Source organism: Geospiza fortis, unplaced genomic scaffold (assembly GCF_000277835.1).
Source record: "Geospiza fortis unplaced genomic scaffold, GeoFor_1.0 scaffold54, whole genome shotgun sequence".
Lineage (NCBI taxonomy): Eukaryota > Metazoa > Chordata > Aves > Passeriformes > Thraupidae > Geospiza > Geospiza fortis.
The window spans coordinates 606,034-667,964 of record NW_005054301.1 but is presented as its reverse complement, the minus strand read 5'-3'; the positions used below and the strand labels follow the sequence as shown (position 1 = coordinate 667,964).

Sequence of the window (61,931 nt, the reverse complement as noted above, 5' to 3'; positions counted from 1 at the left end):
GTTGCGGTTACTGCCGGAGAGCTGCCGTGACAGCTGGGGGCCGGGCCCTTCCGAACGAGAACTTTAACGCGCTCAACATTTTGGGGAGTTAAAGGGAGAACAGCCGAGATTAAAAATCGGTTCTGCTAGGGACGTTCCTGTTGATTTTATACTGATGTTTAGATATCCAAGGTGCTGTATGGACCAAATCACATAAAAAGAATAGATACCATTTTAGCTCAGCTCACCTACGAGCCCTGCCTTGGGAGAGGAGGCGTTTGCATACCTCTCTGCTCTTTTTCCAGCTGCAGAGTCTCTGTAAATGTAGGACATGTTTTTCAATACCTACATATTTTCCCACCCTTCTGGAAAAGTAAAGGATTTGGGAAAGTTGTTTCTGGATTAATGTTTACAAGCATGTAAACTTTTTTTTATGCCGTATTTTAAAAACAGTAATTGAACAGTCTTCATCTTAAACACTTTACAGTAAATTTCTAAGTCTCAAAGCATCCTATAGACAGATGTTTTAAGAATCTTGAATGCAGTTCTTTTTATCACAAAGGACAAGGCGTTAAAAAAAGCTGCATGGTCACACAATAGTGTAAATATAAAGCACAGTAATTGTTTGAAACGGTTTTAGGATAGATATTGAAAAGATTATTTTTTATGTTTTATACTGTAAGGCACCACCAAGGAGCCATCAGCAGAGACATTTTTAGTGGAGAGAGTATTCCAGGAACATTATTCCTGACCCCTAAATGGGACTCAGCATTAGTTCCATGCTAGTGCTGTATTATTTATATGTATTTACATTATTGGGTCTTTATATATGTGATCTTTGCGTATGGAAGGACAACACTTGATTTGTGAAAGAAACTCTGGAAATAGCGCAGATAACATTAAATAAAAGTTGTAAAGATCGTGATGCTTCTGTTGCTCTTAATTTATGAAGTTTTTAATGAGTAAAACATTTTTCAATCTGTGATCTCAACGTGGGAATGTAAAGACAACTGCATTTCTACTCTGTGCATAAGATCAAGTATAAAATGGTATTTTATGTCATGTTGGGCACCAGGAAAGCAGACAGACAAATGACAACACTTGCAGAAAGTTTGGATTAAGTGAGCTGCTGTGCAGCATGAGGAATACTCAACAGCTTTAATCACTGTGCCATCTGTTCTTATCCTCTTGTCCCATATTCTGCTAAGCATGTGCCTCCCAACCTCTGCAACCAGGCAAAGAGGGATCTTGTAGGAACAGTAGCCTCTGTCACTGTTCAGGGACTCACTTCTTTGAATACTTAGGATATAGTTTAAGCTACAGGAGCTGGTGTCCTTTAAAGACATGCCCAGGCTGAATTAAACAGCAACTCTTACAGGTCAGGGCTTTTTCGTGCTCAGGCAACTGGCCTTCTCCCTTCTAAGACATGTAATGTAACAGCAGGTAAGGAAAGGAAGAGACTAACATTGCCTAGCTGGAGAGTGTTTTCATGCCTGAAAGAGATGGCCTTTCCTGTGTGAAAGCCCGCACTTTTTTCACATCTCGTCTGCTAAGTGGTAGCACCACTCCTGATCCATTGCATCTGCAGCAGTGTCCTAGAGCTGTGGGCTGCTGAAAACAGCTTTTTACAATAGCCTTAGAAGTGGGTGCATTTTTGCCACCACACTTAAAAATGTAGCAAGGAATTTTCTTGACCAGTATATTTTGACCTATGTCTTAATTTACCGCTCCCTGTACATATAGCTTAGTATTCAGGGTATGTTTAGATCACAAGTATAATAACGATGATAAGTTCTCCTTTAAGAACATGGCAAATGATAATAAAAAGATCTTAAAAATAAGTTTGCTGATGATCCAGTCAATAGTCATATGTGCATACATTTAGAGGCTGTCTTAATTGGTGCAGAACTCTCTTTGAACCCTGTCACCAGATGCAGTAAGCCCTAGGAGGTTTTTAAAGTACTTTGTTGACCTTTTAGCTAACTAGGCATGAATCAGAAATTCTCTTACATAGCAGTATCAAATACTGTGCCATTATAAATCTTAAATTCTTAAAGGGTACAACAGCAAAATTGAAATGTTTTAAAATCAATGAAGTTTTCCTGAAGACTTCTTAGAAAATAACATTGTGATAGAAGAATAATTAGCTGCTACTGGGTTACATCTTATGGAAGATTTAATTTTTTTTCTATAAAATATCCTGTGCAATTCTTCATTTAATAATTAGAAATATAAATGGTATTGGTGGAATTCATTTCTATGTTATCTCATGATAAATAAAAAGTGTATTTTGTGTGACTGGCATTTGGTCATAGAAACATGTAAAATACTGATGTTCAGTTTAATTATTTCCTATTGTAAGCAAACAGGCCTTGTCTTCTGTGTTTATAGTAATAGCATGACCTAGAGGAAATACAATCCAGGACTGTCTCTGTTGATCATCCTGATTAGTCACCTAATCTGATTACTCTTTGTGTTCCATATGTAGGATTCAAGGCAATAAACAGAACCCATGTATGAGGCTTGCTCTAGTTTAACAATAGAAAAAAAATTGCATGATATCATTAATAGATATACAGTGGATGTTCTTCCTTTAACTTAATTAATGGTTTTCTATGAGGATTTGCTTTTGTTCATTCATCCTTTCTTCTCCCATGTTGAATTTTCAGCTGCTATAATTTGCATACTTGTTTTTGTAAGGTCATAATAAAGTTATCATTGTTATGTTTATGGGCATTGAACTTGATTTGAAAAAGCATCTTCAGCTGAAATCACTTATTGGTGCACTGTAGGTTTATGACACTTAGAGTGAAGTCATTGTTCCTGGATAAATGTTTGGGGTTTTTTTCTGTGTTTCTGCTCTTAATCATTTGAAGAGCATTTTCAGGATATAATGATTTTAATATTTTGCATGTATTAAATTGTACTCACTTAAAACTAATTGTAGAGTGAAGCCTTATTATAATATAAGGTATGTAATATATTCCCTCTTCCAGGGTATAAGCATAAAAAAACTTCGTTATTCTAAGTATTTTTGGTATTCACATAAACTGACTTTGCATTTTAATATTAAAGTACCCTCAGTGGCTTTAGGGATCTGGATTAAATAGTTCCTTCATTAGTTTTACAATCTTTTGACTTTCAAGGGAGCTTTATATGTGTAAATGAATAATAAATTTGAGCTTTTGTTTTGAGAGACAAGCTTACAGGTCAATGCTATTTGTTAATCCTCTCAAAATCTAGTTCCTGTGGATTACTTGCATGTGTAGCAACTGCTGGATCCACCCATGTTAAAATATGTTATATTCTAATGTAATTTTTGTTATTCCATACTTTTGTTTAATCTGAGGATCCCGTTACCTGCTTGAGAGTTATTTAAAATCAGAAGTTATTTCTTGTCAAAAGCTGAAACAATGTATTAGTATGTGTGAACAATGCATACTCTCACCTAAAATTATGAGAATGCAATGGTTTTAGTATTATTGATCAACTCTACTTTTTTGCCAAAATCATGAGGGATGTAATTTCTGAATTTTATAGTAATATAAGTCCTCCTACATAAGCAAATTCGTTTGATTTTTAAATTATTTTTTAAAGTAATGAACAATGCCTAAGGTAAGATACACATCTGTAACATCAAGACATTTTTGTATCAGTGTTGACATAATATTCCAAACTTGCCCTCATTAGTTACTGTAGCACATATGGTATGGAAGACCTCCTACTGTTCTTAAAACCATCTTCATATGGGCTGTAATACTCAGACACAATGGGATGAACAAAATGTAAGCTGAAATATCTCAATGTCCTTTATTACTTAGAAAGCTGAATAGTTTGTTTTTTTTAGAAAAAAACTACTATACATAAAAGAATTGTAGTAGTTCATGTGATCATTCAACTGAAATGCAAAGCCAGTTTCAGTGCCATAGTCAGGCCGAGGTGTGTCACAGTTAACTGAGATTAATCCCTGAATTAATGTTCAGTTCCATAGAATACTCAATGTGTAAGATGTGTCATGCATTCTTACACTAGTGAACGACTTTTTGGCTCCAAATACAATCCTTTAAAGGCCACAAATTCCAGTACACTACAGAAGAAAGATGTCCTTCACCAGTATTCCAGGTCCCTGCTGTCATAGAATTTACTGAGTAAAAAGGTCAAATTGAAAGAAGTAGACCATGCCTCGTACTACAGAGGGGTGATCTTGACATTGCCATTCTCCTGGCGGGACAGAAGCCAGCTCTGTGTCTTGGCTGCAAAGCAAACAGCAGCAGGGCAGTGCTTGAGCTGGGAGAAGACATTGGTGTGATCTAATAGCAGCCTTCTGATACATACAAGGAGGTTATCAAGAAAACGGAGCCAGGGACCACTTGCAATGGTGCAGGAAAGTGAAGGAGGCTTTGGCTTGGTGTGGAGAAAAACATTTCTCCATAAGGATAGTCAGCAATGGAACAAGCTGCCCAGTGGCACTGTGCAGCCTCCATGCTTGCAAGTTTTCAAGATCCAATTGGACAAGACGTTGAACAACCCCACCTGACCTCATAGCTGGCCTGGCTTTGAGGGCTTTGGACTAGAGACCTTCAGAAGTCCCTTTATAGTCTCAATTACTTGAAGATTGTGTATTCAGTCCGATATAGTTGGTTTAACTGTGATAGATTTATACAATGCCAGATATGCAAGAAATTTTTCACTACCTCTAGGAGCAGAAGTGATCTGACACTACAAAAGACTAATAGTGATTTAGAGAAAGTAACATTTATCTCCCACCTTCCTTGTCCAAAGCTGAAATAATACATTAGGAAAAACTCATCCACAGTCCCTGGAAGTGAAGGGTAGTTTAAATATTATGTAAACACGATAATTACACATTGATTTGTGATAAACCTACATTTTTTTCCTGTCAGTATTTACTCAATTTTACCAGAAGTTTTCAAGTAGATGCAAGTTCCAGCTTGTTCACTTACAGTAAACTTCATCTGGTAGCTTTTCTTTTAATTTTTTTGGGGTAGTGCAATAGGCTGTTAATTTGACATTTATTCCACTTACAATATTACTGTCCAAGTGCAATGAATACATCATTTTCATCATAAAAGTACCATGAAAAAGCCATGAAATTTTCTTTTGTCTTCTTGAGTGGTATCATTGTGATCACCAGCAGCAGCTGAAAAAAGTGTGCAAATTTGGATTTTATTAAGTAGGCATGCCAAAGACCATGGTGTGATAATCTGGTTAATTTTTAGGAGATGTGTATCCATCTTCCAAGTTAATTTTCTTTTAATCTATCATTTTTCAGTTTCATAATGCTTGCATGTTAATCTAAGATTTGGCTAGGATGATCCAGCAGAAGCAAGAAAGCAAAGGTATCAGAAAGATACACTTATTGCAAATTTACTTTCATTGTGCAAAACATTGATTAGCTTCATAATGTGTGTAAATTGAGATAATGTAATAGAATGAAAATTTGGATATATGTGTCAGAGAATGTTTGTGCAAAATGAGGTCATCACAGAGTGTAGATACACTTGTGTTGTTGTTTTTATTGTTTGGCATTTCCATTCCTTAGTTTCTATTTTCTCTCTTTTCAGGAGCTTGATTCTGAATACACTGTGTTTCAGGTAAAGTTCTTTCCATAAATACAATCATTAGATGCAATCATTGGGAAGAATTTCTGATACACTGAATAATATTTGTTTTGTAGTTATGTCCTCAATAGCTTTTTTTTTTTGTTATTGGTAAGGCATGACTTTTGATAAGGGGAAGATTTTTTGATATTTTGAACAAGCAGCTTTTATATTTGATAGAATTTTATTTCTCTCATATTTTTTTCTATATCTTTTTCAGCAGTTCAGTGCTTTCTAAAAGCTTAATTGAATCTATCTTGAAGTGAATGACCTTCATCTGCAGATGAGATTAGGAAGAAAACAATGTGTATTCACAGACAGAAGAATGTTTCTGCTCTTAGGGCTCCCTTTCATGTTTTATTTAGTGCATGTAATGGTGGGCTCTTACCCATTCTCTTCCTGCTCTTGCAGCTCAGGCTCACTGCTTACCTTGTGCAGAGTCTAGTAGCCTTGTAGGTGCATGATGATGATTTGCATAAGTGATGGAGGAATGAGAGTAATTAATTAATTTTCCCTCTGCCCACATTAGCTCTAGATTATTGCAGTGGCAAGAATAGTATTGGGTAGGTGATGGCATCTTTTGGCTCCAGCCTACAGTCAGAAGAGATTAAATGCAATGTGACATGGCATTTTTAACTACAGCTCCATAACATATTTTACAGGTCTTTACTCCATGATTCATGCAAGTTGTTTACATGGAGAATGGTTTCACTGAAACACTGCTGGATATCTTTTTGAGTGTAATTATTACCCTTCACAATGTAGTTGTGTTCTGGGGTTTTCATTGTGTATGGAATAAAATTTATTATAATAGAAAGGCTTATTGGGGAATATAAGCTCTTGAAAAAGTATGTTACCATGTTCAGAGAAAACAAAGTCTATATTTTTAATTTGGCTTTTGGACTTTTCAGGAACAAGAGGAAAATACTTGATTCAGTTACAAACTTCTCATAAACTGACTGAAAAACACTTTGTCACTTCTCTTTCTGGAGTTTAGACTTACATGCTGTGTACTGTATACTTATATACTGCATCACATTTCTGTACCTCTTTAATTGCTATTAGGTATTGTAAATTTTGTTCTGATTATGAGTTAAGCAAGCTAAATTTGTTATATTGTGAATATTTGGGTTTTCTGAAATGAACTCCCCTTTCTTTTTCCTATCATATAAATGCCTTTTCATAAAAATGCAGTTTATCTTCATAAGCTCCAGACATGGTGCTTATCACAAAAAAAAAATTATCAGGCCCACAAAGAGAAAGCAGATAATCTGTAATCTACAAGCAGATGTTTAATTAAGGAGTACTGTGTGATATTTGAATTTTTTGTTGGCTGTGAAGCCTTGGACTAGGAGCTTTACACTGGAAGAGATGCCTCAGGAATCTATTTTTTATGGCAGATATTTGCCCAATAATGACAAAGAGAGATGTTGATTTTAAAAACATATTTTCGCATGGTAGTTAGTGGAAAAATTACAATAATATACTTATGCCTATGTAAAGAACTGGCCTCAGTTTTAGCAATTAGTGTAGAGGAGTTACTACTTCCAATTTCCAGGAAAAGATTATTACTATGGGCAGATTTTCTTATTTCTAGTAAAAACTTAGCCTGTGCTTGGCTGTGCAAGAGCTCTAATTGGAGAATATTCCCTGTGTAGACATGGTCATGTTGACTGCAGGTATACATGTCTTTGAAAAGAACAGAGTAGCATCAAGGTATCAAAAATTTAACAAATTAAATACTTCATAGAATAATGAAAAACTGTTAAAGGTATTGAAGATCTAACAGAAATCTCAAAATTAATTAAAGGCTGTCATCCTACTACATAAGAATAAACTAAAAGAAAATAAAGCAGATCTGGATTATGACTGTCTGGCCTAGATTCAGATCATCCTGCTGAATTCCTTTTTTTTCAGTCTTGAACAAAAATTTCTAATTGTGGTTGAATCAGCTGGCTGAAGTCTCCTTCTGCTTGGAAGAAAGCACTTTTTAAAAGAATAGCTAAATATTTCATCATCTTTAGATAGACTTTCTTTTTGATTGACACAAATTTGCATAGAAGTATAAGGAAAGTGTAGAGGCAAAGACAGGTTGAATGAGAAGTGTTTCATTATATGATTATTTAAATTATTAAATAAGCTTGAGTTTCAGATCTTCTCATACCTCTTACTTAAGGAACAAACATTTCCATGTGTTTGACCTTTATTTCTATTAAGATAGTCTGTTTCTATTTTGAAAGGTCTCCTTAGCCAATATTAAATATGCTTTTCCACCAGATTGCTGTACTCCATGTTAGAAAGGAAGCAAATCTAATTATTTTGGCAGTTATTTTTACTCTGGAAAATTTATGATTATCTGTTCAATATCTGATGGAAGATCAGGGATTGGTCTTGTGACTTCCTGTATCATACCAGTTCTATGAGTACATTACAAGCATATCAAATTATCAAAGTGGTTGGACCTGCACTTACTTTGTTGGTATTTCTATATGGCTGCTATTGATTTTTCTTGTTTTCTTTTTTCTCCCCACTGATTTGGTGTCTTCACGGTCTATACAAAGCTTGTCACATAGGTTAGAGTTATGCCTGCCTTTCCACTTTGCTCAGATCATCCTTCAAGACATACAGAGTAGTAATTTGTCAGTTCAGGTCACTGAAATGAGTTGCAATACTCTCATAATCTGAAATTCCTGGGGTATATATTTATATAGTGTTTTACAGCTGATGCTTTGAACAAAGGACTTAGTCCCATTTTATACCTCCATCAGACAGATAGATATACTCAGCTGTTTTAAGTCAATACCTTATTTAAGCCTAATAAAGCTGTGAAGTGAATAATAAAGAAATTACAAAATTGCTAATTAGATTATTTTCTTAGTGTCTTGAAGATATTTTACTTTTTACTTATCCTTATTTAGGCTGCCTGGAACCTGAAAACACGGGCTTTGACAGAAATGGTGTATGTGGATGAGATTGATATGGATCAAGAAGGAATTGCAGAGATCATCCTGGATGAAAATGCCATTGCTCAAGTTGCACGTAAGATTGACTTGCACTTAAATACATGGACTTGACAAGAGCTCTTTTGGCCATCTCTTATGCCATCTAGAATAGTGCAAACTGAGGTGACCTGATACAGCATTTAGTATTGGTAAAAAAAGCATTTCAGATTGTTTTATGGCAATGTTGAGATCTACCATGTGTTCTTGATGTAGTTCTTAGGCCTGTCAGACGAGAGTTCAGACTGTGCTCAATTGTGTTTAGTCAGCTTTTCCTCTACATTTGAGGAAATGTAGTGAGGATACAAGTGGTCACTTGCTTTTTCCACCAATATGTTGATTTCTTTTACTCCTTTCTGGCTTCTTTAGGCATTGTGGGAAACTAGAGAAAAAATCTGTCCTCAATGTACTGTGAATTTTATCCATATGCCTGTAGTGTAGACGACAGTCAGATACCACCTTTTGGCATCATGTCCTGCAAACATTACCTCAACCGATTTTCTTTCTTCTGCTTTTCTCTACTTCATTTTTCTCTTCCTTCACAAAACAGTTCTTCAGCTCTGACATTGTTTCTTCTATGCAATTATTTTTCAGCTTCGTCAATTCCCTTCCAAGTGGACAATAATTAGTTGTCTTCCACTACTTTTTTGGCAGTATTTATATTTTTCTCTGTTTCTTTAGTACAGTTCACATGGAAGTTTTTACGTAACTTATTAAGCATGGCTCTCAACCACATACCATGTCAAGGAATTCAAGGGAAGAACTGGACAAAGACCAAACTGACACTTGAAGTGTTAAAAGCTTTTCTTGTCTGTATAGATGTAGGCAATTGCATATCTGTCTTGTTACAGTTTTTAAAATTTTCATTACATGCTTGGTCACAGTCAAGCAGTACTGGAGATGTGTTTATACAATGTGATCAACTAATTATGGATATCTGTCTTAAAACACCACAGTAATAAAATCTGGAGTTTAATTTGATTTTGTGCCCCCTGTGGTAGAGCTTATCTTCCAAGAAAAATAATTTGATGAATACTATTTAGAAATAAGGCATTCTGGAAAAATATATTCATGCTATGTTGAAGCTGAAAAAAAAGGTGACCTTCTGGATAGTGTGTCACAGATTTCAAAACCAAAGAAAATTATTACAATAGTGTAGCCTCTACTTCTGTATCATTGAGATAAGACTTTGCTATTCGTGCTTCAAATTTGCCAGGTGTGCCTGAGCTAGTATATAATTTTTCAGAAAGTACTTTCCAAAGACAGAGAACTCCTTGCAGTCTTTTGTAAATTATTAAATTTAATAGATTTTATCAGTGTGCCATATCTTTAATGGGAATTATCAGCTATAACTCCATCTGTTGCTTCTTTGTGAACATTTTATGCCTGATACAAAGTTATTTTCAAAGGTATATTTCCCAAGTAAGTAGTTAAATCTGTCATTAAATCATCCAGTGATCTTTTCTTTGATAAGCTAAACAATCTTCTCATTCTGAGCTATGTATTTTAGTTTTTGAGTTGAGTCTTGAAAGTCTTTTCTTAAACCTTTCTAGTTATCCACTTGTCTTTTGTAGTCACCAAACTAGACAATGATCCACTCACATGCAGAAAACATCTTTTTCTTCTACACCTTGATTTTACTTCCTTTATACATCTGAGGTGTTCTAATGTTACACGTTTGCATAAAAAGTAAGCCCAGAAATCACTGAACAGAGTGCAAGGATGACAGAGTCAGTGGTATCTAGGGACAGGACCAATGGCAGTGGGCACAAACTTAAGCTCAGGAGGTTTCTTCTGAACATCAAGAAACATTTATTTTTAACTATGAGGGTGATTGAGCACTGGCACGGGCTCCCCATGGAGACTGTGGAGTCTACCTCCTTAGAGCTATCCAGAAACCATCTACGTAGGGTCCTGGGCAGCCGGGTCCTTGGCTTCAGGTGTCCCTGCTTGAGCATCATTGGACCATATGACCTCCAGAGGTCCCTTCAGACCTCCACCATTCTTTGGTTCTGTGATTACTCCACTTGTACACTTGACTTAATAAAAATGGGTGCTGACTGACTGTGGGCTTTTCCTTTTGCTGTTAAAGTGTGTTAGCCATAGTTGGTCTTGACTCAGGTCTTTCTTTCATTGTGGCAGATCTTTCAGGATATCCTCCTCCACTAAAGTCATAGTTCACAAACATAAAACTGTGCAGCCACACCTCTCATATTACAATTGGTATTGTCTATACTTTGCCTATTAAGCAGTTTAAATCCTTCTGCATCAGTTACATATCCATTTCAGTTTTACATCTGCCCTTATCTTAGTTTCCAGATTAAACTCTCTTAATTAGGACTTTGCTGTCAGTCGTGAGTTATTAAATAATTACTAAAGTATATAGGATCCATGGGAAAAAACTACTTTTCTGTGGTTTCTCTTCATACATATGTAAAGATATCTTTCTTCTTATAATTTTGCTGTGTTAATTTTCCATCCATCTTGTTTGTTAACTAAAATGTCCTAGAGCACTGTTTTACAGAAAAATCCATTATGTTACTTTTGGACTATTAACACCATTAATTTTCTCAGGTAATATTCTAATCTTGTTTAAATGTGTTACCTTGACAGCATATTTTTCAGAAAGTTGTACTAATTGGCATTATGGATAATCACAGCTATTTTATTAACTGGGAGTTAAAGGAGTCATCTACAGTCATCACTAACTACTGAAATTTCACTCTTAAATTCTGACACTTCTAGTGGCAGCATGCACTGCTGTGGCCTTTTACATCTATTCATAGCTAGTTGGCTTGGGAATTCTCCAAGTAAGGACTGAGTTGCCTGGGGTGAGGTCAAGGGAACTCTAGGCATTCTCCCAGTGCACCAAAAACTCAAAACAATTGTAGTTATTGAAAAAACATGTCTGAAAAAAGGAATTTTAATGTCTTGCCTCTTTTATATTAGAGCAATAGTTTTTAAAATAGTTCAGAAGGTGGAAGAGTAATACATTTGTCTGCTAGTCTAAAAAGTTGAAAGCCACTTTCCCCATTTCACTGAAGAGTGCCCTAGTTACCATGTTAGAAACTCTGCTGAGTGAACTGTCCACCCTTTCTGTTATGGAGTAAAAACTTAAAGATTCATAAGACTATAGAAGGCAAGTAAGCAATAGAAATCCTGAGGGTGTCCAGTGAAAAGAGAGAGAGATTTTATTTATTTTAGCACCAATTGCATATTTTGTTGGTTTTACCAAGGAGATCATGGTTAATAACTTCTTTTGTATTATTTAACTTTAAATACAGCTGTAGTCAGGTGGCTGCTTACAGTTTGTTTTGTGGAAAAAAGGAGAAAGGAAACTGTCTACCTATCAGTTTATCTTCAGTTCTTGGAAATATTTGCAATAAAAGCAGTTCATAAGAATATAGAAAATGCATAGATGAGTAACAGTGATTTGTCAGTAATTGTCTGTGTCAACTTAAATCTCATTTCTTTCTATACATAGTAACAAACAGTAAAGAGACTGCAAGGTATAGATGTCATATGTTGCCCTTAACCAAGTGTTTAAAACCATCTCATAGACATTCACATAGCAGATTAGAAGAACTGCCCAATCAAATGCCAGTGAATGAAAATCTACCTGCAGGAACTAGTAATTCTTAATGATCCACTGTCAAAACAGAAATATGTGAAAAGGGGAACCCTTCATCAGTTCATCTGGGCTCAAGTTGGTTCAGTGTTTTCATTGATGACCTTTGGGTATGGACGAGTTCACACTCTATAGTGCTCTAAATTGTAGGTGGGGATTTTACCAGGGTCTAATGTCATGAGATAACATTTTCCATCTGCTCTGTAGGTGAAGGTTTAGATTTACCTACTCAAGTCTGGATACCAGAGAGAAAATATACCATTTCAAGTTAGCCTGGTCTCATTGTTTCAGTAACCTTTTACCTTTAGCACTGTGAGGTGTTTCTAAGAATTCTTGACAATTGTTTGGGTCCATCTCAGTAGGCATTCACACAGGCACTTGTTCGCTCCCCCCAGGTGGGATGGAGGAGAGAATGGAGAGGGTGAAAGAAAGAAAACCTGTCATTGTTTGGCAGGTTTCTTGCAAGTCTTTCAAATTATCATTAGTGGAATGCAATATGTGGGGTTTGTCTTCTTTGTCCCCTCAGTTTGAATAAAGAAATTTCTGGCGTACTGTTTATCGTAAAACACAATCATGTTTGAAGTCCTCTGGACAAGGGAGTAATATCTCAAAGTGAAGTGAGAAATGCTCTTATTTTGTAGGACCAGGAACATCTTTGAAACTTCCTGGAACGGGCCAAGGTGGAGGCCCCAGCCCAGCTGTTAGGTATGTGATAGTTTATTTTTTAAAATGCAATGAGTTCAAAATGAACAAATCATTCTGAAAATGAAATGCTTTGGGTATAACTGTTTAAATTCTCTATCAATAAATACCACCTAACATAAGGATAATTTACTTGACATCTTCAGGCCTGTAACTCAGTCAGGAAGGCCCATCACAGGGTTTGTGAGACCCAGCACGCAGAGCGGACGGCCCAGCACCATGGAGCAGGCAATACGAACGCCCCGAACAGCTCTCACAGCTCGGCCCATCACCAGCGCCTCTGGGGGGTATGTCAGGCCAGGCACGGTGAGTTGCTTGCCTCTCTTCCCAGAGTGGAACATTTCTTGGTCACAGTATCTGACACACTGACACTGTAGTTTACTTAAAAGCTCCCTCTAAACTCAAGTTTGAAGGAGGCGAGTGTTTTCAATTTTTTTGATTTTTTCAAAATAGAGTTTGAAAATATAACTTCTTGTGCATTTGATAGTCTGGTTATGTAAAAAAATGTACATAAATTCACAAGTTCACCAGGATTCATATAATTTCCTTACGGGGTCTCTGGTGTTGAGATGACCCTCAGCTGTTAGAAAGTCTCTTTTTCCCAGCCCCAAGACTGAAGAAGAAGACAGAATTCCTTGGCTCTCATTCTCAAGGTTGTTTATTTTTTCTTATCTATAACATTTTTTCTCCGACCCACCGAGGTCTATCTGGCAGGTCGGGTTGAGGCACATTGACTGCCTTGGGGGTGGTGTTATCTTTTTATACTAAAAACTACGTGTACTTTATTTACAATAATTTTCCAATACCTATCACCTATGTTAGACAGTTTGTCTCTACTCTAAACCAATCCAAAAGTGCCACCATCACAGCAGAAGATGGACGCTAAGAAGGAGAAAGACTGGACACACCCAGATTCCTCCATCTTGCCTCCTGCCCCCCCATTCTAAAAACCCCAAAATTCTGCATTTTCACCCAGTGATAAATTCACTATCATTCTAATCAAACTCTTGTGGCTTGTACATCTTCATACAAGGTTGATAGGTTTTTTTTTTCCTGTGGGCTAAAATCAAAGCCACAGGTGTTTTTGAGTCCATGCCAAGGTCTCCAACCCCTTGTCAGGATCTCGAGTCCTCCAGGGCAGTCAGAGGAATTTCCTGGGTTCCGACAAATTCCAAATTCACAGGCTCCTTGAGACAAGTTTTTATTAGTGGAAGACCATGTAAAGACTGTGACATGATTTCACCATAAGTGTCTACTACAAAACAATTGATAAGCATTCAGTGTCTGTCACTTCAAAAGATAAGGAGAATAGTTTATACTAATTTATCCCATTCTATTGGCAAAATTAATAAACTGCAACCAGCATGAGTATGTAATACATATTAAAATCACACTAAGGGTAAAATGTGGCATCCTCTCACTACTGCAGGTAGGGACTAATCTTCCTGAGTATTTCTTGAAGATTTTTTTGGTTATGTATCCCAGCTTCCAAGCTACATGCTTAGGCAGTGTATGGAAATAGTGGGGATAGACAAAGAATAAAAAGGAAGAGTTGGTACTGCACAGTAGAGCAGTGAATCTACAAATGTTTTGTTTGGAATTTTGGTGGTTTTTTGTATACTAATAATATTTTTTAAATCTTCAGGAAAAGTGTAGGGGATCTTCCCACTTAAAAAGCTTCTTTTTCCCCCCTCAGGCTTCAATGATAACAAATCCAGATGGCCCCTTCATAAATCTGTCTCGACTGAATTTAACAAAATATGCTCAGAAACCCAAACTGGCAAAGGTATGTAACAACTTTAGTTAGTGTTGTGATATCTTTTTCTTGTTTTCTGGTGTCATTCTGATGTAACTATACATGGGATTGGGGATAAAAAAGATGATGAACAGTGGTTTAGATATTAGCTCCAGAAAAATAGTGTGTTACTCACCTTTTGACAGTGTTTACCAGACTTGAAATTGAAGCTATGTCTAAAGAGGTTATGGTGAAAGTATAATCTAGGGAAAACATTTGTATAGGAAAAAATGCTCCACTGGTAAATAATTTTGAGCTGTGCATCTAGGAGTGATGAAGGGCAACCAAGAGAAGAAAAAAGAAGCCAGGAGCAAAAAACCAGCAGAACCTTCCTTAATGTCTGGAAATGTGGTTCTGTATACAAATAGGTGGCAATCCTGGCCTAAAAATATTCACGATGTTTGGATTTTTTCTTTACTTTTATGGCTTGAGTTAAAACTTTTTATGTAAAAGGTACCATTCTTTGTTCAGAATACTTCTTCATTTTCAGTTAAGATCAACTGATTGATGGTCAGTGAAACTATCTGACAATAGAAGAGGGTTTTGCAGGTTATCCACCCAACTTAGAGGTTTCGGCTCCAAGTGGCAGGGAGCTGAAAGTTGTAAGAAGATTTATTTTGCCTTTCAGTTGAATCTTTCCCCAACACAACCAGTTAGCTGTATGGTTGAACATGTTTTCTTTGCATAGTGTGTTCATAAAAAACAACTGTTGGGCTGATGCCAACAGCTCAATTTGCACAACGTATCAAGGAATTATCTCTAGGGAGAACAAGGTGTCAAACACACTTTAGGGAGCTATATTTGGCTCTGAGCCTAAGGGTGAACAAACCAGTATGAATTTAGTCTATTTTGAGAAACATAATGGTGAACACTGTTAAGAAAACTGGCAGTATCTGATAATATGCTGGTGGAAATAGCTCTTCCAGTCCAAAACTTTGGTTAACAGTTTTTCATAAGCAACCAGGAAATTTCTTTGCTTATTAAAGCCTGATCTAGACTGATGTAGGGCATTGCATTTCAGTGTGGTTTTCAAAGGAAATAAATCCTGTGTAATTGCAATGTGTCCATCCCCCACTGCTTACATCATGGTCACTTGGCCTCTTAACCAAACTAGGCATAAGAATAGGTATCAAATATAGTAAGTTCTAGTCTGGTGAGGTAATCAAAGACTTCCAGGCTACCATCTGAGGGCAGTTACAAATCATTTCATTATCAATGCTGTAAACATACTGCATGCTTTTTGTCCAATTATGTCCTTGCTGGCAATCAGCCAGCAGACACATTTTTTATAAATCCACTACAGTCTGGAAAACAGGGAGAATGTAAGAAACCTGGGAAGGATTAAGAAGCACAAGACACATCCATAAAAACTAGGCTTAGTTCTTCTGCTTGAAGACAGCTAGCTTTTAATTGTGATTGCTAACTACATACTATTTAAGTCGGTAGGTTAGCTTTCAGAGGAAATATTCTCAACAACGGCTCTCAGGAATGAGAAACGTACATATTTTTAACAATTTTGGGTTTTAATTAGCATTTTTGTGGCAGATTTGTCTTCCTTCAATTTCATATGAAAAGAAGCTTAGGCCAAAAAATGTAAATCAACAGTCATAGAAACATCCATAGGCAGCAAGTGTACTTGTCAGTATTATGAAGCTAATACATTATGACATTAACATTTCACACAATGTAAGATCTAAGTTTAAATTTGGAGCTACATGGATTTATAACTTTTTTTTTAAAGAAAGAGCAATAAGGCCAAAGCCAAAGCAGGAGGTGAGAATGCAGACTGCACTCTCCATTAAGAATAACAGATTAAAGTTTCAAAACTTTTGAGCTGTCACCTCTCCCAGTGCATAAAGGTGATAAACCTTGCAGTTATTGAATTTACATAATTAGCCAGTCTATTCATGTTTGTATATGAATACCTCCTACCTGCTTCCTCCTTATGTGTTTGAAGAGTAGCCTCCCTGTATCTTTTTTAAAGTTAGATTATCCCTCTGAGGTTTTCCATATTTTGAAGTAAATGGAAATGTGGCTTCTCTTTGATGAACATTAACCATGTTAAAGACTATCCCAGGAAACACCATAGTAGATGTATAAGGTATCACCTGTTACGAGAAAAAGCCTCTGGTAAATCCCAGTTAGCAACTGTTCTCTAGTATGAAACAGAAAGTTTTATCTTTTTTAACTTGTGGATTTTTAATAGACTTACTAAGATAACTCTAGATATTTTTATCCAAGTGAATGTTCAGCCACTTAAATCCTTTTGAAGGTCAGAGTCTGTGCATAACAGCAGTAAATTCCTCATGCCAGCCGTGCAAGAAAACATCTTTCTTGTCACTTCAGATTTACACACTTTTACCGAATGATTCTCTGTTATTGAGCTGGAGGAGAAAATTTTCCACTACTTCTTTATTGTCTATTCTTTTCTTATCTACCTATTCTAAGCTCCTTATAAATGTGTTACTATTTATAATCCTTTAATGTCTTTTAATCATCTGTTTGGAGTCTTTTGTGACTGAAACTAGAAGAAAAGTAGGTTGTAGTTTATTTTCCTCACAAGACATGACAATTCATTAGTAATTCTCTAGTTTCCTGAAGGTAAATATTTTAAGAATTTTGTCTAAGAAAATCTGGCAGAAGGGTCATGGAAGCCCTTAGGAGGATGAGGTCTTGTTCTGTCTTTCTTTTCTCATGGGGCAATATTTTCTCCTGGTGTTTTAGAATGAATTAAACAAATTTAGAAAAATGTTCTGTTCTTTTGAAGCAATTAAGACCTGGGATTTGGATGCAGAAGGTCAAGGTTCAACTCAATTGAACCTTGAGTTACTAGCACCCATAATACATTTTTGGGAACAGAGGCTTCCAGTCTCCATTTACTTATCCAGTATCTTTCAATGTCATTTTATTCACTGAAAATGCCACCCCCATTGCCTAATATAGACTCATCTCATATTCTAGTGTAGATCAACTACAAGGTAGTATGACTTAATTAGCTTTATACAGGAGGGAACAAAGCTGCAGTTATTTTACTGTGTAACTGTTGTGGCCTTATAAGCAGTTACCCACAGCACAGCTGATGAATGTGACTTCTTTAAGCTTTGTTATTATGATGGTTTGTTTCAGAAGCACAGTATTATTAGCATTTATTTATCATTTACAAACAATTTCTAATTTTTTTTTCCTTTAAAGATCTCAAAATATTGTAGAGCTTAAAATTTTTATCTCAGAAGGCAAAGTTTGCTCAGCTTGCATTCTTAATAAACCTGTGTTTAATTTAAGTAGCTTTATCACTATATAAGCACCTAAGTGTCCATTGCAAAAAGCTTTTTTTAGGTCACTGATTGATTTTACAGATAAGAAGTCATTAAAATTGTACCAGATTCTCAAATATATATTCACTTTCAGGTTACGGCTGCCTTTTTTGTTTTAAAGTGAAGTTAAGCACCAAAGATAAGAAACAATTCTGCTAATCTTTTGCAACAGATTAAGAATTAAGATGCTTTGTTGTGATGACAATATAGCACATCTATAGTTTTTGTCTGTTGGAGTCTTAAATGTAAATGTCGGCATTTGTTATGTGTGAATGTGATTGTTTTCCCAAAGAATTAATTTCTGCTTAGCATAATCAAGATTCTATATTCATCTGAAGGAATATTATAATTTTTTCTCTTCAAATATGATAATGTTTTAAATATTCTTCTGGCAGGCATTGTTTGAATATATCTTTCACCATGAAAATGACATTAAAAATGTAAGTAACTCATATGTTTCTTTTTCAGATTTTATTATGTATGATTCAGTTATTTCTGTCTGTATTCTGCTAAACTAAGGATCCAGGTAGAACATCACAAGTATGGAAGTGAAGCATTAATAGTTGTTTAAGAGGGAGAAATCCTTTCTTACAGGGGTGATAGTCAGGAATGATAATTAGCAAATACCAAGATTGGTATCTTTTTTGAGAAGCGAAACATTCTAATTCTTAAAAGTGGGTCCCTTGGTGATCAATATAACAAGGTCTCTGAATCTAATGAATTCATGTTAATGGAATTTATTGGAGCCTGAGTGGTAGCTGAACTGCCTTGAAAGTTCAGTGTCCTGAGGCTTCAGTATAAGTTACAAAAGACTGTCCATTAAAAGAGGAAGGTGAAAATACCTGACAAAACAGGTATTGTTGAACACCACTTGACATTTTTTACTCCTGAGATGCTTGCTTATGCATTTTGGGTGAATAAAAAGAAAATTTATTTGGTGAAACTACATAAAAATAAAATATTAATAGGATATTTTTTGGATACTTAATTGGATACTTCTTCTAGAAATGTAAATCTGTAATACTGAGGTGTTTTGTGATATCAAGAGAAAGATTATATTGTCCATGCGATTGTCTGTAACATTTATTCTTCAAATATTTTCCTAATTAAAGTTTCCCTTTTAACCTATACAAAATTTTTCTTCTGTGGTTCATATGTTACTGCACTGAATGGGAAAGATCAAGTTTGGGTACATATTGTTTAAGCTTTCAGAAGAAGATAACTGTTGCAGAAGTTTTTTGGCAGTTCACCCAGGGAAAGGATCTCTTTATGGAATTAATAAAGTGTCAGTATATTTCATTGCTACCTTAGATATGTGCACCCAGTTGAAATGGAATCAAAATGTTCCAGTTTTTTTGAAAGAAGTTTATGTCAATAATGCATAGTTGACTAAACAGTTATAGAACTTTCTGCAACACTACTAACTGGTGTGCCATTAGATCTGGAGTTAAACTCTCCAGTTAATCAATAACATACAAAAATATTTTGCTGTTGTTGACATAGTTCCTAATAATTTCCAAATGTACTGCTATATGAAGCTTTTTAATTTAGTATCAAATGATTAAAATTGTACACTGTCAATTTATTGCATAGCATTCTTTCAAGAGGATTGAATTGTAATGCACAGTTAATCCAAAATATCATTGAAACAGTAAGTGCAAGTGTCAGAAATGTCAGAGGGAAATGGAAATTAACATTTACATAATCCAATACTGAATATGAAGGAGGTACCTGGGTTTTAGCCCACTGGTAACTAAGAATTTATGTTTGTTGCTGAAAATCCAGTTCACTAAGAATAAAAGGGACACTTGATATGATGCTGCATGTGTCTATACTTTAACGACATGCAGCATCTGTAGGCTACACATACATTCATATAATGCAAGTAATTTTTTCAAGAACTCCAGAAAAAATTGGAAGATGTTTCTGCACTGTACTGCACGTATTTTGAAATCGTTGCTGAGAATCCCAAATCACTGTCTTGCAGGAAAAATTCTGTGTATTCTTTTACCCACCTGAGCTGTTTGAATAAATACTTGCAAGCAAAGAGGTGTCAGTTTAATCACCACCATTACTGTGTAATGAAAGAGAGATCAGTGTTTGGTTAATGATTGCATCTTATTGGAAGAAACTATTGCTGGGAATTGAATTCCCACGTCGCAGAATGAGGTGTCTTTATAATGTAATATATATCTCTGAAGTGATTTTTTTTAGCTGTTCAGTTTGCTTTCTCTCATTTGCTTTCACTGACTCTTTTCTTATGTGCTTTCTACACCATATGCAATATAACTCCATTCTCCAAACTGTTCTCTCTTCCTGTTGAACCTCATCTGCATTAGTTTTTCATAAAAAAAAAGAAACGCTTTAATGTCTGCCGAAATGTGGCTGCATCACTGTTTATTCACCTCTCCTAGCAACGGCATTTCACAAATTCAATATCTTACATCTCCCTGAAAATAATTTGGTCACTTAGGGTTCATCAGAGAAATAGCACATATGTTAACTTTTTAAAGTTTATCTGGCTCTTGCTTGATCACTTGTTAGAACATTCACTGACATCTCTCACATCTTTGTATTTCCTGCTGCTGTGTGATAATGGACTTTCTTAAAACCCAACACTTTTCTGCCTGAGATGAAAGCACTTGAAAGGCTTGGAACCCTGGGAAATTGACTTAAGTTTGAAAAGTCTTTACTTTGGGCTTTCTGCATGGATAGAATACTACTTCCTGCAGTTTTGAAAATAAAACACAAAGCAGTAGTGACAATATCCTTTCCTTGTCACTGTGCTGAACTGGAACAGTCTGTACTGTTCTCATTTGCATTATTATTTGAGAAATAAAGGCAGTTTTATTATTTATCTTCTGTTTAATATTCAGCCAGTATATAGAAAGAAAAAAAAACGACTCAGCAATTTCAGTTGAGAAATGCCATTAATCAGTGTGCATTCAACTGGATAAATAGTGCGAGGAAATTGGTTCAAATTAAAACTAAATATATCTGTAATCTATCAATTATCAGAAACGTGGGGATGCAAGAACAGAGAAGCAGTGAGCTTTTCAGCACTTGAAAATATATTCAAAAGTCTTTTGTCTTATGTAATGAAAAATTAAACACTTGTCTGAAGAAAATACTATTTCTGTATGCATTATTGTTCTTGACTTGTTTCCTTTTGAACACATGTACTTAATAACTGACTTTCTGTACTCCTTGAGCTATTTCTAAAAGCCATTTTATGGGCTAAATGCTGTAAGAGCAGGGCAGTTTCAAAGACTTGTCCAGAAATAGTTCAGCTGCTACTTTTTTCAGAAGACCATGACTTTGTATTTTGCCATTTTTCACAGGTGGGTAATGATGACAAAACACTTTGTCCTGAGGAAGCACAAAGATTGTACACTATATACTTGTGGCCAGAAGTCACAACCTCTCATTTCTCCTTAGTTCTTCTCAATACTTTGTATTTATACTCTCTGATAGAAATCTATTTAAAATGGAATTATGTTAGATCTACAAAATATAGAAGTCCAGACTACACTCACCAAAATAAATTGTGCTAGACTGACTATGGCTTATGTCATTTCCTCAGCTATTTTATATACTGTCTGGTGTTGATTTGTCTACAAATAACACTTAAGTCAATAATTGTTGCTGGGAAAATTACTGCCATTCAACAGCACATGAAAGAAGCAGCAGATGCTCACTATTGTTTCCATCTGTCTAATTTCTAGGTGCACACAATACTCTGTAGGAAATTAGTTTCAAACAACTGTACATTTACCACTTTAATTTTGTAATATAATAGTAAATTGCCACAAGCCTGGTAGATAATTTGGAAGTCTTAGTTATAATACAGTTTAGCTAAGGGAAGTAATGGTAAAAAAAAGAAACTCAGAATCATGCTAAATACAATTAAAGAATCTACACTAATTTTCATTCTTTAAAAAAACCTTTTTTTAAAAAAGAAACAAAAAATCCACCAAGTATCAGGGTTTTTAGACATTTTTATTTTCACAAACATAAGAACTGGGAGTAAATTAAATTTGTTCTGAAAAGGTTCTCAGGGTTAAGACTGTTGTTGAAATGGGCTCTGCATTCTTGAGCATGCTAAGTGCTCTAGACAGTAACAACTTCAGTTCATCAGTATGTCCAGATGATGAGTTATATCCTAAAGTTTATTAAAACTTTCAGGACAAGCAGTGTAGGTTTTGAACTGATATACATATTGCAATCAAAAATCCTTAAAAGGACATATCAGTGTCTGCCAATTCCAAATCCATCCTGTTTTTCCCTTTCAGATATTAATATGACTGCACCAATGTTCAGCAACACACAGGAGTGCAGGACAGGCATATCACTACTGCTCTTACAGACTGATTTTAAATTAATATGTTGTGCAGATTGAACATTGATTTGTGTCAAACTGTACAATTAAAATCTCAAACTTTGCAGCAAACTGAAATTTAAATATGCTAGCAGTTCGTATTGACACGGCAAGTTGAAAGGTTTTACTTTTAAAAGACTATTTTAGTCTATTTACTAATATTTCAAGGGCCACATTGTCAAAAGATTTTTTTTTTGTAATACCAGCAAAAGATTTTTAACTATTAGTATGCACAAAGCCTTCTCAGGGAAACACTTCTAAGAAGTATTTGTAACTTTGGTAGGATTTTTTGACTGAAGTTATTGTAATCACTTGTAAAGTATGAGAAACAGGATCTTCCTATTCCTTTCCTTTTTCATTAATTGGAAAATATAAAAACAGGATTAAATTTTGAAAGCTAACTTCAAAATGAAGTAATGCTGTGTTTCTTGATGCTAGTAAAAGACCCCAGGAAGAGTTCAGGATCTGCACTGACAAATTAGCTGCTGATGTTACTGTCTACTAAGCCTGAAGCAGTCTTAATTCCCATTTTCCAATAAGAGCCAAAATTGTTAGCCTTGCATAAAATAGTTATCAGAAGCAATTAGGGTACCAGAAAGAAACCTGAATGTGTAGCTGCAGAAGGGATCATTCTCTGAAACTCAGTCCTCCTTCTTGAGCCCTTGCCATCAGAGAGCTCTGAGGAAAGCTCTTTGGAGCATGGTATTGGCAGTATGATCCTTGCCCCTCTGAAGTGGCTGCATTAGAAGCAGGTGTGGTATTTGACGGTCACCCACGTTGTTTTTTACATCTGTAAATGCAACTGAAGTAACTGATGTTTTAACATCAATTACTTTTGCAGATTTTCCAGTACTGGAACAAAGTTGCTTATGTACCCTCCCATGAAAGGAAGAATCTGTCCAGAAGGGTATCCGGCCCATTTCTGTCTTGATGCAATCTTATTCCCCATTATAGTTGTAGCGTCCAAAGGCCCTGCTGGGCAGTTTGCAAAGACATTGAGAAACAAAGGGCAACCAAGAAAAGAGCTGCCATCTAAGGCCTTTAAGGATTCCACCCAACTTGACGAAACGATGAATTCAGAGTTGTAGTTTTACCTGAGTTTTCTCTCAGAGGCAGGGAATGATGACAGCTGTCTCTTTATCTTAGAGACAGCACTGATGCAACTACTTATCTTGACATGCTACAGAAAACAAATTATTCTTTCATTCTCACAAAGCCAAAGGAGAGCAGCTTGTCTAAATTGTCATATCTCCACTGGCTTTTCTTCATTATGTCAGAACTAAACCCATTGACTGCTTGCAGACTCATTTTGCTAGCAGAAAGAACAGAAACCCAGCATAGGCATAGATGTCACTAAATTGGGCTCTTACAGCATTTCAATATTCAGATTAATTTTGCCTGGAATTATTAGTTTATCTGCTACTGAGTGACTGGTGCACAGAACTTTTACATGTTGTGGTCTGCAAAATGTTTACATAAAAAAGCAGGCAAGAAAAGTTGGTTCTTTGTTATAAAAACTCTGTGCTAAAACTTTTTACCTTACTTCTGATGATATCCTGAAAATATAACAAACATAGCATGGCTTTGATATGTTCTGAGATAAAATGAAATTAAAAAAAAAAAGAAACACAAGCATTTCTATGGTAGGTTGTGGTACAGAAAAGACATATATTTGTTTTACCAGAGGTGTTGAAATTACAGCTTAAAAAGGAAAGGCCACAGATTCTGGCTGTGGTGACTGATCAGAGAACACTGATTAGCTTACCTGATTTTCCAGTATACCAGACAAAAGAGAATTTAGACCTCCACCATCTTCAACAGATATCTGTTTCTTATAATATTTCTCTTTTTTTCCTGTAATAAAATAATTGTTTACATTATAGACTTTTTAAAGGAAGAAATATTTCTTATTGTACATGTTTGAGAGTTTCCAGAACTGATGGCAACATGATATTAGCAATGACATGAAAATTTCTGCGGTATTTCAAACTCATTTATTTCTTCTTTTATTTCTTTACTTTATCTTTACTTGGTTTTAACAACTTTTATTGAAAAAGAATGGGAAGCTCGGAAAACGTGTTTGTGCTTAAACAAATAGTGTATTCTGAAGTGGCACTGCAGGAGTCTGATCAAATTAATTTTCTGTTTTCTCTTTGATTTAGAAGAAACTGTTTGGATTGCTTATTTTTATAGGGACAAATAATGCTTTCAGCTATTTTTAGCACTGAACTGTAAAAGTAATAAACAAAAAGCAGTGCCTCCACCTCATGTTAACTGGACTTTTGCTCAACATTTTCTCTTTGCAAATATCTTTACTGTGTTTTCTTTGTGTAAACATTAATTTTAAGATGATGGGTTTATTTTGGAAGGCTCTAGATTTGGCAGCTCTTGCCACTGAGTACGCACAGTTCAAGGACTGGTGGTGGAAGGTCCAAATTGGAAAGTGCTACTATAGGTAAGCCATTGTTCATTTCTTTTTGGTGAGTGATTGTGAGTGCAGAACCTGTACTGCTGAGTGTGTTGGGCAATGCTGAACACTGAGAAATAGCTCAGAAAGTGTTTTGTTGGAGAGTGCTGTGCTTACACTTAAATCTCCTTTAATGTACAAGGAGACCACTGCTTGAGATAAAGGCATCCATAGTGAGTAACTGAATTAGTTGCAATTTTGCCTTTGTTAATGGATTTTAAAGTAATTATTTGAAAAGTTGGTCAATAAATGCAAAGAACTATTGTGAAAACAGACCACATAAAATAAATATTACAGTATTAGTTTGAGAAATAATCTGTCAATGAGGGCTTCAGATTGATGAAAAAATGCAGAATAAAATATTCATGTTAGACACTTTCTACCAGAATTACATTGCCCAAGAAGTACCAGTTATAAATATGCGGAGGCCTAAGGCTGGCACCTCATACACAAGCATCAAATCAGAGTAGGATAATGAGAAATATTAGCAATTCTTAAAACAACTACCCACCCTTTCCTTCTTCCTGGGCTCAATTCCACCCCGTTTTCTCTACCTCCTCCCATCCCAGCAACACAAGGGGACAGGGGAATGGAGGTTGCAGTCAGTTTGTCTCTGCTGCTTCCCTCAGGGGAAGGACTCCTCACAGTCTTCCCTTCTCCAGCATGAGTCCTCCCCAGGGTCACAAGTCCTGCTAGTAGACCTCCAGTGTGGGCTCATCTCTCCACGGGGCCACAGGTCTTGCCAGGAGTATGTTCCAGCATGGACATCGCATGGGGTCACAGCTCCCTTTGGGCATCCATCTGCTCCAGCATGGGTTCCTTCACAGGCTGCAGGTGGATCTCTGTGTCCTCTTAGTCCTCCATGGGCTGCAGGGCAGGGGCACAGCTGCCTCACCATGGTCTTCACCAAGGGCTGCAGAGGAACTTCTGGAGCACCTCCTCCTGCTCCTTCTGCACTGACCTTGGTGTCTGAAGAGCTCTTCCCACAGATTCTTACACCTCTCTCTGCCTGCCCTTGTACTGTTTTTTCCTCCTTCTTATGTGTATTCTTCCTGCATGTTACATTACTCCTATGCTGATTATGGAGGCACCACCACTGTCATGGGTGGGCTCAGCCTTGGCCAGCCGTGATTCCATCTTGGACCCCTCTGGTATTGGCTCTGTTGCACATCAGAGACATGTCAGCTTCTCGTAGAAGCCATTCCTGAATCCCCCAGCTAGCAAAACCTTCTCATACAAACCCAATACATGAGCTTAGAGATCAGACATCACTTTCAGGATTTTTGTGAATTGCGTTATAGAGACTAATGCATCCAAGCAGGTACATGGACTTCCAGGATCCCAAACTACCTTATGTCCCCATTGGCTGTGCTTCTTTGTTTTAGTTGGCTTGTTCTGTTTGTGTTTTGTGTTTCTTCAGCAAGTATGTGCTCTTTGGCTGAAGGAAACAAAAAGCAATTTATATATATGAGAAAGTGTACCATTTTCTGTTGTTGAAATTGCACAGTCCTCTTAATTTGTAGTTAAGTAGCTTTTATAGATTAGTGCAAAACATTTGACTGTAATATGCAAGTTAAATATAAAATAATATAAATATACAATATATAATATAATATAAAAAATAAATGCTTTTGAGATGAAATAGACACCTGTGATGTTCATTCACAGTGGAGATTATCTGTGTGATCTTTGCCATGGGTGAGGAGATTCTGGTCTGAAACAGTCTGGGTACAGTTGAGACATTAACTGCTCATTTTCTACTGTCTGTTTTAAGAGCAGGAGGAATTCCTGTGAATATGAGTACGTCATTATTCACCATTCAGCCATTCCAGAAGGCTGCATGTATAAGAGGGGGCCAAATTTCATGGATTTGTCTTTTTTATAGTTTTGAATGGTTGTTTTATTATCTTTAAATAACGACATGTTTTTTGTTAACATGCACACAAATATGTGGTCATAAAGTGTGCTTTTAGGCAGTTTATGTTTGGTTTAGCTTGAACTGCTTCATTATTTAATAAGCTTATAAGAAATCTTTAAAAAAAAACAGTAAACAAGTACCTTCTATATGTATCTGTTGTCTCTTTAGGTTGGGATTATATCGTGAAGCTGAAAAGCAATTTAAGTCAGCTCTTAAACAGCAGGACATGGTTGATACCATCTTGTACTTGGCAAAAGTAAGTCATAGATACATCATTGTGTTAAAAGTGTGTGGTCTCCATGCCTGAGGCAATACATGCTAACAGTTGCAGTGGAAGTCGATAGTTTACAAAATTATTTTAGAGCTCCCAGATTTCACAAACAAGATTTAAAAAAATGTTCTATGTTACTGGATCCTTTGTTCTAAATTCCAATGAAGATTATGTAGCTAAAACAATTATTGGAGTTCCAGTATGAAAAACAGTGTGGCTATATATGGTCTCCTAGGAAACAAATGCAATAAATCTGTAAATAAAGAGCAAAGCTCAAAATCCTAGTTTCACAAGCAAAATCAAAACAAAGTGAGTTTAAAGGAAGCAATCAGAGACCTTGAAACAGGGAATGTTCTGTCAGAATAAAGGCATTAAAAGCTTTAAAAGAACAAGTGGCACAGCTGAGTCTCAGAACTATTTGTTTACCAGGATACACATTTGATTCTAAATGTTTTCTAAGACATTCAAGAAAAAGTGGCCTGTGAGAAACTAAAACTGCATTTTTCTTCCGTGTGTCCTAGAAGGAGATGAAACCAGTTGCTCTTTATCAGTTCCCCTTAAGCTGGTTGCCACAGGCCTGTCCAAAAGTCATCACTGCTAGTGGATGATTCAGATATTCACATGTGCTTTACATTTCCTGAGCAATTTATGTTTTGTATTTAAATGATCATCATTGCTATCTAGAGACATGTCTTCCGTACTGTGTTTGAAGTTCATTGAAGCTTATTAGTTTTCCTGTCTCTATCACAAGTCATTCTACAAAATACATAGGATCACAAAATAGTTTGGGTTGGAAGGGATGCCAAAGATCATCCAGTTCCAATCCCCTCCCCCTCCTCTCCCGTGGACAGGGACACCTTCCACTAGACCAGGTTGCTCAGAGCGCCATCCAACCTGGCCTTGAACACAGTCACGGATGGGGCATCCACAGCTGCTCTGGGCAACCTGTTCCAATGCCTCACTGCCCTCATAGTGAAGAATGTCTTCTTAGTAGCTAATATAAACATACCATCTTTCAGGTCAAAGCCATTCCCCTTGTCCTGTCACTACATGTCCCTGTAAAAAGTCCCTCTTCAGCTTTCTTGTAGGGTCCTGTCAAGTACTGGAAGGCTGCAATTGGTGACCTCATATCCTTCTGTTCTCCAGGCTGACTGAACTCTCTCAGCCTTTCCTCCCAGGAGAGGTGTTCCATCCCTCTAATCATCTTGCTGGCCCTTCTCTGGACTCGCTCCATGAACTACACAGAATTATTTAGTTGGCAGAGTAATTGGGTTAACAAACAGTGAGTCATTACAGGGGATTTGCATCCCCCTACATCAGTACTAGCTCAGGCAGGAGCTGCATTTGAACTTCCACCTCCCACTCTATAGACCAGCTTGCTCAAGTATAAAACATTGCACAGCATAATTTAGTGTCAGTGGACAGGCAATAGAGTAAGGCACAGAGATATTGCTCATTTTAACAGAACTGAAAAATTCAGGCTTGAGTTAAGCAGCCATTAAAAAATAATAGGATTGCATAAAGTTCTATGGAAATATACTGATACTACAGTGCTAGTTAGTTTTGTTTATATTCATTATTGCAACAACTATCTGGGTTTTTAATAATATTTTCTTGAAAATTATCTCTCCCTTGAAATGTAGTTTGCAAAAATATAAAAGACCAAAAGAAGAAAAAAAAAAGTAAGAATCTTTAAAGCAGTCAAGACCTGCTGTGAAGTTACAAAGTATTTAATGACCTAGAAGAGCTAGAAATGGAATATTTTGACAAGAGATATGTGAGAGACCAAAAAGAGAATGGAGCTATTGTGCTTTTAATATATAGACCATGATTAGCTGTAGTACTTTTAAAGAGCAGGTCTCCCCAAAGCAACTGTGAGTAGATGGAAATTGCCCCACCTATTTTTTAATTGCTTTTGCCATTTATCTAGAGAGCAGCTCTACTGTCTACAGAGATGTTGGATAGTGTGATATCACACTGAATATGGGAATTACATAGTAGATTACTGTGGCTATGTGGTTTTAGCATCTAAAGTGAGTGCATCTTTGGAGTCAGCCTCTAGATAGAGCAGATTTAAGTCATTAATGCTCAGAAAGCATCCTTCATAAACAAAGATAAAAATATTAAAAAGGGGCAGATCTAAGGGAGTTTCACAATGTCCTTTTTTTTAAATTGGATGCATCATTCATGGTTAATGATGTAATTAGTGCAGTTCTAATCTACTTAATACCATGCCCTCCAAAACCATTGCTGTTTTATAGATTTTCAGAGGACGACGTTGTTTTCTAACTTCATACAGGAAATGTGAGTGACATTACCAGAACAAGTGTAAAAAATGCCTGTATTTTAACATTTTGCCAATGACCAACATGGAATGGCAGTCCCTTTCTTGGAAGACACTCACTGTTGTCAGCTCTGATAATTAAGAATGTAATTGAATAGTCATAGGAAAGAATTCTTTGCAAGTGTCTACAGTGGTATATATCTATGGGATTGCAAAAAAACAATGTACAGTTGTGATTGCTGGCAGTCAGAAGTCCATGAAGTTTAAGGGCAAAAGCAGACATGATTGGAGGTTTCTCAGGTGTTCAGCTAACACTGACATGTGTTTTATGTTTCATCACAAAAATGTTGTATCAGGACAGCAGTCACAGATTCTTTCTCTTCTTTAGTGGTACCAAATATTAGCACTGATTAATATAGTGTTTCTTCAACAAAATCATTTTCCAGTCAGTGGGAGATAGGGAAATCATTCTAGCCATCTAGTTTCCCAAAGCACGAGCGCGGGGCTTTTCCCTTTGCTGTGGCTGTGTTTACCATACCTCACAGCAGGAGGGCTTTACAGCTGTACTCTCAGACTGCTGCTGAGGGGGTCCCTGTCAACACTGGACATATTGAATGTCCAGTTCTCACATAGTTATTATCACATTGCACATTTTCATAATAACACAGAAGCCAAACTCACGGAGGCAAAACTGCCCTCTTTCCATAGGACTTTATTGTTTGTGACAGAGGAGGTTGGTTGAGCAGTAAGGAAACTTGAAAGTGTCACTGCTCTGTGTAGTGCAGTCTTATTCAAATAAGTAAAACATTTTGATATTCCAGCATTATCAACCTGAAGATCCTGTTCTTTCAAGCCTAAACACAAGGTTTTGAAAATATATTAAACAGGGTGATTTTTTTTTAAATTCAAGGTGATGCCTTCACCTCAGTGTCAAACTATATTATATGTGATAATAAATAACAAGATGTTTTAAATTAGTAATATTCAAATAAATCATGTATACATAAATTTAATTATTTTAAGTAGTGTATTTTATCTTCATTACACAGATTTGTTCAGTATTCACTCCATTATTTTCCCAGTATTATTCATCATCTCAACTAATGGTTTCCTGTATAAATGGAGGTGTCATCCCTTTTATTTATCTCCCTTGTTAAACAGCAGAACATGTATAAAAGTCAGACAGTTGACATCTATATACACTTTTTATTTGCTTAGGTGTATTTGCGCTTGGATCAGCCTGTAACAGCTTTGAACCTTTTCAAGCAAGGGTTAGAGCGATTTCCTGGAGAAGTGACTCTTATTTGTGGAATTGCCAGAATCTATGAGGTATGCACCCACTCTGCAATCCCTATAGGGACCAAATGTATCTGCTTGAGCAAGAAAAGAGGCAATAGTGAATATAACTAAGGTCATCAAAACCCAACTGTGCTGATTTTCAGTGTCACTAATGCAAAACAGGTAACTTTCCACAAAGGTAACAAGGTAATGACAGGGAAGCCCTGCAGGCGTATTTGTTTCAGCAATTAATCATACCAGTGAGATCCCATTTGCCGTTGGCATGCAGAAGCAAGTCCGTATTAAGTCAAGTTGTCCAGATGTTGTCCTTGCTAGTTTATATGTATTTCATCATACTAAAACTGCTCAAGTCACCAACCAGCAAACTTAAACAGCAAAATAATTTATTTGTCTGTGTTGTTTTTATTAGCACTATGTGTTGTCATTGGTCTCTTAATGCTCTGAGAGCAGTTAGAATGTGAATGTTTCTTAGTTAGGAAGTAAATGTTATATTGAATAGGATTAAAGTAGTTTCACCTTAGCATGGTAACCATGTATTTTGTATTTTAAAATTGTGTATTTTCATGTCAAATGGTGGATTTCATACTGTTTTTGCACTGAAAGTTGGTAAAGTGCTATTCCAGAACAAATGTTAAAAACAAAGTAATGAATTTTTTTTTTGTGTGTCTATATTCATGCTTGGCATTCTATCCTGTTCTCATCATTCTCATCTAACCCCTAAGCCTTAATCCATTTTCATATTAAATCCTTTTTGCCCTTCAGCAAGAAAAAAACAGCTGCATAATTTTTGGAGACTCTTCTTTCTGAATTGTTGAATAGTTTTTAATATAGATGTTATTTTGCAGAACCATACATAACATTGCATAACCCTGTAAGGAATTATTAAAGAGCAGAATATATTTGACAGGATCTAGTTTTGCACTGACACTTGAATGAAGGATTATAGCTTCATTAGCAAAGATTTGTACTGCAGCATAGGGCTGCTTTCATTATATAGCCTCACAAGTGGAATATATGTATCAGACATCTTAATCAGAGCTTTTCTTCTCAGTCACTAACTTTTGACAGTACAAAGAGTTATAGAGAGTTTTTGGTTTAAAAAAAACTACATAATTTTTAAAGGGACTGCTTTATTGCTATTTCCTCGAATCACAATAAATCTTTTTTTTTTTTGTAGCTAAATACACTGCTGAGGTTATATAAAGGCTTATTCTTTAGTTATGTTGGGAGCAGATTGTATCTACAGCACACAGGTAGAAAAATATTCCTATATAAACACAGAAACAAGTTTGATCTTCTAATTTCTTTTTTTTCTTGTAGGGGACAGGTTCTCAGGGCCTTGCACCCCTCAGAAACAGTGCACTGTCATTTAGAGCAATGAGTTTACCCTAAATCGTCTTCCAAGTAGCACACATCCAAGCATATATTCATATACAATACAGTTCTCTTAACTGTCGTACCCTAGGTAGTACAAGTTTTGGTAAATTCACAATTCCTGTTTTCAAAGGTTTTCATATGTAATTATACTCTCGTTTGTGTTCAGAGAAATTAGTGACTTGATTTAAAAACCACTGAAAATAGTTGAGACGTTGTCTGAGGAAGTCAGTCCATTCTGTGTTACCATGCTGGAACTGACTGCACAGTTCTGGGTGTCACCAGACAATGTGTAAGAAGGGTCAAATGTCTATTGCATGTGGTGCTGCTCCAGCATGGGTCCCCCAGGTCACAAGGGTCACAAGTCCTGTCAGTGAACCTGATCCAGTGTGGGCTCCTCTCCTCATGGGGCCACAGGTCCTGTCAGGAGCCTGCTCCAGCACAGATTTGCCACAGGGTCACAGCCCTCAGCAGTGTTATCTGCTCCAGCATGGGACTTCTCCACAGGCTGCAGGTGGATCTCTGCTCCCCTGTTGACCTCCATAGGATTCAGAGGCACAGCTGCCTCACCATGGTCTTCACCACAGGCTTCACAGGAATCTCAGCTCTGGTGCCTGGAGCAGCTCCTGCCCCTCTTTCTGCACTGACTTTGGCGTCTGCAGAGTTGTTCCTCTCATGTTTTCTCACTCCTTTCTTCCTGGCCACAGTTATATCTGTACAAAAACTTGTTTTTCCTTTTTAAATATGTTATATGTTATCACAGAGATGTAACTACCCTTCTCTGATGAGCTCAGCCTTGAGGCCAGCAATGGGTTCATTCCAGAACCAGCTGGCATTGGCTCTATGGGATGTGGAGGAAGCTCTGGAAGCTTCTCACAGAAGCCACCTCTGTAGTCCCCCTTCAACTTCCAAGCTCAATACAACAGGCTGTCTCTTTTTCTAAAATATGAAAACCAAATAAATTTCTTGTTGTAGCTGTGGCACAGAGTTAATTTCAGGTAAAGATATTACTAATAAATCAATATGCATTCCTCTCATGGATATGTGTGTTGCTTATGAAGATGCCAGACAGTGGTGTTGAATGGTACAATCAGAGAACTTTAAGAGTATATATAATTAATCTCAGTTGGGTACTCTACAGGGCATAGATAAGGCACCGTGTAGATTAACATTGTAATGAGTTCCACATTAAAAATGGGTGATAAACAGTAGAAGTAATTGGAATTTTTGTTGAAATTTGTCGTATAGGAAATGAACAATATCTCCTCGGCTGCAGAGTACTATAAGGACGTGCTAAAACAAGACAGTACTCACGTGGAAGCCATTGCATGCATTGGCAGTAACCATTTTTATTCAGACCAACCTGAGATAGCTCTGCGGTTTTACAGGTATCTGTACTTAGGGAGAGGGAGGGAGGGAGGGGAAACAGAATATGTGAGAAGGTAATATAAAGGGTTGATCTTTTTAATGCAGGAAAAAAATTAATTAGCAGATTGGCACAAGAGTATGAATGAACATTTGGACAAATATTACCATAAAATCAGTTTACCAATTTCTGTATCTTTTTATACAGTGATAAGTACATCACTACATACTTGTAATCATTAGATGAGGAGTATGTAGAAGTATCAACATAGATTATCATTCAACCAATAAACAAGGAAAGTTCTTTCACAGCATGAGGCAGTTTGAGAACAGTGGATCTTACCCTCAACTTCAATTGCATACAGAAGGCACAAGGACTTCCTCTGTAACCCTTACTCCACCTGAAGTGACCAGGTGTTGTGACCACAAAATCCCTGACTTGGAATGCAGGCTGGGCTTCCTGTGTGTTTTACTGAAAGCAATGAAAAGATAGTGTTAACATTGCTGCTTGATTTTTATTCCAATACAGTCAGAGTGCAGAGGAGCCTGACGTTCCCTCCCTAAGAGCAAATTAAGCCAGCAAGAGCACTATCATTACATTTCTGTTGGACTTGAGATCTTTTATGCTTTAAGTTCAGAAACTCGCTTTTTCAGCAGCGCTCTTTTTCCCTGGCCCTCATAGCATTTCTGTTTATTCCTATAAATATGAATAAACAGAATTTTTATAATACATCTCTGTTTTATAAGACACACTAAACAATATCAATGTGAATCAAAAGCTGAGTTATGCTTGATGGGTAAGATTAATATACATTCACCTCTAAATATACTATTACTAATTAGAGCAGTACTGAAGGATGGGAATCAAGCAAAAAATTGAAGTCTTAAGAATTATATAAAATAACTGCAGCAAAGTACAGCTTGATTGATGTTGAGGGATTGGAAAGAGGAAACAGAAAGTCTGCAACATCTCTGTCTTCCAGTAAAGTCAGATCATGTCACCCAGTCAAGAAGACAAAAGTTACTATTTTATGCAGACTTTTGCGCAGTTGTGATTCTAATAAAAAATGCCTTGCACTGTCCTTCATGAAACTAACAAGTGTAAGACTGTAACACTTGGTTTTTATACCCTCTCAGAATAGGGAGAAAGGAGGAGATAATTTTGTCTTTTAGAGTAGAACTCCTACTTCAAATTAATTTAAAAAAAAGAAATGTTTTCTTTCAATCTAGGCGGCTCCTGCAGATGGGTGTTTATAACTGCCAGCTCTTTAACAATCTGGGCCTCTGTTGCTTCTATGCCCAGCAATATGATATGACACTATCTTCATTTGAAAGGGCACTGTTTCTGGCTGAAAATGAGGAGGAGACAGCAGATGTGTGGTACAACTTGGGACATGTGGCTGTGGTATGAAAAAATATTAACCATCTTTCTGAATAAGTAAAACTTATTAAAAATGTAAAAAAATTACTAGGAAGGAGTAATTTCCCTTCTTGAAAATATGAAACCTGATAGTGTACAGGATAAAGTCCAGTACAGATGGAATGTTTATTTTCACTTCAGTGGGGAAGAAGCAGCAAGAGAAAAAACTCTGTACTTTACAGAATGTGGTTTTCTCCTGCTAAAAGATGCTCACTGCCCACTGTCTTTAACCTTCCCATCTTACTAAAAAATTGCAACGTATACCAGCCCTTGAAGGCCTTGGCTGCAAAACAAGCTAATCTGACAAAAAAAAAAAAAGGAATTCAAGATATTTTTCTAGGAACTGTTATTTGTTTTACATGGAGAATTAGACTCACTCTCTTGTCATAAAAATACACATTCAGCACCAAGTAGCCAATACTAAGGCACTAAGTAGGTCATAGTTGAGAAGATATTTTCCTCTGTCTTAAAGGCAGCTATAGAAATATTGTGTATTTGTGTGATAAACTTTGTTAAATTTCTACACAAATTTTCTTACAGTCTTGCCCATTTTTGCAGATGTTCTGCAAGAAGTTGTGTTGGATTTCTCTTTAGCTACATGCCCAGAATAAGTTTGCTGAATGAAGTTTTTGACATGAGTTTTCTAACATGAGTTGTCTTCAATTGCTGGTAATGATTTGAGTCAGACACACAACTGTGTCTTGTACTGCAGCTAGGATAAACAAGATAATTTATGCTGCCTTAAAGATTGAAATTTGAACTGATGTGCCTGTATTTTTCAGCATTTGTCACTTTTGATGTTTAACCTGATGCTGTGTCAGTGTCAGTCTTAACACTACAGTAGTATTAGTCAGCTGCTCCATCTGAGGAGTGAATCTTCCTTAACGTAAATACGTGTAGAGACAGAGAAGCAAGATGACTTCCTCTCTGGAGACATCTCAGTTTATCTTACCCTGCTAAGACAGTAGCAGATAGCATAGTCTTTAGATGCCACTTTAATAATCCAAAAGTTAAAAAAGCGAATATCACTTAAGCATGGAAGTTTCTGCTGGAGAGAAATGATTCTATCTAGAGAAAGAATAAGGAAAAAATAAGAGGATCTAGGAAGAAAGCACATGTTTCTGATCAGCATGTTTTTGTTGTAATTTGCATGCCATTATGGGTGAAAAGATACTCCAAAAACCAAAACAGATGCATGTAGTTTCCAATCTTTTCACAAATGAAAATACAGTTTTTCTTTTAGGGCATAGGGGACCTCAATCTGGCTTACCAGTGTTTCAAGCTGACCTTAGTCAACAATAACGACTACGCAGAAGCTTACAACAACTTGGCTGTGCTGGAAATGAGAAAAGGTCACACTGAACAGGTCAGTGCTGAATCCCAGCCTAAGGAGAATGCTTCATTTAGGCATTTTATATTTAACAAACATGTCATTTCTCTGAGGTGGAGGCATCATATGAATGTCTAACTTACTGTTACAGGCAGAAACCATGGATGACTATTATACATGTTTCAGTGTATTGTCATGCCATCTCACATTAAACTGCTTATTTTTTGGCATATCCAAATGAATCATCAAAGACAAGCAAGGTTTCCAATAACTTTGCAGTTGTTGAGATTTTTTTTTTAATTGATACCCAAAGCAAACCCCAATGCTTTGAAATCTTCACTTAAAAGACCACTTTGACCGTATATTCAGTTTATAAATGTAGATAACATACTTTTTTTGGGTGGCAGAAAAGAGTAATGAGATTATTTCTTGAAAGTTGGGGCTTTTTAGCAAGGAGATCACATTAGAATTTTGTCAGAAAGCAACAGGTTCTTGATAAACACTTTTGCATCAATAAGCTTGGTGGTTCATCTTACCTAATGTGAGTATACTGAGTGTATTGTGCTTAGATATATAATTGACATGCATGGTGGAATAAATGTAACCATTTTTATACACATACAGGGAAAATGAATATGTGTTTTTTGGGCAGTTTTGGACAGAACTACTATGGGCTTGTTTTATACCTCATGAGAACAAGCTAATTTGATGGATTCATATATACATCATAGAGCTAAAATAAATTATAAATACCTTTTTTAAGAGGAGATTGTCTTAGACCGAAGTTAAGTTTATTCAGATAACCTAGCAATTACCATGGAAACACTGAAATGAACCTAGAACTGGATCCAGTGGCAGATAAACTTTGGGTTTAGTTTCAGTTTCATAATCAGTAAATTTTTAGACGTTTGATTCCCTAGTGGAGCATACCCTTAATTGTGGAAGTTGTGGTTGCTCATAACTAGCACTGCAGAGTCTTTCCATTAGAACAGCTTCCTACCTACTTTACTTTTTAGCTTAAGATTTTCAGTTTTCTTCTTGTATCACATGTATAATTAAAAATTGGGATAATTTTGGCAATAGAAATATGCACAGAAGAATAAAAAGGGGATGATATTTTGCTTATCTTGGATTTTATTTCACAATGATCTTTCATAAGAACTGTCGCATGTACTCAGATTTTTTAGATGTAGGAAGTTTTAACAAGTTGTAGCTCAGTCTTGCCACAGTTTATAGTTACTTACACAGTTTATAGTATAGAAACTTTTATTTTTAAAGGTTTTGGAATTTTCCCCATTAAGTTCTGCATTTTTTTAGTAAAATCTTTCACAAGTGGACCTTAATTCTGCATTGGATTTACAGCATGAAGCTATACACTCTGATACTTAGTTTGTTTTACCTTTTTATGCCTCTATTTTGCTAGTGAGAAAAAAAACCCTTTATTTTATTTAAATGTTTGAGTGTGAAAGCTGTCATTTATATGATAAAATCTATGGTTTCAGGGATGCTTGAGACAGAGCTGTCAGAGACAACAGATAAATACAGTGGTGTATTCTTTAAAAACTTTGAGTTTTATTTAATTTACATGATGTATTGTCCTCAGGGTTTAAAATTGAATTGCCTAATTTAGTATGTCCCAATAATTTTTTTTTCTGACTCAACCAAAAGTCTTTATTCATTTCAATGTTATTTGACTTGTTATGCCTGCACTATTGATGTAACCTTTTTGAAAATGGCTTTCTTAGTAATGACTTAGTAAACATAGGATGATTTCTTTTAAGGATTATGAATATTGCATTAGATTCTTGTTACTCTCCCTCCCAGATGTCGCTATATTATTTTTTTCATTTCTCTGTATAGGCAAGAGCTTTGCTGCAGACTGCTTCGTCTTTAGCACCTCACATGTATGAGCCCCATTTCAATGTTGCCATTCTCTCAGAGAAGGTAATGCATTATCTTCTTCTTGTAATCTAAAAAGTGAGCCTTGGTGAGGCAGCTGGTTTTTTATTGTTATTACTAAGAATTCCAGATAGATAGGACAAAAGAATACAGAGTGCATAAACTCGAAGAAAATGCTAAATTACATTTTAATTTTAATACCTAGAAGTATGTCAAAGTAGCCATTCCAATGTTTGCTTTTGAGAAAAGATGAGGCCAAGTAACGGAGTACTGGCTATGAAGTAACTTTATGATTGTCCAAATGCCTGGAAGATGAACAATTCCATCTACAGTCTTTACAGTCATAAGCTTTTTCAGAATGTGAATTGCAATAATGAATGTGAAGTGCAATAATATCATATGATTTACTAGTAATGATAGAAAGAGTATCCTCTACTGATAGTATCTTACTGATCTCAAAGGGAAAATCTCTTGTTCAGCTTTACAACCTCTGATTTTTTGGTTAATAATCTATTTCATCCAGTGTGTCTAAGACACTGTATTAACAGTGTCCAGCATTCCTGTTAATAAGAGAAACTTGTACAAATTTTTTTCTTGTTTCTTCATAAGAAAAAAATTGTTCCTTTGCTTGTGCCTACACCTTCATGATTCTGTTATGAATCTGTGTTGTGTGGGCAGCTCCACTCCTACAGATGCTGAAGTACACACATTAAGAAGAGAATAACCCATTAATTTTTAAGTGAATCCTCTCCATTGTGAAACACAAGAGGGTGTTGAATAATTGCCTTTCTTACTTACTGTTTGGGGAGTAAATCCTAGTCTGCAGATGTCTTGTTACGTAGATTTTGCACAAAAGACTCTCACAGGTTATGGGAGAAGACAGCCAGCCATATCAGCCAGGTGTTGGTGCAGTGGGGTAATGCAATCCTTAAATTCAGTGTAATGCCATGGTTTACAGAACATGACTTCTCTGGGCAGGACTTTGGATTTTTCTCCTTCAGAGAATTCTTGCCACACTGAAGCTCTGTGTTGAGTGATGCACAAGCAAAAAAAGCCTCCTGGCTGTCCATAGCTCTCCTTTCCCATTCAGGAGTAATCACTTTTACTAGATGTGTTCCCAAATGTTTGGGTTCTTTTTTGCTGAACCCACGTTCTGAGATGCTTTCCTTTTAATCCTTCCAAAAAATAATGCCTATTTAGGAAAAAAAAGGAAGTTCTCTAAGAAGGGAACAATTTCTTCTAAAAGCAACAGAGGAGCACCATTGTTGTGCATCTCTGTGAGGAAGCAGGAAATCACAGTTGTTTTTTTTACAGAGGCCTGATGGGTTGTGATTTGCTTGTTTATACGATAGCACTTCTATGGAGATTAAAAGCAAAACTTCTGGTTTTTATTCCTCCATATGTCAAGCACTGGGCATGGTGTGTACCTTGTCCATTCTCCAGGAAGTTGGGTGAAATGGAATTTGTTAAGTTGATGTCTTGAAGCATCCATTAAAATGACATTTCTGTCTTTCTCATCCCTTGATGTAAGTGTGACATAATCCTGCCTCCAAATGTCCTTACTCTGACTGTTCTCTCTTTGGACCAGCTGTGCTTAAAATTTGTGAGCACCAGAAACATACTGCACAGAAAGCAAAGAGTACAAACACTGCAGTGCTTGGATTTTCAAAATCAGTTTGTGTGTTTTTTACAGGTTGGAGATCTTCAGAAAAGTTACACAGCGGCTCAGAAGTCTGAAGAAGCATTTCCAGGCCATGTTGATACACAGCAGCTCATGAAACAGTTAAAGGAGCACTTTGCTATGCTCTGATGAGCAAATTTTTTTTATTATGTAAGAAGCTAGCCAGAGCAAATGTCCCATACACATTTTGAGAACACCAGCTCAAAGAAGACTAACTATACTTTATGCATTCCTGTGGCAAAGCTTGTGTTACTTTGAGTAGCAAGAAAAGATTGAGTTTCAATTTCTTATCATCTTAAAAGATAACACTTATTCAAATGCAGCTAGAAAACTTTGCAGCTATGTACACAAGAGATTACAGAAAAGGGGTTTTTTTCTGACTTTTATGCAGAAAAAAATTGGTTTTGAACATTCTTGTGTGATAATCTGTGAAGAAACAGAGTAAAAATACTTCCTAACTAGTTTTCAAGTTGGCTTTTGATAGTATACTTTCTAACTGAATGTTAGGTTTTAAAATTAAAATACTTAAAAAGAATTTTAAATACATATGTAAAGCAACATTTCTTATATTCCTTGTACTGTATGAGTTAAATAAATTCAGTTTGTATGGTTTGTCTCATTTGTGTATGTAATTACATTCTTATTGCCATGAAAATCTGGGTTGATAGTCTTAACATTTTGAGAGACTCCACAGAACTGGTACAAAATCACATAAATACATGTGTTCCTCTCTGCCCAGGAGGGAGTTTATTCTGGATCTCAGTGAGGGAGAAGGGCATTTAGAAGCTTGCAGAATTAAGAACTAATAGTTGAGAACAAGGCATTGATGGGGTGATTACAAGTGCTACCACATAAGCACTATTGCTAAATAAATATTTGGATCAATCTAACTACAGGAACACTACTACTAACAACAAATGAAGACTTTCTGTCAAACTTTGTGTTTTAGCTAAAAGGAATACATTTGCATGAATTCCAAACCTGACCTTTTTAAAAGAGCTTTAAAAATGTTGGATGTTAAAGCAGTCTGCAATGGCACATCCTGAAACAGACCTTTGAAATCTTTTCATGTTTCTCTGATATCTCAGGGGAATATTTTAGCTTAAGGGGCAACCCTAAGCATGCTTCTGTATCTTATGTCTTTTTTTTTAGTACTTGTTATTTCTCCACCCTCATCTTCAACCGTTGTAGATGGTGAAGGTGGATGCTGGGGAGCTTAGAGAAGTGTGCCCACGGGTTCCCCCACAGAGCATTCTGTTGGGGACAGAAGCACTCATTAATTGCTGTCACATGGTGTGAAGTGCAAAAGCATTATTGGCTGAAAATATGCAGCATCTTTTATGGAATTTTATTTTGTCCATTTTCATTTTATATTATGGGAAGTTCATCACAATCTGTTTAAAAGGGAATCTTAGTTACCAGTAATTCTCATTAGTTAATATTTTACTGGCTGCCAAAATGCAAGAATTTAGAGGAAGGTTCCATCCTTTGATCTGCAGTATTTATGTCTTTCCAGCTGTCATTACTAAACTTAGAGAGGTAATAGAAAAGAAAATTGTCTTAGCAGTTTAAACACAACTGTTGAGAACTTTTGAATGTCATATTATTAACTTGAAGTAATTTTCAAACTGCATAGTAAATAAAAATATTTCTATATGAACTGGAACAGAAGTGAGTAATGTGACTCCAGTTTTTAATCCATTGTGGCTGCTTGATAGTTCCTCATATGTGCTTATAAGATGCCACTTACTGTGTTCACTGTTCAGGTTCATGATCTGAGTTACTCTCTTCTAGCAAGCAGTGCCCCTTTGCAATATGGATCCAAATTCATTATTCTTATTGGGGGATGTATGAAGATCAAAAGGGAAGAGGATTATGTATGTTAAGGAATCCTTCACACAATATGCTTGTGCAAATCAGATGTTAAAAAAAACTTCACCTTCTCCGCCCCCCCACCAAAAAAAAAAAAAATACAAAGGTCTAAACAAGGATTAAAACCTTTTAAACTCCCTACTCTGCAGCTTCTGCAAGCCATTCCAAATTTATCTTAGGTGTTGTATTTTGATTGCCCTAAAAGGCAGCAGCAATTTGCTTTGTTGATCTTTCGTGCCCCAAAGCGACGGTCTGACAGTATATTTTTCACAATTAGCACGGTACAAATGAAATCAAACGTGGTAATGGGTACAGCAGCACAGTGCAACAGCAGATGAATCAGCAGGCCGTTCGTGCTGGAAGATTCTTTCGGTTTCATTGTGTTAATTCGGTGTGAGCCGCAGCAAACAGCTGGACCGGCAGCCCTGGGGCAAAGCGCCCGCGGTCACTGGGGTTGGCAGCGCTCAGCTCCGCGCTCCGGCGAGAGCCCTGCTCGGCCCTGCAGCACGGTCCTGGGAGCACAGGGACCTTTTAGCATGGCGAACAGCACTCTGGAACACAGAAACCATTTTTCCTCCAACCTGGAACACAGCTCCATGGATGTTTGGCCGGCACTTACAAAGCCTCTTCAGAATAAAGAATGGAATACCGTTTGAAAAACCCGCTTTTTTTTTTAATCTACAGTGCTAATAGCTCCACAGCAAAGCTGCCTGGAGGGAAGCTCGAAGCAGATGTGTGTGGGGTCTTGAGGTTTCTGTGACCCTGCAGGAACGGTCTGTACAGTTTATGGCTGTTGCCATCAGTTTTATCCTTCATGACCATCCTTCTTGATTGGGTCTTTCTAATGGATGAATCCAATTAAAAGGTGATAATGTAGGGTTGGGTTATTAAAGGAGTTTGATTCTTCTGCTGGGTGTTATAGCCACAGCTGTTATAGCCACAAAACTGTGGCTGAAATGAATCACAATTCGCAGTTAAGGGTTGTGGAGGATTTTGGCTGCAAAAAGCAGCTTCAGAAGTTGTACAGGAGAGAGACAGTTTGCCATTAGGTGCCAGTTCAGTCAGTGTATGACTGGATAATTATCCAATTTTGTTACTGCTCTTGCTGGTCGGTTTTTTCTTTGATTGCTTCCTGTCTTTGAAGACTAGAGGGAGAGATTTTTTTGGGTCATTCAGGCTTATCTCTGGTATGACATAAGTCAAGGTTTTTAAGCCGGCAGCTTCTTCTAGTGAAATTATTTTGTACTTAAGTAGCCATTACCTGCTGAAGCAGCATCAGGTTTTGTGAAAGATTTTGTATTTAGTAGCTCTCACTACCTACCACATGTTTCTCTTCTTTCTGATGGATGCTTTCAAGCTCATTAATTTCTTTCCAGGTTTAACACACCCTCAATCAGTGGGTACTCAGAGTGGGTCACAGATTAGTACTGAACTGTTATCCCGCCATCACGGGGGACAAGAGAGCACGTGGTGAGTGTAGAATGCAAAATGCTCCTTTGTCTGCAAATGAAAACAAAATTAAGTTTCTCTTTGTGCCTTAGAAGATGAATAAAGCAAAAGCTAAGAAAATTTGATATTGAAGTCATTTACAGACTTGTATCTCCAGTCACTCTCCAGTAGCATTTGAATTCCTGTGCTGGTAAGATGGTGTTACTAGTTTCCCTGAATAGCAGAGTTTTTAGAGTTAATGAGTGCTCAGAAACTGCATATACTCAGAAGCATCTGTAAACAGGTTAAATCTGGAAGATATGCCATGAAAGCAATTTTTGCTGCAAAATTATCAAGTACACATCCCCTGAATTATGCTGGCTAACTGAAGGAGCTGTGCAGGTACTAAATGTACTTTCATTCTGTTGATTACTTACACCAATTGCTTAGTGCACAGCCTTCTCCTTGTGTTTAGTTTACTAAAAGGTCATAAAGATTTAGTTGAATAATATTTCCTATTTAGATACTAAATCTGAATAAAATATGTAGAAAACAAAACAAGTCAATGAGTTCATTGTAAAAAACTCTTCCCAACACAGAGTGCATTTTGTTAATTGTGTATAAGAGTATGTAAACCCATACAAATGTGGGAGTTTCGCCCATTTCCTGCTTGCTTTTTGACAGGTATTTCCAGTGAAACCAATTATAGTGTGACAAAGATTAGTCTTGAAGCCATTAGAAATGAGACACAAGAAGAAACAGCAGGATGCAAACCTTGCTCAGCACTATGGAAAGGGCAAAGTCATTAAGAGCCAGGAAGCTTGGTTCCAGCAAGTAGACCACCCCAACTGTTTCATCTCATTTTCAGCTTATTCAGTTTACATAACCATAAAGTAATTGCCAAGATTCTACATTTTAGCTTTGGTATAATTTTATACTACTATCATTTCCATATTTTTCTAAGTCTTTACACTTTAATAATACCAAGCACCTTTAAAGGTATTACACATATTAACTAATTATCCTTTCCAGCAATAAATTAGGTCATGGTAACCAAGGGTCATCCATCAAGAGACTGGACTAATGGTATTTGAGAAACCACCCAAAAGCCAATTTAAAAGCAGCCCTGGACTATTTTTATTCCTGTGAATTGCCATAAACCAACAGTTCAAGGTTTAGATAAAGCCACAGTGTTGTAAAGTATATGGTCACTGACTGTCTTTTTAATTGGTAGAACAAAACAGATGCACATATCTGTCCTTGTTTTTAAGGGTGTAATTTTTAGTTCTTCCAGAGATACTGATGGGGGAGGCCCAGTAGAAAAACTTTGAAAGCCCCTGACTTCTGCTTGCAGTCCTGCAATGTCTGATGGATAGGCTCAACATGCTGTCTATTAAGCATCGATTTATTAAGGTATTCAATGGTAGCTACTTGAATGAATGTGAGATTTGAAATTCAATATAAATCCTGGGAAGGTAGACTAATAAGCAGACAACCACACTTATCAAAAATCTCAGTAGTTCAGACATGGCTGTCATTATTGGATATGTGGAAGACATTCACAAATAGCCTGTGTCTTTAAGTAAGGGACTTACTGTAGACAGTGAAGGAAATAATTCTCCAAGAGTACCTTAGACCCCAGTCTAACAGGACACTTGGAAGGGTGGGTGGAATGGGAGATCCTGTTTTGCAGGGGTATATGTCTATTAGCAAAAATAATTAATATAATAGCAAATAAAATGTGGCTACTTATAAATGACTGATACTCTTTACACTTTTCAGCCACACCCCTGACAGTCTTTATAATTTTTATTAGCCAATGTGTATGCATTTATTAAACATGAACTTTTAAGCAATTACAAGTGAAGTTCGCAAATTTTCAAACCACTGGCATTATGTATGTTACAAGTCTCATACAGTCTACCAGAATACAACATCCTCTTAAGGGAAAAAAATTAGACATACTCAGCCATCTCAGAAAGTGACTCTAATTAAGCTGAAGCTTCAGATGCTCCAATGCCTTTAAAATGAAAAAAAAAATCACTACTGGGATAGACACCCTTCCAATTAGATCAAAACTTAAAATTATTGGAAAAAAGCCTAAGTAAAGACAGGTGATTCTGAAGGGAAAAGAGAGTTGTTTCTTGGGGCTGCCTATGGCTCATGTCACATCATCACCTGTAACTTCATATCATGTTATCTTGGTGAGAACTACTGTGCTGCAACATAAGCCAATGACACATTGTAAAGTAAGAGAAGCTGTAAGCAAAATCCCCTCAGGCTAAATATCTGTCATTTCTGGGAAAACATGGTAATTCAGGCACAAATCTCTCGAATGAGAAAGAATAAGAGGAAGCTGGAAAAGTGTTACTTAGATTGGAAACAATATTTTCATTTAATACTAAAAGGCACCTTTGGGCCTCTTGGAGTTTATCCCATAGCAACATAGACAACTTTGTCAAGATTAGGTTCTGTTCCAACTCAATATCATTTATAACAGTGTGCAAACAGACAAACTTTACCCATGCAGGTCTGTTCAAGCACCCTGAGGAAAAACAAACACTCTTGTAATGTGGGAAAGACGTACATACTATAAATAAATTCTCCTTTCTCCTCTGGAAGTCCCACTTTAGTTCAGGTTCAGAGCAGCACAGCAGGTAGTTTGACAGGCTTCAAATAGTTTGTGGTGTACCACAAATCTATTTGTCTTTAACGGATCCTCAGAGTGCCATGCTCCTGGGAGCTGTGCCATCCTCATCTTTGTGACCATGGATATTTGCATGTCAGTGCTAGACATGGTCATAACATTTTTCTGTCCCTTCAGGAGTTCATATCACCAGATGTGGTGGATATAACAATTCTGTTTTAACAGTAGCAAAGGAGCTAAATACAAGAAAGATGAGGGCTTCTTTCATGCTCTTTTCTCTATGCATATCCATAGCAGGTGTCAGTGGTGTGCTTCCCATCACTTGATTATACCTGTATAGTAGAACAATTTTCTTTCATCAATCCTGATTTCAGGAGTTTGTCCTAACGTTTTCATCTCTACTTAGATGACAAAACTGCTTCCAGCAGAGAAACTATAGCTATAATAGCCCCTCATAGCTGCTGAGAAACACAAGCACTCTCAGGCGGAGTGCATCCTCTCCTACATGGATAAGCTTCAAGGCAGATTTTGATTAAGCCTTAAGCAGCTAAAGGTACACATGATATAAACCTCAGCAGACAGCCCAGGAACTTGTTTTAAGGCTTGTCTTACCCTTGAAGTAAAGTCATTAAGAGATGTGGGTGCCCCAATGCTTGGCATATCTCCCAAAAGCTTGGAGGCTGCCACTTCCCTCGGCTGGCACACTGCTGCCACTGAGGAAAGGAGAGAGCTGTCCCCCTCTCCTGGGAGTTACAGTCCAGCTGTGTGGCAGATAGTGTAAGAAAATCTTTCAGTTTCTGGCGTAATACTTGCATTTGAGTTTTCGTTAAAACTAATTTAATACTAATTTGAGCTTTCTTTAAAACTGACTTGAAAATGGGAACCATTCTTGTCTCTGTGAAATCCATCCTTGAACCAGACATGATCTGAGATGCCAAGTAACCTGGGAATTGCTAATGAATGGTAAGTGTGGTTTCTCTTCTTTTCTCAGATTTTATGACCTAGTTTCATTTTTTCTCTTGGGATGTTTTCATCCTCCCTTGCTGCACTTGCACTCTCTGTGACTTCATGTTCTGTTTTCAGGCAATTTGGTCAATATGACTCTGAAATATTCTCTTCCTCTTCCAGCTACTGAAAGCCTGGCTTTTCCCAAAGAAATGTTCTCCTCAGACAGGCTTCACCTCCATCCGCTCAAGCTGTCACCATGCCAAGGCCAGCTTTACAACACAGCTACCAATAACTCTGGAAGTTGTTCAGATTTGCCATTTACTTGAAGAGAAAAGAGAACAATCTATTTTGTCTGGGCTTGTCATCTGGAGGCTTTGGGTTTGTCCTATGGATACATTTGAAAAGCAAATTAATTTTCATTTATTTGATCATGCTGATTAACAGGAATTTCATCATTTTTCAGCCTGATAACCTGTATTTAATCTGATGTCCTTTTCCTGTGTTCTGGAGGTTGAGAAGACCACACTGTAAACATGAGGAGCGTTAACTTCTGTCTGTCTCATCTGCCTCCTGTTCTAACACACTGGAAACTCCAGAACACTGAAAATGTCTGCAGTTTCTAAAATCTATAATGAGGATAGAGATTGCTTAGAGTAATCTTCCCTGAGTTCACAGCAGCCCTGTCAAATCACCCCTGCTAAGCATGAGACCTGCTACCTGGGCACCTTCCAGCCCCATCTCCTCCACAGTGCAGGCTCACTGCAGCAGAGCAGCTGCCCAGCCAGGAACCCCCCACAACCTGCACGAGACACTGGGGCTTCAACCTGAGGTTCAGATTTACAGCCATGGGGCAATAAATTCCGTATTATTGGTATGTATGACTTACACAGGGCTTCTTCCATGCCATTCCACTTTCTGGTTGACAGCTCTCATGTCTCCTTACATTGTGGCATATTGTCTCTGTGGTTGTATCCTTTTTGTCACCCTCCTCCCTAGTGTTGGACTGTCCAAAAGGAACAGGAGCTAAAACACGGGTACAGGGTGGAGTTCAGTGCAGCAGCCTTTGAACATGCTAATGGGATGTGCAACGGGGCTCCTGTGAGCTGAGTGATGCAATCACAGCCACTGAACTGCCAGGGCAGGAAGGCTCATCCAAACTGCCTGATGCTTCTCCAGAGGTGGCACAAATACTGCTGAGGGTCAGTGGGGATTCCTGAACCTTGCAGAGCTGTGTGAGGCTCCCCTAACAAGCTTTAGTCGTATTTGATAAAGAATATCGGGGAACAATCACAGGTTGGGATCACAGAATTTGGTCTAGTCATCAGAATAGAGACCTAGAAAGGGGAGGACGGACATCTGAGGCCCAGCTAGTGCTCCCAGCTTCAGCACATGGTGCTTTTCTATGTCTCCATTTCCATACATGTAGAATAAGGCTAATGAAATTGTTGCTGCTATTATAATAAATGGTTATTATAAACGAATGCATTTTCTGTCAGCTGACCCCATTTTTCAAGGCTTCCACCCAGTGACCACTGATGTTTTCCCATGAATAGTCCTCCCTAAGCAATGGTGAGAGGCAGTGTGCAGGGGGGTGACAGGACAGAATTCCTGAAGGATTTTGTCTTTGATTTCCCTCAGTAACACACACAAGCACTGAGAATAAAATCTGTGCATGGAGCTGGAGTGCTGCAGGCACACTGAGCTCTCAGAGCTTCTCCTCCTCTTGGACAAAGGCAACATCTTCCCTCGCCTGCCGTCACCTCCCATTAATGTCAGCAAAGTTCACTTGCTGCAGCTTTTGGAAGTGCAAAACTAATGTGCTCTTGAGGAGGGAAATGAGGCCATTTATTTGTTTAATAAGATAATGCTAACAGCGCAAATAGCAAGTCGGGGTTCAGAAAATAGCATTTATTTTTGAATTGTGCAGGAGGTCCTCTTCATTTTATTTATTCACAGGGCCTGAATCAACAGCTGCCCAGACAAAGATATTTAACAAGAGCAAACACAAAGGAGGTTGTTCACCCTGGGCTCCAGATACAAATAGAGAAGAAAGAAGAAAATGTCAAATCTGCATAACCCTGTATGGCTCCCTGGTGGGTATGAAAATACCTCTTTTGAATACCATCTTGTAATTCCAAAAAGTTGAGGTAACCTTTTCTTATTTTCAGCAAATATTTCCCTTCTAATCTTAATGTCATGTTTCACTTGCTCAAACTACAATCAAATCCCGAACCCATACCTCATTCTGTTGTTCAGATCTTACATCCATTCTATTTATTCAAAAAACATAAATGTTTTCTTGTAATATCTTTATTAGAAAATACAGAAAATATAGGCTATTGTTCACTCTGAAAATATTTAGTGCAGGATGGCAAAATAGCTGCTGGTGGAGTCAGAAAACTTCTAAGTGATTATGAATGCCTGATAAAGTAAATAAGATTGTGAAACAAATATAGGAAAAGAGCATACTGCCCCAGAGGGAAAATGTGCTCCCTGGGTAACTTCTGCCTTCATAGGGATACAAGACTTTGTAAAAAAACAAAATAGTTTTGTGTCAAATAAATTATTCATATGGCCATTACTTGGCACAAACTTCTCTTCATGCTCTTCCACGTACACACAGAGAAAAGAGTTGGCTGTTCACCAGATTATGAAGAATATCAGAATATTCATTAAATCTTCAGAGAACTTTGGCTGCAGCTCAGTTAGATAAAGAGAGTGTATCGCCTCTGGAAGGAGAGGCAGGTAACCTGAGAGGGACTACAAGGTTATTGTGAGATTATATCTTGAAGGTATCTTCCAACCTTGATGGTTTTGTGATTCATATAATCCATTTTATGGGCAGGTTTTGCAGCATATATAACCCTCAAGTCAACAGAAGTCTGCAGAACAAGAGGTAACAAAAAATTTCCTGTGAAAATGATAGTGGTTTGAGAAAGGGAACTGTTTATTTAGTGCAGCTATAACTTATGGTCAGAAAACAGAAAACCCCTTGTGAGAACTGGAGTTTCATCCATCAGCAGCTGGAGTCCTGACAGCTTTTCTAGTGCTATATGAATAGCAAATCACCTGTTGTCATCATCTGGATCTCAATTCCTGGAGGAAGCCTGCTGGCCCCAGGAGAAGGTGGGCATTCATCATGATCATCTTCTCCCTGACACTCCCTGGGCCCCTCACAGACCAATGCTGGAGACAACTTCCACGCACCTCCTGCTGAATACAGTCAGAACAAGCTCTGGAACAGCTTAAATAGCAGCAACATGAGAAGGAAGCAACATAATTTGACAAGGGGATTTAAAATAGAACAGGTTCTTCCTACCTGCCTCTTTATCAAGAAAGCCCACTACTTTCTGGGGAAGTGTTTTAAATGCAGAAATTCATTGCTTCTTTGAAACGTGATCTGATAATAAACAAATTTTGGAAGAAGGAAGAAAAGCTCCCAGTTAAAGTGTAGAACCAAAAATAGCATTCTCTGCCTTCAGGATCTCACTGCTGCTCCCTGTGTGATGCAGTGAGCAGATGCAGAAGGTAGCAAGCACAGAATACCTTCATCTGGGCCAGGGCAGTGGTGCAAGCAAAGGTTGAGATGTGTTTTTTCACAGAAGGATTGCCACTGCCCGATAAGGAACACAGTCATAGGATACCACAGGTACAGTGCAACTTGATTCAATTGCCCATGAGAAACAAAACAAGGCTGGAAGCTGGGAAAAGGAAATATCTGCCATTTGCAAACCCAAGCAGTGCCGGGGAAAGGAGGGCAAGTCACGTTCTCCTGCATTCGCGGGGCTCAGATTATCTTCTCATTATGCTTCCCAAAATACTGCTTCCCACAGCACTCTGCAGTGCAGCCTACAAAAGTGGAAGTAATCTGGGCTGCACAGTTGACTTCAGCTCTGATAGAACACTTGGTTGTGTTATGTGCAACGCTCATGTTATTGTCAGTGTGCCAGTAAATGTCATTGCTTTTTCTGGGAATATACCATGTCAGAAAATCATTTGGGGTAGGATTTTAATTTTCCATTGGATTCAGCAGCAGCTGAATGCTTTCCTCGACACGTGTTAGCAGATCAGACAAGTCCATCCTTCTGCTTCCCATCAGCACATGGCATAACAGCTTCCAGTCTCAGCAGCTGCAGCTCCCCCATCCATGAGTTAAATCAGCATTTGTGTTATGGCATTTTTTTTGCCCCTACTGTGCAGCACTACAATTTTTCAGGTTTCAACAACAGTGACAGGAATCCTCAGCATCCAGTCACAGCATTGCACTGGGAAATGTCTTTTTGGCAACTCCAGGTTTCAGGATGATGAGTTTTACAGTCCGGTCCCATGGAGTTAGAGGTGCTGGGTCAGTACCCCACTGAGCAAATCTGAAGACCCCACTGGACCAGACTCCAACCAACTCCAGGACAGACAGACACATGGTCCCAGCTACAGAAGCTCAAACTTTAAAAACCAACCCAGCCTCCTGCCTCAGTTACCTGTTGGAATGTCCTCTGGGGAAAATTCCCTGGTATTACATAATTTTTAAACACATCACATTTCAAAGTCTCAGCTCTTTGCTCATAAAACCAACATGGCATAGTTCCTTCACCTACATGGAGTTGTGAAATGAATAATAAATGGATTTGAGTTCATTATCTGAGAGGAGCTATAGAAGTGTGACTTATTTTTAATAATGCATAAGTAATAATTTATTTAACATTTCTCTGTATTCCCCATCATGTTCCTGAACCTGACTGCAATTTCCTGCTCTATCTGCAAGTTCTCTTATGAAAGCTGACAATAAGCTTCAAACTTTTTTGTTGATTTTTTTTAGGGTAGTGAGATACCGTGTCACAGTCATTAAAGTCGTGGCACCTGTGCTGTTAAAAAATAGGATATCAAGTTTACATGGAACAGGATATGACAAGAAATTAAAAGGATCGAACAATCACTTTGTAAACACCATTTGTTCAACCCAGTAACTAGAATTAGTCTTATTTCTCCACAGTGAGTTTATGCTGTCATGTGGCACATTTGTTTCAAGCTATGGAGTCTGGATAGAGTAAAATAGACAATTCAAACACTGAATGCTGTGTGCTGCTCTTTCTGCAGAATCAACCTGTGTTTCAGAATGACACAAAAATACAACAAATGTTTATTTAGATGCCATTCAACTATATGAAAGGAAAATATTTTTTTCCAGGGATGAAGAAATAAGTAACAATGTGTCCTCTCTATAATCTGCATTGCAGGGATACATATCTGAAGTGAAGCAGGCAAATATTCAGAGGCTGAGGCTGGTGCAAGCTGGTGGGCTTTGCCAAGTCAAGCACACAAAGTCCTGAGTCAGCCTCGCCTCCAAAATCAAGCAACTGTAAATAGAAAGCTGTTTGGATCGGTGATATTCTGGGTAATCTGGAGATTTCTGTCTTCTGTTACAGCAAGAAGCATCCTGGAGATTTGGTTTCAAATGAAATCCGAGCTTGTTCTCCCATGTTGTTGAAATCCGAGCTTGTTCTCCCATTGATGGCAAGTGGCAGCCCCTGGGGAACACCAGGATCCCATTGGGTTTGAGGGAACTATGGCTTGCTGTTCCTGACACAAGCACAGGAGAGACTGGTGGCCACCTAGGCTTTAAATCCAGGTGAGGAGAGGCATGGGTGCCATTTCTTGGTTTAGCCTCCCTCCAGAAGTGGTATTTGTATCTCCACACACTAGGGGTGTTTATATCTCCATGACTTTTGCTTGGCAGCGCTCACAATAGCTAAGAAGCTGCAGCTTTTAAGGGAAGCAGTACCAGAGTCCAAGAAAGAAGCAGCTAAAAGAGGTTTCTGTTACTGGGAGGCACGTATTCAAACTGCTGTTTGCAGGAAGGATCTCACAATCCTCTGTCAAAGACTTTGAAGCAGACAGACACCTTACCTGGGCTTCAGCCTCCCCATTAATGCTCTGGTTTAACAGGGAAAAGGAGAGGAGGATAAAGGAGCACAGCCAAACTTCATGAGATTATTCAAATTGGTGTGAGAAGCTGTTCAAAGGAGTCACTTACTGAGGTAGATGTAATAATGCGACAGGAGCTGTTAAGAAAATGATTGTGTTACAAATATATTCTGTGAAAGGATAATGCTTAGAAAATATTTTCTAAGCAAGACTTTGAAGCTTATAAATTGTTTACAGCGCAATAGCAGTGCTGGAAATAGGAAAAGCAAACCACTGACTGAAGCACTGAAGGTTGCACTGGAAGTCATTGGAAAATCATTTTTATCTATTTGGTAGTAGGAGGAAAGCAATGGACAGTGTTCCGTGTAGCTTTCGACTGGGGAGGAATTTTTCTTCTGCTGGGCTCAGGGAAAGCATTATTTCTGTAATTAAATCTCCAGGTTAGACATGTGGGCATGCTGCTTCTGCCTTTTATCCTCTCCCCTAAAAGGACTGCAACCACCTTTTTCTGTTTCTGTGCTCTTTCTTGCCTTTATCCGTAACAGGGACTTCTTACACAGCTCAGGAAGCACCAAGCTGTATTAGTCAAGGGTAGAGCCTTTCACGCCTGGCTCCTGAGTAGCAACCTAATGACAAATTTTAAAAAATGATAATAATAATAATAAAAAAGAGAAATAGCCTAGGAAAAAAGAAAAAGAAAAAAGAAAATAGCAGCTGTTGCCTTCAGAGTATTTTTCTTCCATGTAAGTGTAATCAGAGCTGCAACACTGTTCCCTGTTCCCTGGCAGTCTCCAGACGCCGGTAACTGAACCCAGGCGTATAACCGTGCCCTGGGTTCTGCCAGGGATGGCAGAGGACTAAGCAAGGGTCAGAAGTTTACGGGAGGCTGTGGCTGTGCTGCCACGTGGAGCGGAGCATGTTCCCGAGCACACTCGGCGCTCCAGGCGCTCCAAAGGTCGCGGAGCCGCCGGGCTGAGCCCGGCCCGCGGCAGCGGCGGAGCGGGAGCGGCGCCGGGAACGGAGCGCGAAAGCAGCGAGCCCAGATGGGGCTTCCAGGGGATACGGGAAGGGAAAGGGAAACGGGAGGTGGCATCGGGAAGGGAGAGTGGGAAAGGGGCTAGCAGCGAGCCCAGATGAGGCTTCTAGGGGAAACAGGGGCTGGGAGACGGGAGGACACGGAGGTGATAATGGCAGGGGAGCATCACGGGCTGGGTGGAGAGGTGACTGGTCTCACACAGGCAGATGTTGTGCTTGGCAGGGCCGAGCAGGAGGCTTGATAGGTCTCCCAAGACTGGGAGAAGGTCAGTAGCGCAGAGATTGTCCTACTGACAATATTTCTTGTGTAATTGCTTCCTGTCTGCAGTCATTTTGGAAAGGAATAAAGAGGGTATGACGCAGGGAAGCAAGCTGCACAGTAGCTGCTGTACCATGAGAAGGGAATCACTGTTCTTGGCTGCTTTTGGGTCCAGAGAGAAACACCCCACAGCAAGGGGAGTACCTGCTTAAATGCCAATACAAAGCCAGGCAGCTGGGCCTCGGCTGTCTGCAGCCACCCACAGGCTGTGACCTCCAGGAGGCATCTCCAGCTGTGCCAGACACTCTCTTCACACTTAACACCACTGATTGCAACGGTGAGATGAAGACAAGATGCATTTGGGAAGGCATCCCCCTCTCCTGTAAAGAGACAATACATAAATGCCCAGTTTTATCCCACACTTGGTTTTATATTTCCTTACCTTCAAGCAAATGCAGTGCAAGCTGGAGGTGCCAGCCCACGACACCGACATCTCCCTTTCTTTGTGCTTTAAGTCTTAAGTATAAGAGACTTGCAGAGGTACCAAAGTCTTCACTATGTTGAAATGAATTTCAGTCTCATCTTTGGCTTAATTTCCTGTGGTATTAAATAAATCTTCCTACTAATACCAGAGGAGCAATGGAAGGCAGAATCTGCATTATCTGCATCAAAGAGAGGAAAAGGAAGATTAGTTATCGACCTGGTTGATCTCAGAGTTATGGTTTCATAGCTAGCAGGCTCCACCAGCCCATTATTGCCTTCAGTATGGAGGAGCCCTTGACTCAGCTGAGACTGGTACTCCCTGTGCTAGGTATGAGACAGTCCTTGTCCTCATGAGTCATCTAAGTGGATAAAACAGTTCGGAAAGACAGGGAACAAGCAGATCCCTGAGCACCAGCCCTAGACAGACTTTATTTCCCAAGGACATTTTTTTCTAATATGGCTGGCTTTTTGTCACCTTCTGCAAGGTGACCTTGTAGACAAAAGTGCATCCACATTGTATAAAGCTATTACAAAAAAACCCTTTGAAAAGGCTGACAGCTTACTGCATGGACACCAAAAGTAGTCTTTGCAGAGCAGGACAGAACAGAAGGTAGAGTGTTAAACTCTTTCAGTTACAGATCATTAAATTTGAAGGAAAAATGAAGGGAAAAAAGACAAAACACAAACTCCAAATCCTCTTCAGCTCTGAAGGGAACTATCACTCACTGAAAACTGATCTTTTAATCTTTACTTTGTCCAAGCCCAGGAGAATAATTCTGGAGTTGCTGAAAGTGCAGAAAATACAATACAGACTCAGACAAAAGCACTGGAAGTTGGTGATAACTAATTTCACTTAGTCATTGCTATGGGCTTCCTTTGCTGAGGTAGTGTCAGCTGCACCCAGTAAAAGAACTGCTTCCATGAAAATTTCCAATTTTAATTTTTTATAAATATATAATAATATTTACAAATATAAAAAACATGATTTGTTATAAATACTCAATACTAGACTCTCCAGCATTTAGCAGCAAACATCAATCTCTTATATACCACAGTCTAATACTGGTAAATGTGTTATCACCAGTTATCACTTTTGGGGCTACATATTTCAGTTTGGGGATCACTTTTGGGGCTACATATTTCAGTTTGGGATATTTAAATGATTCTCAAGTACCAGTGTGAGGCCCACTGTACAAATGCTTGTGATCAGATCAGAGATCTCAATGAAAGAAGAGAAAAAGAAAGGTCTTTGGCTTAATCACAGCAGCACCAAGTGGAGCTGCAGTGTTTGGGCTGGAGTGCAAGCCCAGGCTTTAGCACCTTCCAGCAGTGCTGCAGTGTCTCCAAGGGTAAACACAGCTGGGTGGGATCAATGGTGAAATCCCCTGAGCCAGGGACCTGTGTCCCACCCACACAGCCAAAAAAGCCCCCTGGGTCCCCCATGCTTGCAGCATTCATGGTGATACCTAGGGTAAAATATAAGATACACCATGATGAGTGCATGGTAAATCTTGGTCATTTTTAAACATCAAAACCTGAAGAATATCTGCTTTCTGACATTTTTACACCAGGTAGGTCCCTTTCTTTTTGTGAGATAATTTTGAGATTTTTGCATGATTAAAACAATGAAATATCACTTTCTGTACCTTGTAATGACCTGGGGTGCAGCCTGTAGTTCACAGATCCCATGACATTGAACTCTCAGTGATCTCCTGCATGCCTCAATTTCTCTACCTGTGAAACAGAGCTGACTATTGTTGTGTCCATTTGGATATTTAATGCCTTTTAACTGAAATTACTTGAAGATTTTTCAAGCAAGCCTTACAAATATCAAATTTTTGAAAATTCAGATTAAAAAAAATTTAAAATTAAATAAAGTAAAATGAACCAAATCCTCAGCTTCCTTTTGTCAGCATGTCAAGTTTAATCATGAAGCATCAGCAGCATTTTACCATACTTACATAACAGTGTGTTTATTAATTTATCCAGCAGGCTAACTCGTGTTCCCACTGAAGAATATATAATCCTTAGCTATTATTTAGAACCTTTCATCCACAGATGTCAAAATCCGTTACAGATGCTGCAGTGCCTTTTGTCAATCCATAACTTTTATTAGCATCAGTGGAAAAAGGATTAAGCCAAATATGTTTCCTTGAAATAAATATTTATTAAGAAATTACCTCGTTTGTTCCACATGACTGTCTTTTAAACGTGAGTGTCATCGTAGCATTGACTGCTTACCCTCGGGCAGTGACTCCTGCCTGCTCTGAAGGCTCTCTCAGAGGCCAGCAGCCATCCTGGTGAGACACAGGGAGCACTGCAGGAGTGGCTGTGCCTGCTGCCCAGCTCCGCTGAGCGCAGACCTGAATTAATCACACAATTGCATTAGTGCCCTCTGAACCAGCACACTCAGCTAGTCCTCCACTGAACTCTGCTGTACTGAAAAGACCTTCAGCTGGATTATGCTTAAGCAAAAGCATTAGCATCGAGTGTAAAGCAGCCCCCTGTTCCCTCCCACACAGACTGACACTGCTGCAGAGCCTCTGCTGTGATGGCAGTGCCTGGGAATGCTGCAATATGAAATAGCTTGGGATTCATATGCCTTCTTTTAGATCTGTATCTGAGAGCCAACAGGCAGCCCACTGGCTGAGAGAACAGGTCAGTGGTGACAGCTGACCCAGCAGCATGAATCCGTTCCCCCAGAGCATCATTGCTGTGCAATCACTTGGTGCTGCTATTTCTGCCCAGCAGGTGAAAATACACCTTGCAGCCTCATGAAGCACAGAGGATTATCCTCTTGCCCTGTCTTGGTGTCAGGGTGAGGGCAGCTGGCCCTTAGGTACTCTGTTGGGAATTCCCACATGGTACATTTGCTGCTATCTTCCCCATCCCCTGGATGCGACACCTGGCTGGCTTTACTGGGTGGACTCTGCTGCGGTGCACTGGGACTCTGAAACACCTCCCAAAACATTCCTGCTAGAGAGAAGGCTGAGGAGGAGAATCCTCCTCGGAAGAAAGGCTGAGAAAGGGTAACAGAAATGTAATTTTCACCCCATTACAGAAACTTAATTTTCACCCTTGAAAGGCATTTCAATGCAAATCGTTATTCAAAGCTCAGCACCCACTTTGAACTTTAACATCTGAGCCATCCTTTTCAGAACAGGCAGTGGAGTTGTTCTTTTAAAGCACAGACAATACTAAAATTGTTGTTACAGTCTTTAGAAAATGTGAATGATTCCTCCCCATTCTTCACTGAGCAAAACTGTTACTGATTTGAAATTTAATCAACCTAAATTTTATCCTGCCCTCAGGGCAGCAGTTATCTGTACTAGCTCTGCCAGGCAGTGGATGCATGGTTCATGGGGATTAAACAGAAGAGATTCTGATTTCTAATCCAAGTGCAGAAGTGAGATAAGCATGGAAATGTACAGCCATGTACCAAGGAAGATATTTTAGGCATGGGCAGTAGCCAAACATCAAAAACCTCAGTAGCAAGTGCTTAGGGGCTCATGACTTTCGTGTATGGGACGACAGGGAATGGATATGGGGCTCTTGAACTTGGATGCTGCTGTCAGTGTGACAATATGGGCTGGTTCACTGGGCTGCAGCTCAGCAGTGCAGACTCTGAGGAGCTCAGCTCAGGTGTGAAGCGTGGGGTTGTCTTTTTGAGCCACACTGAATCACAGATGTTGCTGCGTAAACTTATTTGATGGACCAAGAATTCTGTTTAATTGCAGATTTTTTTTTTTGCAACATTTCTATTGTGAAGGGAAGACTGATCTCTGAAGACCTCATGTCACAAGTGTTTCTGGTGTCAGCCACAGCAGAATGAGATTTGATTCAATTCTAAAACTTTGCACTGCAGATTTTGAAGGTGCAATATAGAAAGTGCAACACGAGTCAGCAGTCTGTTAGTCAAATGCTTCTGATCCCTGTTTAAATGCAGTTTCAGCCTAAATTAATGTTGATATACAAAAGGTGGTTTATTTCAGCAACAGGTTTATCTGTTTATTAATAAATAAACTGACAACTGAGGCAAGCAAATGTAGCTCCAGTGAGACCAACAGAGTCAATTTTACTCTTGGTATTCTGTGTTGCCTTTGAAAGATTTTAAAGCAGAGTAACGGGGCCTCTGGAGCTTGCCAGCTCTTATTAACCTTGATCAGCAGGCAGGCAGGCAGGCAGAACTAAGAGGCCCTCATGATTCAACGTGGCAGAATCTGACCTCTGTGCTTGCCTCCTGTGCAAATTCATGCAGAACAAATTAATGCCTGAACACTGCATCTCCACCAGAGACATGGAATTCCAAACACAGCCAATTCTCCCTAGGCTGTTCCCAGAGCCCAGAGAGTGGGAATACACAAACCAAAAATGCAAACCCCACCTGAGTCAGGCACCCTGGGTCTGTAGGAAACCTGTGGTCAATAGGCACTGACTGATTCCACCAGGAAAGCCTGTATGGATCTGGAAGCAAGAGGAATTTCTTACGCTGCCCACAGTCCTGTGGCCAAAGGGTGCTTGGCTGTAGCTACACAGCAGCAGAGATGGGCACACGTGGGGTGTCAGAGGTTTGTGCAAAGGGCAGAGGGTGGTTGCAGGAGGGATGGAGAGGGCTGGAGCACCTCTTTTTTTCAGGAAGGGCAGAGGAACACGCACAGAGAAGCACCCAACAGCATCCCCACCATCCCTGAAGGCACCCAGAGGAGTTGCCTGAAAGAACTGGTGTCTGGAAAAGAGACATTTAAGCTCCATGAATTAATGAGGGCCCAGTGGCACAGGCTGGTCAGTGGCACAGTGATGGTGCCTGGCTCTGTGGGCTGGGAGCCAGTTTGCAATGAGGCAGCAGCAGCCACAGAATGAGAGTCCTGCCCGCCCTGACATCTCTCCAGAGAGAAGTGAATAAAACAAAATAAAAAGTGACTCCCTGTGAAACAGTCCTTGACTTGTCCTGAAATAAACAAGTCTCTAAGGCTTACATATCACACATTAGAAAAGCCCCTGCCAACCAAAAAAGCATATATTTGTCTCCCTTGGATTCTGCACTACACTTTCAACAACTAAAACCTGGAATAAATTTTTACTGCTTTTCTTTCATGAACAATAAATCCCTTCCTAAAATATGTACAAACACAAATGGGCAGCACTTTTTAGAAAAGGGTTTTTAAAAAAATTATTATTAATGGTATTTTTTGCAATGTACTTCATATATTATCATATTAAACTCAATCCCATATGAAACTGTGGTATTTCATACTTACCTCTAGGGTGTGCCTGCTTATTTTAAATCAACTTTTTTTTAGGTTTTAATGTTAAGATGGGATCTAAGGTTTGCTTTGATTGACTGACTTTTCTGACTGAACATATTAATTCTCTAGCTTGACCTGAAGATTAAGAAATAATATATAATCATATTTCTGGAACTATGAAACACCTTTGCTCGTTGCACAGTTTTTAATGTTTTATACAGAAAGGCATAAACATGTAATTTTTTCTAATTAATCATTGTTTCTGCTATATATATTTTAATTTTAAAACATGTCAGAGATATGGTCTTAAGACAAAAACAGAGAGAAAAAAAATTTTGTCTTTAATTAAGAACATTTTTTGAAGCATTGATACAATGGTAATGCCAAGGGTTTCATATTTGTACTTGATGATACCAGAAGCTGTTCAAATAACAAGGTAGAATCAACCCCTGTAGAGAAAGAAGATTTTAAAAATTAGGCTTATTATGAAGCAGGAGGGACATGGAGTTGTTTTTGAAATGGTGACCTTCCCACTTTCCAATATGCCTCACTTTTTCCATCCCTAAAGGTGTGACTGTAGCTCCCAATCAGCTCAGGTTTTGGGGAGAATTAACACCTGCGCCAGGAGCCTCTGCAAAGGCAGGAATCTGTGCAGAAAAGTTACAGTCACTATTTTTCGACTTTACAGCTGAAAAATAGGACAAGCTGGGTAATATATTCACCATCTGTGGTACAAATAGAAAAGACTGAAGACCACATCTAAATTTTCTGCCTGAAAATGACCGTGGGTGAACATTTGGCTCACGTTTAAACGCAGTGCCATGAGCTTTCTTCCTCCTCCTCCTCTTCTTCTTTCTCCCCAGGTAAAAGCTATCAGCTGGTGCTGCTGGCTATCTGTGCTGCCCCACACCCCAGTCAGCGACCTCCATAGGATCAGCCTGTCTTCACTTTTCACCATGCACTTGCATTTCACCCCTCCTGCCTCCTTACCTGGGCCTGGGACAGGGTGCCAGTGGAGGCCCTGCACAGGGCCAGCAGACAGAACCTGGGACCCCTGGGACAGGGTGCCAGTGGAGGTCCTGCACAGGGCCAGCAGGCAGAACCTGGGACCCCTGGGACAGGGTGCCAGTGGAGCACCGGCACAGGGCCAGCAGACAGAACCTGGGACCCCTGGGACAGGGTGCCAGTGGAGGTCCTGCACAGGGCCAGCAGGCAGAACCTGGGACCCCTGGGACAGGGTGCCAGTGGAGCACCGGCACAGGGCCAGCAGACAGAACCTGGGACCCCTGGGAGACCCGAGGGACATCCTCTAAAGCATCATGGCCAACACTCAGTCCCTGAATTTGGGCAATGATTGCCAAGCTGTCTTGAAAGAGCTGTGCAGTTTCCTGCTCTTTCTTATCCAGCTGCCTTGTTTTATCCAGAGATGGCTGCAGCTTGGTCCTGGCTGGGCTGAATCCCAGCACCTCACACAGACAAGTATCTGCCAAATCCTTCTTTCTCATTTATTTGCAAGCTGGCACAGCACCTGCATCACTGAGTTGGTATCTCCATTTGATAATCAGTTTCCAGTTTCCACAGAGACATTTGTTAGAAATACTTGTTTATTGATTGTTCTCTTATTTATCTGACATTCCTTGTAATTATCTCATGCAATGCTTTTTTTTTTTCTTTAGTTGTAAGTGTAATTAGCAACAAAGCTGCTAGCAACACCTTAATGTTTCTCTGGGTATTGGAAAGAATAAAATGCTCTCAATTCCTAAAGAAATCCTGGCACCACTTATGTAACTGCTACTACAGATGGCAATATATGTAACTTGCCAAGAGCACGAGTAACTCCATTTTTTAAAATTAGTAATTCTAGCATTGGTCTGAGCTGTCATGCCTGACTGGCAGATTGTAGCCCGTTGCCTTCCATCAGAGGATAAGACTGGGTTTCTGATGTTTATAGGGGACACCACTTTATGCCTGTCCAAACCTTTTCACATCTGGTCTTCAAAGCAACCAGTCTGTAAGAGTGGTCCAGGGTTAAGATATCCAAGCACTCTGCACACAAGGTGAAAAATGGGAGTGGGGTTAGAAAATCTAGTCTGGGATGATCAAGCAAATATTTCAGACCCAGCAGCATGTGCATATAGAGCTATACCACAAATGCAAACAACTTCAAAATGAGTTATAGTTCTTTGCATAATAATTACATTTGCACAGTGATGAATAAGGGCATGTTTTCCAGTGGTAACTTTTGTTGTGGTTTCACCCCAGCTGGCAACCAAGCCCCACAGAGATACTCGCTCACTACCTCAGCAGCAGGACTGGGGAGAGAATTAGAATGATAAAAGATGGAAAACTCATGGGTTGAGATACAGA

The 61,931-nt window shown here is 38.4% G+C and overlaps 1 protein-coding gene across 1 annotated transcript; it reads left to right on the top strand.

Moving 5' to 3' along the window:
* Positions 1–5,567: 5,567 nt before the first annotated feature.
* TTC8 (tetratricopeptide repeat domain 8) lies at positions 5,568–40,336 on the top strand. Its single transcript, XM_031065100.1, has 14 exons — positions 5,568–5,594; positions 8,519–8,639; positions 12,869–12,932; positions 13,076–13,235; positions 14,626–14,715; positions 18,434–18,478; positions 24,786–24,871; positions 26,970–27,057; positions 30,575–30,685; positions 33,278–33,417; positions 34,625–34,799; positions 36,058–36,180; positions 38,005–38,088; positions 39,737–40,336. The coding sequence occupies exons 2-14, from the start codon at positions 8,555–8,557 to the stop codon at positions 39,851–39,853; spliced, it is 1,368 nt and encodes a 455-aa protein (XP_030920960.1). The 5' UTR covers positions 5,568–5,594; positions 8,519–8,554; the 3' UTR covers positions 39,854–40,336.
* Positions 40,337–61,931: the final 21,595 nt, after the last annotated feature.

What these genes read in the sequence shown, in the direction of transcription:
- TTC8 (XM_031065100.1), top strand. Translation starts at nt 8,555, where the DNA reads ATGGTGTATGTGGATGAGATTGATATGGATCAAGAAGGAATTGCAGAG. An exon ending in CCATCTTGTACTTGGCAAAA is followed by an intron (nt 27,058 to 30,574) that starts GTAAGTCATAGA and finishes TTATTTGCTTAG; the next exon opens with GTGTATTTGCGCTTGGATCA. An exon ending in GAATTGCCAGAATCTATGAG is followed by an intron (nt 30,686 to 33,277) that starts GTATGCACCCAC and finishes TTTGTCGTATAG; the next exon opens with GAAATGAACAATATCTCCTC.